This window comes from Rhinolophus ferrumequinum, chromosome 18 (genome assembly GCF_004115265.2).
Source record: "Rhinolophus ferrumequinum isolate MPI-CBG mRhiFer1 chromosome 18, mRhiFer1_v1.p, whole genome shotgun sequence".
In the NCBI taxonomy this organism is placed as follows: domain Eukaryota; kingdom Metazoa; phylum Chordata; class Mammalia; order Chiroptera; family Rhinolophidae; genus Rhinolophus; species Rhinolophus ferrumequinum.
The window spans coordinates 5,264,033-5,336,121 of record NC_046301.1 but is presented as its reverse complement, the minus strand read 5'-3'; the positions used below and the strand labels follow the sequence as shown (position 1 = coordinate 5,336,121).

At 40.4% G+C, this 72,089-nt stretch overlaps 2 protein-coding genes and 1 long non-coding RNA gene across 4 annotated transcripts; 1 reads left to right on the top strand and 2 right to left on the bottom strand.

Annotated features, from left to right (window-relative positions):
• Positions 1 to 23,020: 23,020 nt before the first annotated feature.
• On the bottom strand, positions 23,021 to 37,159 carry LOC117037643 (uncharacterized). Its single transcript, XR_004425563.1, has 3 exons — positions 37,095 to 37,159; positions 33,063 to 33,173; positions 23,021 to 23,085 (listed from the first exon to the last, which is right to left on the bottom strand). It is a non-coding gene; the product is annotated as an uncharacterized LOC117037643 (long non-coding RNA).
• Positions 37,160 to 39,249: 2,090 nt separating this feature from the next.
• Positions 39,250 to 45,472, bottom strand: BBS12 (Bardet-Biedl syndrome 12). The gene has a single exon (XM_033133858.1). It carries the CDS (start codon positions 45,206 to 45,208, stop codon positions 43,076 to 43,078), a length of 2,133 nt encoding a protein of 710 aa, XP_032989749.1. The 5' UTR covers positions 45,209 to 45,472; the 3' UTR covers positions 39,250 to 43,075.
• A 13,612-nt stretch (positions 45,473 to 59,084) lies between these two features.
• Positions 59,085 to 62,873, top strand: LOC117038008 (centrin-4). Of its 2 annotated transcripts, none has more exons than XM_033134594.1 (5): positions 59,085 to 59,214; positions 60,461 to 60,607; positions 60,993 to 61,121; positions 61,732 to 61,869; positions 62,080 to 62,871. In XM_033134594.1, the coding sequence occupies exons 1-5, from the start codon at positions 59,212 to 59,214 to the stop codon at positions 62,167 to 62,169; spliced, it is 507 nt and encodes a 168-aa protein (XP_032990485.1). In that variant the 5' UTR covers positions 59,085 to 59,211; the 3' UTR covers positions 62,170 to 62,871. The 2 variants fall into 2 exon arrangements, with proteins under 2 accessions (XP_032990485.1, XP_032990484.1); XM_033134593.1 differs by lacking the exon at positions 59,085 to 59,214 and adding an exon at positions 60,016 to 60,143 and having other exon boundaries at positions 62,080 to 62,873.
• Positions 62,874 to 72,089: the final 9,216 nt, after the last annotated feature.

Here is a 72,089-nt window from a genome sequence, read left to right as displayed (position 1 = left end):
AGTCAAGGAAAGAGGCCGCACCAGGAACCAACCTTGCCAGCACCTTGATCTTGGACTTCCAGCCTCCAGAACTGTGAGAAAATAAATTTCTGTTGTTTAAACCACGCAGTCTGTGATGTTTTGTCATGGCAGCCCGAGCCAACTAATATAATAACCAATAACACTCAGATGAATTATGTCTAGTTGTAGGAGACTGATTCCCTGCTGTGATGGTTACTTCTCTGTGTCCGTTTGACTGGGCTAATGGACGTCCACATAGCTGATAAAACATGATTTCTGAGTGTGTGTATGAGGGTGTTTCCAGAAGAGATGGCATTTGAATCAGTCAACCGAGTAAAGATTGGTTCTCACCAATGCGGGTGGGCATCATCCAATCCACTGAGGGCCTGAACAAAACAAAAAACTGAAGAAAGGGTGAATTCTTCCTCTCTTCTTGAGCTGGAATATCCATTTTCTCCTGCCCTCAGACATCAAAATGCCTAGTTCTCAGGTCTTTGGACTCCAGGATTTAGACCAGCAGCCTCTTGGTTCTCAGGTTTTCAAACTCAGAATCAGTTAAACCACCAGCTTTTCTGGTCCTCCAGCTTGCGGATGGCATACTGTGGAACTTCTTAGGCTTCATGACCACGTGAGACATCCCTGTAATAAATCTCATCTATAGATCTATATCCATATCCATATCCATATCTATATCTATCTTACTGGCTCTTTTCTCTGGAGGACTCTGATTAATGTACCTCTTCTCCTTATGGAATAAGCCTGTTTTGCATCTATTTGTAAATTCATTTCAGCATTCCTTCTGCCTTGATATATGTGACTCATTGAATTCTTTCAAACCTGTTGTCACATCTTACTGGTTTCCTCATTAATTAAAGAGATAATATAAACTCTATAGATTTGAGATATAAATTTTTCATATTCACCTTCTGTCTGCATGAGAGACATGATTTTACCTTTTAAATAATAAAGAGTAATGAGGAGAAACTTGCCCTTCCAGATGTTAAAAGGTATTATAAACTTGTTATATATAAAACATTGTGGAACTGATGCATGCAATGATTGAAGGATCAATGCAAGGATTAAATTTTCAGATGTATATGAACTGACTAATAAGCTACCACCAAAACAATATTTTAAAAATTTTAATATCACTAGTAATCAAAAATGCACGTCAAGTCTTCAAAAATGCATGTAAAGTCATAAAAACTCCCCCAAAATAAGAACCCAGCACCAAATAGCTTCCTGGAGAATCCTACCAAATGTTTAGTGAATTAACAACACTCCTTCAGAAATTCCTCCAAAAAAAAATAAAAAAGGAGGTAACCCTTCCTGAGTCATTCCAGAGGCTAGTATTACACTGACATCAAAACCAAAGACATCACGAGAATATAAACCTATAGACCAGTATCTCTTATGAATATAGATGCAAAAATCCTCAACAAATTACTATCAAACATTATGAGATTATACATCATGTCCAAGTGGGATTTATTCCAGGAATGCAAGGTCAGTTAAGCATAGGAAAATCAGTCAATGTAAAATACCATATTAATAGCATAAAGGGTAAAAAGACACACGATCATCCCAATGGACATTTCAAAAGTGTTTGACAAAATCAACACCCTTTCATGATAAAAAAAAAACACCCAACAATCTAGCAATAGAAGAAAAGTTCCTCAACTTAATGAATGTCATTTATAAAAAAAAAAAAAAATCCACAGCTAACATAATACTTAAAATGGTGAAAAAAACTGAAAACTTTCCTCCTACGATCAAGTACAAAATAAGGATGTTCACTCTCCTCACTTCTACTTAACATTATAGTGGAGGTTCTAGCAAGGACAATCGGGCAATAAATGAAATAAGGCATCCAGGATGCCTCTTCTGCAAAGGAAGAAGCAGAACTATCTCTATTTGTTGATGACACAATTTATATATAGAAAACTCTAAAGAACATATACACAACTATCAGGGCTAATAAATGAGTTTAGCAAGGTGGCAAGATACAAGATCAACATATTAAAATTAGTTGTATTTCTTTACACTAGCAAAGAACAATTCAAAAACGAAACTAAGAAAACAATTCCATTTACGATAGCATCGAAAATGAAATATTTAGGAATAAACTTAACAAAGAACTTCAAGATTTGTATACTGAAAATTACAAAACATTGAAAGATTAAAGAAGAGGTAAATAAAGGGGAAGGCATCCACATTCATGGATTGGAAGACTTAATATTGTTAAGATGGTACTCTTCAAATTGGTCTATAGATTCAATGCATTCTCTGTCAAAATTCCAACTTCCTTTTTTGAAGAAATTGACAAGCTGACCCTAAAATTGATAAGGGCATACAAAGGACCCAGAGTAGCCAAAACAATCTTGAACAAGAGGAACAGAGCTGGTAAACTTGATTTCAAAACTTTCTACAGAGCTACAATGTACAAGACAGTGTGACATTGGAATAGGATAGACATACTCGTAGATCAATGGAACAGAACTGAGAGTCAAGAAATAAACTCTGACATTTATGATTAAGTGATTTTCAACAAGGGTGCCAAGACTATTTAATGGGAAAAGAATAGTCTTTCCAACAAATGGTGTTGGGACAACTGGATAGTCACATGAAAAAGAATGAATTTGGATCTCTTCCTCACACCATATAAAAAAAAATCAACTCCACATAGGTCACAGACTTAAATGTAAGAGCAAAACTATAAAACTCTTAGAAGAAAACACAGGTATAAATCTTTGTGACCTTGAATTGGGCAATGGTTTTTTAAATATATGACACTAAAGACACAAGCAACAAAAGAAAATAGATACACTGTACTTCATCCAAATTAAAAAGTTTTGTGCATCAAATTACACTATTGACAAAAGAACCCAGAGAATGAGAGAAAATATTTGCAAATCATACATATGATGAGTCTAGTCTCCAAAATATATAAAGAACTCTTACAACTCTATAATAAAAAAAGACCAAAGAACCGAATTTAAAAGTGGGCAAAATATTTGAAGTTTTTTCTCCACAGAAGCTATAAAAATAGCCAATAAGTACATGAAAAGGGGTATAACACAATTACTCAATTAGGGAAATGTAATTCAAAACCACAATGAGACACCAGTTCACACCCACTAGGATAGCTATAATTTTAAAAACAGAAATAATAAGTGTTGTCAGGATGTAGGATAATTGGAACCTCTATGTATTGCAGGTAGAAATAAAAAATGGTGTAGCTGATGTACAATATACTCTGGCAGTTTGGCAGTTCCTCAAAAATTTAAACATAGAGTTAGCATATGACCTAGCAATCCCATTCCTACATATATAATGCAAAAGAAATGAAAACATATGTTCACATGAAGACATGTTAATGAATGTTCATAAGCATTATTCAAATAGCCAAAAAGTGGAAACAACCCAAATATCATCAACGGATGACTGGATAAACAAAATGTAGTAGAGTATGTTCATTCAATTATTATTTAGCAATACAAAGAAATGAAGTACTGATATATGCTAAAACATGGAAGAACCTTGAAACGTAATGTTAAATCAAAGAAGCCAGATAGAAATACCTGCATATTGTATGATTCTATTTACAGAAAATGTCCAGAATAGGTAAAACCATAGAGATACAAAGCAGATTAACAGGGGCTGGGAGAAGAAGGGAAAGCAGAGAAACTGCTAATGGGTATGTGTTGTTTTTTTTTTGCATCGTATTATACACCGTAAAACGGTAAATTTTATGGTATATGAATTATAACATAAAAAGTGAAATGCGTGCTGAAATAAAAATAAAATTTTTCTCCCATAAAGTTGAGAGAAAAAAATATTAGGTTGGTGCAAAAGTAATTGCGGTTTTTGCAAGTATTTTTAACTTTTTAAACCGCAATTACTTTTGCACCACCCTAATAAATACTACCACCACAAAGTGACCTGGAGACTTCATGAACTTCCAGAGGGAAAATAAATTATTGTAGCACTTTGGAAGGGCAGTTTAAAAGTGTGTGTATCGAGTCCTTAAATTTTGGAAATTAAATACCACTTGAGCCAACAGTTTTGGTGCAAGAAATTTACTGTAAAGGAAAAAAATCACAGATGTATATGTTTAGTAACCTTGGTGTTCATTACAACATTGATTCTAATGACAAAAAATGAGACAGAATATAGATAACTAAAGCTGAAGAAATTAATTTGAATAAATCATGTTATATTCATACAAACTAATGTGTTCTATGCAGCCACATAGAAAATTTTGTGGGAGAATACAGTGATATGGAGAAATATTTGCAATATATCATTAATTGAAAGCAGCAGCTTACAAAACTATGTAACAATCTCATTTGGTACATACACTCCCAAACACATATTAGAGTGACATATGTTACAATGTTAGGGCTGATTACCTTGGATAGTCAAATTACTTTTACTTTATAAAAGTAACCTCTGGCTACTCACTATCACATAAAGCTTATTATGTAACGTTTTATATTGTTTATTTACCTGTTTCCTTATTTATTATCAGTCCCTTTTCTCCAATAGGATACCAATCCCTCATAGGAGGGATCTTTTGGCCTAAACGTGCCTGTATCCTTGGGCCTAGTGGCACTAAGCAGGGCCTGAACTTCTTTTTTCTAAATGAATGTGTGCATTAATTTCATTTTAAAAAGTTGTTTTTGAAAACTAGACTCCTCTTTTACATTATAGTTAATGATTGTAGAACTGCAATGAAACTGCACAAAACAGTGGAGTTTTCTTTTTAAATGAAACTGCACAAAACCCATTTCCTTATGAAATCCCACTAAAATGCACAAATTACTTTCTGCTAAAACCTAGTACATGAAAAATAATTTTATCAGTCCTTGAGTTGTCATTATGACCCTCAGGGATGGTATGCTCGAGCGAGCCACTCTATTTTATCTCCATAAGAAGTAGGAAAAGGCTCACTGTGTTTACCTTCTATGCCCAGGTTGCAGATTCTGATCTCAGCAGAATAATGGTCTGGGCTTTACGTTCACTTTGTGTCCTGGGTTTTTAAAAACAAATAAACAAACAACGAAAACGCAAAAGTTCCTGAAATAGCCAAGGCTTGATTATGTTCCATTTGGCAATTTTATTTTTAAAAGTTGTCTTGTCACTCTAAACAGGCAGCCAAGCCGCAGTCGGTCACTGTTTTCAGGTGTCCGTCTGGCTATTAATCAAGTGCCCAGTCTCCTCTCACAGACGCGGTGATTTTGCCTTCCCAAGATAACCACCAAGTTCAGAAACACTAAAACTTCATGATTCTTTTTCTCCTAAGTTATCCTTGGGGTTTATTTCCCTGAGCACCACTTGACAACCCCAAAGATTTGTCTTTTACCTTTTAAAGACAGGGATGTCAGAAGTAACCAGGTTTACTCATATGTCCTACATTTTTTAATGAACTCAGCACTGTAGTGAGAGTTGAGTGGGAAGAGCTATCGGATCAAAGGAGGAGCTCGGCCTTCCTTCTATCAATTTCATTCAAATAAATTGTTATTAATATGAAATGTATTACAAAGACGGCCCTTTACAGAAGGACTTGTTAGTCATTACATTCTGTGTAATCTGCTCAGATTATAGAGATTCTAATCTTGTTGTCCAGCTGTTCTTATTTCGACATTAGTTTAAAAGGGCATCCTGACCCTCAATTCAAGACATTTTTTTTTCATGTGCTAAAACTAGGAGAGAAAACACACAAAAGCAAACCTGTCATCTTAAAGCAAGCTTGCAAGAAGTAGGGACCTGAGCTTACCTTTGGGACTGCTTCCTGGTTTTGGGAAGATGCTGTGAATGAACCCTTCAGTTATAGAAATTTAATGCAAGTCCCCACCCCCAGTGCTACCCCTGCTCCCAACAGTCAAAAGAGAAAGGACAAACTGGGAAAATAGGCAGTGTCTACAACATCCAAGTTAATCTTCTAAATACATAGAGAGACCTTAAATAGCAGTGAGAAAAGACCCACAGGCGAAGACATAAGAACAAGTAGTACACAGGAGAGGAAATATGCATGAAATACATAAATACATAATATTCACATAGAGCAATCTTTTAAAATATGTGAATAAAATATAAAGCATGTGAGCAAAAGAAACGCAAATTAAACCTAGAATGAGATATACTCGCATTGTTCTACTTCTCAGATGGGCACAGTGAAAAAGTTTAATATATAGCATTAGAGAGGATGAGGAAACAGGTCCTTCCTTTCCCTGCCCGGAGAAGGTGAAACTGGCAATACTGTTCAATATTTGAAATGAGCGTACCTTTCAATCCAGCAATTTCTTTTCTAGGATTGTATCCTACAGGCATAATCACAAAGATGTATGAACATACATACTTCGGCTTTGTGTGTGGTTGCAAAAGTCTGGAAAGAAGCAATAAAAATGGTTGTCAGGCGAGGCTTATAAAAGACATTACAGCAGAGTTTTAATGAGTATTTTTTGAAAGCCTATCATTAACACACGCAATTCTATAGTGAACTATTGCAGTTTTTTTGTTTTTGTTTATGAAGTCGATCTATATGTATAGCTATGGAATGATCTCCAAAAAATATTGAAAAGTGGAACACGAGTGAAAAATGTAAGGTGTACTACAATGTGTATAGTATGCTTCCATTTTCATGAAGGGAAAACATGCATACACCACCATATATATATATGATATATATGATATATATATATATATATATATATATATATATCTTTGTAGACAGACTATTTCAGGAATGTCTGCCTCTGGGCAGAAGAATTGGGCTGAAATCTGCAGTCAAAGGAAGACTTCCCATTGTACTGTTTTTGTACTATTTGATTTTTTTTAACTATATGCATGGACTATTTTTTCCTACTTAAACAACTTATTTTAAAAGATATGTAGTGAGAAAATATAACAATTTAATATGCACTTCCTCAATAAAAACACAAAGTTAAGTGTGGAGAGTCCAGAAAGTAAAGACGCTGTGTATCATCGCTGGCTGTAGGGCTCCAGGGTCAGCCCTCAGATGTCTTCCGTACTTCCCACTATAAGAGTGGCTGCAGCTGTATTTTGAGAGCTCTCTATAAGTATGCCTTCACAAGGGTCTGCCTCGTTCCTCAAAGTTGGACTTTCAGGTGTTTTAGTTTTCAGTTCCTGTACGAAAGGTGAAACCTAAATCCAGACTGAATACGAAAGGCCGAGGCCCAGGAGTAAGACCCCTTTGGCCAGCAAGGATAGATGTGCACGTTCCCCAAATATCCACAGGGCACAGTGGGACTCCCCATTGGGAAGATGTGCCCCGACTGTCTCATGCAGCTAAGTCTTATCGTTGCTTTCTTATTTTGAAATCTATTATTTCTTTAAAATGAAAGAATATTTTTTAAGATAAGCTTAAGGCTATTTTCCTTGTAAACATTTTTATTGACAAGTTGAATTAGGCTTCTTTTCATTCTTTTTTTATTAGTTTTTAATTATTTAAGAAGCCCATACATACAGCATCTTTTTAAAAAAATAAATGAAAGCATTACAGATAATGGCGAGGGTACCTTTGGACTCCACCCACCATCCCAGGCACTTCCCTCTTCTCCGCAGATGAAACCATTTTTCTTAGTTTGCAGTGTATTGTTTTGAACCTTTCTGTGTGCATTTACATCCATACATGTACTCATTGGGAAAAACAGTATTGTTTTGTAGGAGTGTGTGTATCTTTACATAATGCTATACACATAAGGTTGTCCTTATCTTGCAGCAACATGGATTTTCACTCAGTATGTCTTAGAAATGTTTCCACATTAGTTGAGTAGAGAGCTACACTGTTCTCATTTTAACTGCTACTGAGTATTCCAGAGAAATATACCCATACCACTTAACCACTCCCTGACTTATGTACATGTAGGTTGTACACAAGTCTTTGCTGTTACACACAACGCTGCAGCAACCATCTCCGTACTTGCCTCCATGTGCATATATTAAAGCTTTTCTCCAAAGTTGTTACCTAGTAATAGACTTGCTGGGTCCCTGCTTTTCCCATTTTAAGCGACATTGCCAAGTTCACCTCCAAAGTGACTGCACTGAGTATATTCCCACCAACAGTACTGATGCCTTCAAAGAGGTGCCATCCTTGCCAAAATTTGACCATCATAAAGCTGAGAATGCTAATTACTAACATAGATAAAGCCTTTTGACAAATTGGAAAGGATTAACATGAAACAAGTAAAGTTCTACATCTAAATTTTAAAAAAAAATAAATCGGGCAAGTATAGCATGGTGGAATCTGGCTTGGAAAAATGTCACGTAGAAAAGATCACACGAAAGTAAACACAATGGCCGAATCCCAAGTCTACAATCCCCATGTGAATCTGGATCTCTCACAGTCTACGATCTGAAAATAACGGAGGTCATCTATGCTGGCGTAGGGAACAACAACAACGCGTGGCTAGTAGAAACCGATGGGGTAAATCACTGCCAAACAAGCCAACACAACTGGGCTTCATTAATAGTGCCCAGATGGCAGGACGTTTCAATTCCTCTGAACTCTGATCACATCGAGAACACTCATGTCTTCAGGGAATGTTTCAAGACAGGGTAACACTGCGTCCTATCATCATGTATTGTGGTCATCATACAAATTCCCATGTAGCATCAGGTTCTTTTATTCAAAGACGGAGGAAGAGTACGTCACAGCAGGAAGTCACAGGAACACGTTTCCTTCAGGTCTCCAAAATTAATCCAGTAATTATAAACTCTTCCTTTGTTAGCCTTCCTAGAGACAGGACAATGAACCACCGTAGGGTTCTCCCATCTCTACAGTGCTAAGATTTTTTATCTTTTTATACTTCTGTTTTCCCAGAGATGTTCCCAAACATCAGCAACTTTAACCTGACCATATGTGGTCACATAGCAATGCAGACCAGATTTATAACTATTATAAACTCCAACCCACCAAAACTGGCTGATTATTTGTGTTTAGAGGCAAGGAATGAATATTTTTTCTTTCATCACTGAGACAGCATCAGCTTTGTCCGTAGCCCAAGTTTACTAGATCCTCAGCCAAAACTATGATTTTGTAACTCTTCAGCCAATGACCTCAAGCCTGGCCTACAGCAAACATCCCCTGGGATGAAAAAGGTCATTTAAACACCTCAGCCCCTAGTCACTAGGAGAATACAAAATTTCATCTCAAATTAGTATTCTTTAAGGTCTTCTCACAAAAGTAATACAGAAAGAATGAGTAATGATTTTTTTTTTTAAGTTGGAACAGGAGTTGACTGGATTTGAAAATTTCAAATGTTTTCTCAATACTCCTTCTATGATAAGAAAACGCATTTCATTCATTTAAACTCTTCAAAACACTATGCTGTCTGAAAAGCTGATGTTATTGTTATTTTTTACAACTATATGAACGTTCATCAAGATAAGCACAAAGAAGAAAATACTGCTGTAATATCGCCAGCTAGAAATGATCATTGGTAACATTTTGCTAGTACATTAATCCCTATCTTTCAAGACCCTAATGGATGCCTGAAATCATGGATAATACCAACTCCATATATTACGTTTTTTCCTTTATGTATATACTTATCATAACATTTAATTTACAAATTAGGCACAGTAAGAGATTAACAATAACTAACAATAAAATACAACAATTATAACAATATCCTGCAATAAAAGTTACGTGAATGTGGTCTTCTCTCTCGCTCTTTCTGTGATAACCAATCCGATAACCGAGATGGCTACCAAGTGACTAACGGGAGGGTGGCTTATACAGGGTGGATAGCTGCACAAAGGGGTGATTCACATCTTGGATGGGATGGTATAAGATTTCATTACGTTTTTCATCATGGTGTGCAATTTTAAACTTGTACATTGTTTATTTCTGGAATTTTCCATTTAATATTTTCTGATGTTGGCTGACCGTGGGTAACTGAAACTGTGGATAAGGAGGGACTCCCATATATTCTTCATAGATAAATGGATAGGATAGAGATATGTGGAGTTTTATTTTGTTTTGTTCTGTTTTTACAAAGTTGGGTCATACTGAACACACTTTCATAACATTATTTTCCACCTACCAGTATATTATAAACATTTCTATGTGTTATTAAATATTTTTCTACAATTTTATTCTTAATGCCATCATATTATTCCATTGCACAGACATACCATAATTTATTTAATCCACTGTCTATAGAAATTTAGAATAGGTGTTTCTCACTGTTTAAATGATCTTACTGCTTGATTCTAATTACTTTCTTAGGATTAATTCCTCGATTTTATTTCTTTTTGATTACCCTTTCACAGGACTCACTGCACTTGTAATTATTTATGTAATATCTATAAAGTGATGGAATGTAATTTCCAGTCCTTGATATAGAAGACACTCAATAAATACTTTTGATTAAATAGGTGAATGGTTTAACATTTTGAGGTACATTTTATCAAGCTGGTTTGAAAAAGCTGTGTCAGTCAGTTTATACTTTTTCCAAAAACACGGTGAGAGTCTCTTCTCTCTTTACCTTTAGGTATTGTCTTAAATACAATCTTTGGATAACTTGACATGCCAAAAAAATGGCAGTTCACTTGGTTTAATTTGAATTTTTAAAATTATTATAGAAATCGAACACTTTCATGAGTTTATTGGGCATTTATATTTGTTTTGTGATTTGTTAGACGTAAGTGTGAAAGTGCTAAGGAACAGTCATTTCAATATTACCTGGAAGGTGCCTAAAACACAATGTTCAAACGACTTCACAGGCAATAACTTTAGGCTGTAAACATCCAGGATATTGACTTTTAGTCTGGAAGGGAAAGATTCTCACCTCTGCACAGAGGTGGACAAAAAGGCTCCCTATGAGCTGGGTATTATGGGGAATAGATAGGAAATCCCAGTCACGTACACTTACTTTTCAATTGTTCTTTTCTGCTCCTCATGCAATATGCATTTTTAAAGGAACCAAATGTAGAATGTACACTGCTCATTTTTCTCGGTCAGTTCTTTTCAGTGCTTGATTTTCATTTTCCTCCTGTTGTATTTGTTTTCCTTCAGGATTTTCTATTCATTTGTCTCCCCCATTTCCTGATCCACTTAGAATAAATCCCAATGTGCCGTCACCTCCACCTCACTGGTATCAAGTACTCTTATTGCAATCAATGTGTAGGCTGGAGAAAGTCTCTAACGTTTGAGAGGAGCTAGTCATGCAAGTTGTGTGGCCCTGTCTTCACTTCAAGCCAGCAAATTAAAAAATCCCAAACTACATCACTCATACAGAGCAAACTGATGCGTACTTCTTTTAGTTTTTGCAGTTGTTGAAGGGTATTGAGTCTCTTGAGAACCTACAATCTACCTCACACCCATAAGTCACAGGTCACGGCTGCTGGTTGGCGGTGACATCAGTGCCCACAGTCAGCTCACTCTGACGTGTCCAGAAGATGTTCTCGTGTAACGATCAAGCGTTTAGAGAGGAAGCGTACGCTGACACTCCAAGTGGACTTTCAACATCACTGTTACACATAAAATGAAAAGCGGGGAGAACAGCAATTTGTGATACTGAAACTGAACGCGTTTCTTTCAGGCATAGAAAAAAAGAGAAACTACGAGAATGTGTTCAAGGCATGGACACTGCACAGTTGAGACAGGCTGTCTGGCACAGGGTATGTCAATAATAAGGCCTAGTATTGAGACAACCGCCCTCACCCCCTCAGCTGTCTCAGGACATTCTACCATATTGTCTTGATCCGTTAATTCTTTCAACCTCTAAGACCATTTCGCACTTCTTTTTTCTCCAAGTTCCAACCAAGCCCCACTCTTAGTTGACTCCTTGCTTTACTTCTTCTTTCACTGAACATAACGGAATCAATCAGAACAGAACGCCCTCGATTTCCAGCCATGAGCTAGCCCCCTACCTGACCCCTGCCCTGCCCTCTCCCCTGCTGCACCTCAGCGTCAGGCCACATCTCCGGTCCGTTGTTGTTGAAGGGCTTTCCTCCAGCTTCAGTTTTCCTCCTTTCTAACAGAACCTTCTCATCAGCATAAAAATATGCAGCTCCTTCCCACCCTGCCCTTCCCTCCCTTCCCTCGACGCCACACCCCTCTCCAGATACAGCCATTTCCTGCTTCCCTCCACTGCAAAATTCCTCAAGCCTTGTCTAATAGTCTGCCTCTTCCACTTCCACCCATTTGTTCCTGTGTTTTAAGCCTTTGATTTCATCTAGTGCTTAAGTAGCTGTGCGACAACACAAGTAACGAAGACAAAAAGGACTTCACCCACATTCCATGGGCCTAAGACATCGGCTCTTCTTATGTTGCTTGTGCTCCCTTCTTCTGTCTGCTCGTTGGCTAATGGCCTTTTCTGCACTGCTGCAGTCGTAGGCTAGGAATATTTTTGTGTTCTACTCTCCCTAGCTAATGTTATAATTTCCTATCTTCCTCCATGACTTACAGAATTCCTATTTTAAGAATTAAATTTCACCAAGTGGACATGTATATGATTCATTTCACTCTCCACTGTTTGGGGCCTTTAGATGGCATTTTACCATCGTTACATATGCTGCTGTGGTGAAGCATCTCACGCCCAGCATTCACCAATGGCCTTTGTGTGAAGTGACTGTTCACAAATACTGTACAGGAGTCACTTACAAAGTGGCATAACTGTCCTATGAAATAGTGGCTGGTATTTGGGGTGGGTATTAGCACCCCCACCCCAGTCTGTGGTTTCACTTTCGGTGGTTTCAGTCACCCACCGTCAACCGTAGTTCAAACATTACATGGAAAAATCCAGAAATAATTCATAAGTTTTAAATTGTGTGCCATTCTGAGTAGCGTGATGAAATCTCGGATGATCCGGAGGGCTAGTAGTTCAGTGCTTCTCCTCTTCTTTCATTGAAATGAAACCTTCAAAACATTTAACTACTCACATCCTCCCTATTGTCCAAATCTTGATTTTGGATGAGATAATTAGAGGACTTCAATCCCAGACTATTACCATGTTTTCTCTCACAGAATATCCCTCCTGTTTCAAAATTCTTAACAGAGTATAGTCCCGCAGTTAACTATCATCATTCATTGAAATTTAATTGTAAATATTATAAGATTCATTGCTCATCAATGTTTCCTGGATGTTTCATCTTCCCTATCATGAGATTTGATTCTCTTTCAGTTAGAGAATTTTGTCAGAATGGTCTATGGATATTTCCAGAGCCCTTGCAATATGTGAAAACTATTTGGCTCTCACATGTGACTGGTAACTTTCCTTTATGTAGGGACATTGCCAATGGTCTGGAAATGTAAATGCAAATTGTCTGTTTCAATCAAAACTGCAGATAAGAAATCCGTTACTAGTAGTCTGGTTATCTTCCCTTTGTAAGTTACTGTGAAAGTTCTATTCTTTGTCTGGAAGTGTAAGATTTTCTGCTATGATGCCAAATGATTTCCTAATTCCATCATTCCTTCCACATTAGGTAGCACTATACTGTAAAGAAAAGCTTTCTCTTCTCCTCATTCATTTATTTCTGTACATTAGTATGGACTTATGGAAGCTTATCTTATTCAATAGACAATAATCTGGTTCTATGATGAAAGTTTTCCCTCTACCTTTCTGAGCTCTTGGTTGAGGCTCCCTGTGATAAAAGACAGATTTAAAAAAGGGAAAAACAAGCAGAAGTTTATTAACATGTATACCTCATGTATACATGGGCGATACCCAGGAAGACTCAAAAACTCTCCAGATGGCCCAAGCTTCTACCTTAAATACCATCTTCAGCTAAAGACAAAAGAAAGATGTTAAAGGAGGAAGGGAGAAGCCAGTTCTGGGAGGTGACCAGGAAATGCACGGTAAAGGGTAAGGGTTGTTATCCAACCCGGGACTTCACTAACAGTGTGCTCTTGTGATTTAGTCATTCATCCCATCCTGGCACTGAGAGGGAGACACTCACAAATGGAGATTTCCTTTATAAATATAAGTCCCTTACAATAGGGCAACTTTTACTCTGTTTCAGAGCTTCTCCTGTGTCTGCAGTTTCTCAAAATAATCAGCTGGAAATAACCCTTATGCCAAAGATGCATATTTTGGGGTGGCATATTTGACCCTCTTTATACGAGCCCCTGCAGTTTCAATTTGCTTCTATACTCCTTTCTAGGAACGTGTATATATATGTATGTATTTAAAATGAAATCATATCGTGTATATATTACCTGCCTTTTTTCAACTGGAAAGTTTGTTTTATATCTCAATGTAGTATATTTTCAGCATCATTTTAATGGCTGCATAATATTCCATTATATAGATGTACTATTAAATTATTTACTAAATTACTCATTACTGGACATACAGATTATTTCTAGCTTTTCAACATTATATGAGCCAGGAATTTGGGTTTATGGGTAGACTTGGGTAAAAATTCTTCTTCTATCACTTATTAGCTGTATTACCTTAAAACAAATTCACCTGAGTCTCAATTTGCTCATCTATGAAATGGGAAAAATAATAGAATCTCAGAGGTTTTTTTTTTCTTTTTATACAAAGCACTTAGTATCTGGTACATAGTATTTGCTTATTTAATTTTTCCGCAGTTTCCTCAGGTATAAAATAGGAGGACGATAGTATCCAACTCACAGGGTTTTGTGAGAAATAAATGAGTTATTATGTGAAGTGCATAGAATCAGAACTCAGTAACTGTTAACAGTATGACTATCAGCTATAAACCAACTCAGAGCTGACTGATAATGAATTATCAAGTAAAAGTCCAAAAAGTGAAAGATAAATTATGAATATTTATTTATAAATAGACAAAAATGCTTAATTTTTTTTTTTTTTGCAAATATTTCTTTGACCCAAATATCTGACGCCAAAGGCTTATGTGGCCATGCCTCAGTTTACTCTGGTGAGCTTCTGGAACACACGGGATAGCTATAGTTTTTATTTAAATTACTAAGCTCGTTCTCAACCATGCTATAATATTATCTCTGGTTTTTAAACCAGAGATAATATTCCCTCTTCAACTGTGTTTCCTAGAATGAAGAAAAACAGTATTTCCTTTCCCTGGTTCCATATTGTTTCATTTAGCTGCCAGATATATTTTGAACTAAGCTCTTATGTCTTTTTAATTATTCTCTCATAGTAGGCATTTGGGACCTAGGGCAAATGTCCACTGCTGCCTATTTGAAACACCTTGAACAAATTTAAAGTGGCTTCTCGTCCCATTCTTTTCCATCCCATTCTCTTCTCTAAGAGACCAGATCCTGCAAGTCCGGACATGCCCTCTGAAGGGCCGCCCCCGGGGAGGGTAACTGACCTAGGGATTCCCTACTGGGCCTGAACCGGAAACCTCTGGAAGCTCTTGTGTTTCCACATTCATTTTCCATTTGCCTTCTGGCACGTAGCCTCCTCTCCAGCAAACGGCACAGCCTTTAAGTATCTCAGGATGGGCCTGTGCTTTTCCAAACCTCTGGTCTTACTGCTCCCTCCGTGCAGTGGCAGGGTTTTCCCTCTCCTCTGAAACCTCCGGTTACTTAGTCGGAGGCACCCACAGCCTCAGGGAGGATTAGAATTATTAAAGCAGAACTGCAATAACAAAGAAAGAATTGTTGAGCTTTTGTGTTTCAAGAATAGACCTTTGAAACCCATAGCTGAGACAATAGTTACGAAAGAAAAAATGAAAAAAATCAGGGCTTTTTTAGAGAAAAGATTGGTTTTTTTTTTTCGTTTTTTTGTTCCAAAAAGTTAAGTTTTAAGTAATCAACAGAAAAAAATACCCAAATGAAGTTTGACATAAACACTACCTTATAAAGAAAGTGGATGCGGACCCACGGGGCCAGAGACTGGAAAAGCACTGCCCCAGGTGAAGGCGACTCAGTAAAGCGACTCAGAGGAGGTGGCTGGCGTGTGGGTCAGAGCAGGGACTCGTCCTGCTTCCTTTTGGGTTACAACCCTGCAGGGTAGCTGATGAGGACCTACTGGAAAGTTCTCAGAATGCCCAGCCGGGAGCCTCATGTCCTAAGATGCAGTCTGCCGCAGAGACCCACACACCTTGTTCACCCGGCAAAGAATGGGGTGGAGCACAGTCACTGATGCCCCCCAGGCCTGGGGGTGGGTGGGTAAGGGTGTGGGGGGGGGAGGGTTATGAGAGACAGACAGACAGAGAGAAGGGCTGTAGGGCCCTCTAGTCTGGGGTGGGGCTATGTCTGGGGGCCACGTGAGTTCTCAGTGACGTCTCAGTTGACAGTGGCTACTTAAAGACCAAACGGGTTAGCACTTCTGTGCAGTACCAGTGTCGTGACTGCTAATAAATGGAGACCACCAGATGACAGAGTGGTAGAAGAGCAAAGGTGCAGATGCTGGCCCAATGCCTGGACACCTTAGAAGCTCCTTCTCGTGGGCACTGTTGGTCCCTCCCACCCCCTTTATTTGAACAGCAACCCATCCTCAGCTGCTCTGAGTGTTTGTTGGCCGATAGTAGTTCCTGGAGCCACCCTTCTCCAGAGAACTTCCCTCATCAGGGAACTGCCCCAAATCCACCCCACCCACCCGTGGAACCAAGACTGACCAACATGGGGAAAACAACATCCCCGTTGCCTTAGGGGCATCAACTCTGTGGTGCCGCTTCACTCCAGGGCTGGACTGCGCAGAAATCCCACTGCGCCAGCTTCTTCTGAGGCGTCCTGCTGCCCTCAGCTCCTCACAGCTTTCTTTTGAGAACATTCCATCAATCAGTCGCTGCTCAAGAACCCCTGCCTCAGGCTCGGCTTCTAGAATCTAACTGGACACGCCCCAAACACAGACACCCCTGTGGGAGAATTGAGGGGTTGGGGAAAATTCTAACGACTTCCAGTTATGGGAAAGTTTAAGACATTACATTTCTCTGAAGCAGCGGGCCTGCCGTACCTGCAGGCCTTTACTTTCCAGCCTCCTGGTCAGAAGTCCTCTCATCCTTTTCACCTCTTCACAGCACCCTCTTTCCTGGCATTGTGTCTAATGTGTAACCAAAAGGTCAGGACAGCCGGCCAAAACACAACACAAAACAACACTGAGCGTGTTCCCAGCCAGGTGAAGAGGAGCCATGTCACTCAAGAAATGATGGCACAGGTCTCTGCGAGCATGGAGTTAGGAAAAGAGCTAGACAGAGGTCACGAGGGGGGGAGAGTCACCCAATGAGCCAGGTTCGGAGGTCACGTCTCTGGGTGGCTCCCAGGCAGACTGGAAACTCGTCCTTCCAGCTGGTCGTCACACTGGCCCTGTCATGGGAGGGAGGACCCGTCCCCACAGCCCTCAGCGAGGGCCAGGACGCAGTGCACGGGGATTTCCGTGCTCAGGGCTGTGTGCTGGCCACACTGATTGGGCAGAGTGTTCTGCTAACTGCCGTTAGCAGTGTTTGTGCTTGTGTTCTTCACAGGCTGGAGCTCTCCAGGAGGAGCCCCAGCTTCTCATCGACTCACACCCCACCAAGCCTGGCACTGTGCTATTCAGCCAGCGGCACAATAGTCGTTTAGCTTTTCTTTGCATGACGCACACTCAACACTGGCTGTGAAGGCGCCTCTGTTCTCTTGGATGAGAGGAAGGCTCGCTGGGCTTCTCCTGCCAGCCTATTAACCCTGAAGAAACCATCAGCGTTACACTGCCTAAAACACCGAGTCGGGCCCAAAGGCTGAGTTTCAATGGGGTATAAAAGCAGGTGGTAGTAACAAGATGCGGGAGGCAGAGCAAGGCGAGGCCCTGAGTCCTGCCAGGGAAGGACAGACAGCGCTTGCTGCCTCCCACGAGGTGACCGCGACTGTCAGGATCCAGAATAAGGGTTGACGACACCTGGTAAGAGAGCTACTCTTCCCCTATCCTTACCCAATCAACCACTGCCCTTCAATCACTAACATCCCAGAGACGGGCTCAGAATCTTTCACAGAAGAAGCTCCAAGTAGCTCCTACCCATCGGTTAGAACTGGCACAGGAGCTGAAACCTATCTGCCATGGGAGGGTGGCAGCAGTCAGGTCCTGCAAGAAATTAACGGCACGTCCAGCCGTTTAATCCTCCATTGGCAGAAGTCTGAGTAGGGTTGGAGGAAGCTGCACCCTGCCTTACTGTGCAGTTAGTCACACGGGGAAGTCATTACAACCTGCAGGTCCGCAGGAGCAAGCTTAGCGAGCAGGTACCGGAGCCTAGATCTAACTGCTGCCAGGAGCTGTGGTCTGGGGCGGCTGTAGCTAACTGACCAGGACCTGCGAGGAAAGAGAGCTGAGAATAGGTCCCTGACCTCATCCTCTTCCTAGATACCAGGGTCCTTCCAGTGCATCCTATTGGCCAAACCAACTGGAACCCAGAGGGCAGAATCAATTCTTTTGATGCTGTCCATACAGATGTGCATGCCAGGCCGCAAAGCAGGATGGAGGCAATGGGGAAGGGACACGGAGGCCTCAGAGAACCTGTGGCGCAGTGGGGAGACTGACTTTCTAGGGAATCGAGAACTGGAGGCAGAGCTGTTACCAGGGGATACCCAGGCTCTGACTGTAGGCCGATACATCCCGTCGTACTGAGTCTGGTTCAAGAACCAGGACAGGCTCTCCATCCTTTCTTCCTCAACAAACATCCACGCCCTTTGCTTCAATTACTGCTGCTCTGAGTGTCCTCCTGGATTTATAATCTCAGCCTCCATCTGGATGCACAGCCCTCCCATTCCCACTTACCTGGCGGATACACCTACCTACATGAGGGGCCAGCACAGACTGAAGCCGTCCACGTCGGATTCACTGTGTCCCCTGGAAAATGGTTACGGCCCGATGGCTTACCTCTCAGCACACTGGCTCACTACGCTGGAGTTGTCTTTGCTCAGTGGCTTTCTAGATGCTTTTCTGTCTGTTAGCCCTGGTCCTTAAGAACAGTCCCATCCCAGCTGCACGGCCACGGTCTTACAGGATGCTCTCTTCCCTGGCCTCAGGTGACCAGTTCAAGGCAGGTCCAGCGAGCCTTTGAGGAGCAATGGTACGCAGTGGTTAGTGGCTAGTACACAGCGGTTAGTACACAGCGGTTAGTACACAGCGGTTAGTACACAGGGGTTAGTACACAGCGGTTAGTACACGGGGGTTAGTACACAGGGGTTAGTACACAGCAGTTAGTACACAGGGGTTAGTACACAGCAGTTAGTACACAGGGGTTAGTACACAGCGGTTAGTACACAGGGGTTAGTACACAGGGGTTAGTACAAAGGGGTTAGTACACAGCAGTTAGTACACAGGGGTTAGTACACAGCGGTTAGTACACAGGGGTTAGTACACAGGGGTTAGTACACAGGGGTTAGTACACAGCGGTTAGTACACAGCGGTTAGTACACAGGGGTTAGTACACAGCGGTTAGTACACAGCGGTTAGTACACAGCGGTTAGTACACAGGGGTTAGTACACAGGGGTTAGTACAAAGGGGTTAGTACACAGCAGTTCGTACACAGGGGTTAGTACACAGCGGTTAGTACACAGCGGTTAGTACACAGGGGTTAGTACACAGTGGTAGTTAGGGACTCTGGAGTCAAGTGGCAGGATTTCCATTGCTGGGCTACTGTCCTTGAGCTCCATACAAACCTCAGGAGACACCAGTGACCATGTTTGCCATGTGAAAAAAGTACTGCTATAGGAGGAAAGGTTGGTGTCAGCCTGCAAGGAGGAGAGAGGTGAGAGACCCGTGGGCTGTCATTTCGGTCCCTGACTCCAATTGCTCCCAGGGCTGGCTTCCAGCCCACCTTGGATTTTGGGAACTTTCTGCCTAAGCTAGTTCAATTTTACCTTCAGTTACCTGGCTATAACCAAGGTAACTAACACCTTTAGCTCCCAAGTTCTTGTGATTACCAAGTCCTAGAGATTCTGCTTTGGAAATCCCTCTGGCTTTGTTTCCTCTTGTGCCTCCCCGCTCACCCCTTTTTCTGGGCAATGCAAATACCTGCTAACCAATCTCTGTAGCTACAATCTAACCTACAGACTATGTTAAGTCATTTTTCTGAACTGGAGCCTGCCACACTCTTCCTCCAGAACCCCCGGGGGACCTGCACTGTCTTCTGAATAAAGGACAATCTCAGTGAAACCAGCGATGTCACCCGTCTTCTCAGGCTATCTTCCCTGCCCCACCAGCTGCTCACCACTTTTTACACTGCAGCTAAAAGAAACAGCTTGCTCATCATTCCTTTACACGTGGCTGTGTCTGTGTCACTGCTCAGGCTGCTGGGTTCACATCAGTCCTGCCAACCTCTCTGCCATCATTTCTATGAAAATCTCACCATCCTGCAAAGCCCACACTACATGACTCTTTCCCATAGACTTTTCTGGTTTCCCCGAGCAAAATGATGTCTCTGGAGCTCCTCTACCGTCACATACCTCACTTACGGTGTTTATACAACTCCATTTTGGATTATAATCATTTGTGTGCACAATTTACTTCTTCCACTAGACTGTAAGTTCCTGGAGGACCAGTCTTACTTAACTTGATAACCCCGAAGTGACTAGCTACTATGTAGAGGGTATTCAAAATACGTTTGTTGAAGATAATTAATTGAGAAATAATGTTCTCTGGTAGATTGGGCACAAAGAAGTTGAGTGTGTGTGTGTTTGTGTGTGTGTGTGTGTGTGTGTGTGTGTGTGGAGAGAGAGAGAGAGACAAAGGGAGAGAAAGATATATTTGAAGAACTGAATTAATTTCCACACCACAAATGAATTCAAGATGCATACAATTTGGCCATTAATGCCAATTTTGCCTTGTATTACTATTTTTGTTTGTCACTCTGACATGACAAAACAGGTTTAACACTTTTGTACTTTAATTCATTTTCTATTTAATTTTCTTCCAAGTTTCTGTGTTTTATTTATTGTGTTACAATTTTATAATTCAATTTCCAAGTTTAAAAAAGTAAATCCAAAGATACTTTTTTTTGGTGTATCACACATGGTTCTTAACAATGTAACTATAATAAAGGCAAACTGTGCTCTTAGCACAAGTCAATAAAAAGTTCCACCAAGTGTTCCCTATTAGCTTGACTGACCACATACTCAGTTTAACACAGCAAGCAATGACCAGAAATGCAGGGCTTTCACGTAACATAGGCCACACTTTTTCAAAAGCATGTTTCTGTTTCTCTTCTGTCACAGTTCTGGATAAGCTGATCCTTTAAATGAGAATTAAAACTAATATTCTGGGAAAATTTAATCTTATTAAAAACAATTGCCCACAAAAATAAAATCTTTTGCTTACAACGTATAGGTAGTATGTATCTTCCCTTTTTATTCAAATATTAACAGTGATTTTTTTCTTTTTAAGAGGAAAAACTTTTGCATAACAAAAGCATCAAGCGGGTCATCACAGGTTATTAAGAGAAATTTTTGGACCAAACATGTACAACACCCATGTGGGAAATGGGTGCCCAGTTCTCTTTCCTGAGGTGTGCCATTTGGAAGTCTATGGCACTTCCTGAGTGGGTGCTTCCCTCTAATGTCCACCCAAAGCAGGCAGGCAGGTAAAAGCAAGAAGCCAGAAAGTAAGTAGATTCATTTGGAAGACGAGCTCTATGATTACCCCAATCCTAACCTTAGGAACATTCCAGATGGATTACCGGAACAGCATGCTGTAGAGAAAAAGTAGTTTAAAAGATTCTGAGCCATGATGTAATATCTATACTTGGCCTTGTAGGGGAAGAAAATTTTCCCCTACTCTCTTAGGGTCTCCCGCTGGGCCTGGGAATTAAGGTGACATAAAAGAGATTAATAGGTGAAAAGCATATGGATTTTATTTTTACATGTACATGGAGGCTTCACAGGAAAAGGAAGACCCAAAGAAGTGGCTGGGCCTAAGTGTTTATATACTAGGTTGAACAAAGAGAGACAGTTGTGGAAAAGTGACTGAACTACGTGGGGAGACTAAAGGACAGTAAGAGTTATTTACCAAGGTCCGTTGTACTGATTTCTCTCAGCCTTGACTCCCCATCTCTGGTGATAAGAACGGTCCTTTCTTCCTGGTAAAGGGAGGGCATCATTCACGTGCGGTTTTATCTCCTGCTTTCGGGAAGAAAAGGGGAGGTTAGAGCACCCCTTCTTGCATCTACTATTTTTCAAGTGCCTTTAGCACAAAATAATCCATATGCCCATGTGGCATATTTTTTTTGGGGGGGGGACCATATTCTGCCACCCTTAAGCTTCAATGTGGATTCTAAGGTAAGTTCACCTTTAAAAGATGATGAGAGCAAAAATGACCGAGCTATAGGAAAACAGGACAGTTAAAGGGATATAGTATAGAATGTAGAACATTCTTTTATTGGTGTTGCCTCTTCCATGCTAGTCTCCTCTCAATGAGCAAAACTTAGGAAGATAAACTAGGACCAATAACTGACAGTGAACTAGGTCTGCTTCGTGCACATGTCTCCGTCCTAGTTAGTATTCTCGAACTGAGAACCCCCCATAATTATCCATCTGAGGGACGTGAACTGTGGCTAACCCCCAAATCCTTTTTATCTTCTGTAATGCATTATGTTTTTACAAAATGAGTTTACTTCTTTCCTTCTTGTTTGTACTTAGGCTAATAATAAAAAATTGGGTTATGATATCGTAGGAAACACTAAAGCAATAGTCAGAGGAAGCAGCACAAGAGCAAGCTACGTCCCCCCGTCTGATACTAAACATTTTTTGATAAACGAAAAAAAATTAATAAGCATGCAGATTTAGGGGAAGTGGACTGCATTCCAGGTTTTGGCTTGTCCTTTTTGCATGTTTAATACACAAAATGTGTGCTTGCTGCAGTGCTGGTGTAAGTAAAACCCCTAGGAATGGGACATGGGCCAAACACAGACCAGACACCCTGCGTCCGCAGCCAGCTCACAATGTGTTCTGTTTTCTCTGCCTTCTTTTGCACATACTCTGTTTCCCAAAGGACAGCTCTGTTTTGTAAACACTAAGAAAATAAATCACATATTACGACCACTGACTTCTTTCTCCTACATGGCTTTAGTAACAACTTGAATAACCTGAAAATATAAGATGAGATTTCTGAGTGATGTACATACCAGGCTGTGGAATGTTTCTTCCATGACCATTTTGATGACAACAACAAACGCAGCTGGTTAATCACTGAAAACTGAGAAGAAAAACTACTTTTTAGAAAAGGAGATTGTTAGATTGTGTCTTCTAATCTTTTTTTAACATACCAGCCTCAATCTAAAGTAAAAATTTCCAACATAGAGTATTTTGTTAGTTTTACAAAAAGGGAAAACCAGAAATATTAAACATTTTCAGCCTAACTGAATAACATAATTCCAATATAGCAATTTTGATTATTTAGAAAATAACGATGGGATAAAACAGAAAAATAAAAACCAAAGGAAAAAATGTACATATCGCAACGTGATTTGGGTAATGATGTTGACTTTATTTGGATGATTCTTTGTATATTTAAAAGCACTTTCAGATACAGTGTCTTTCTGATCTTCACAACAATCCTATCGACTATTACAGAACGAGCCTCCGACATAGAACCCCAAAGACATTACTTATTTATCCTTATAATTGAGCAACAACAACAACAACAGCTGGAAAATAGTATATCTAATAAAATGTTCAGTTGATGATGGTTTTTTTGTTTTTTTTTTTTTTGGTTTGGGAAAAGATACAGTACAAAACTTAAGCTGGAACGGAAAGAACAGGTTGGTAAGGGATTGATTTGCTCTAAAAGCAGGAATTGGCATCAGTATATGCTCTAACAGCCTAATGGAAATGCTGCTTGTTTTCCAACATTTAAAATTGCTTTTAAATCTGTGTTCCCTTAAAATATTTATATTATAGCTTCTTCAAAGTCAAGAATCTTCTGAGCTTGAACAGCATCCATTTCTTTTTCTTTCTCCTTCTTCTACTATTTCTCCTCTCCTTCTACTTCTCCTCCTCCTTCTTTATTCATTTCACTTTCCTTTTTCCTAAATACTTCAAGGAACTTCTTGCCATATTTGTTACAGTTGTGGGGTTAAAAAAATGTAGATTTCTCCTTTTCTTTCTCTCTCTCTCTCTCTCCTTCTCTCTCTCTCTTTACTGACACTGGGTACTGAATACTAATTTTCTTTGAATTATTTGTGCATAGATAAAAAAATCAGTCACAATCAGATTAGGAACTATTATATACTAATTCTCAGAGAGAGTATAAAAGATTAATTGGTACTGTAGAGAAAAAAGGAAACCCAAAAACACTTAAATTTCAAGTGTTGTGACTACGATTAGGAATCAAAATCCCTTCACTCCACACCTCAGAAATGCTGTGAAAAATGGGGAGCAGTCAGCACCTGCGTGAGGTTAGAAAGGTAAAATGATGGCAGTTTAATTTTGGTGATTTTCTTGCATATTTATTTTCAAAAACTGGTGGAAAAACTGAACAGAGAATTGAAGCTACAAGGAAAGAAAAACTGAATAGTGTTATTGGACAATTTGACAGCATACTATGCTGTCATTTAAAAAATTCAGCATCCCACTATTATATTTTGGAAAATCTTTTAAATGAAGTGTTAACACTGCCACTTCTTTCCCAATGGACACAAACAATTACATGCATCTATCATCAGTTCAGATTTCTTCTCCATGTAAACGAATGCAGTAGAATGCTTTCCTGCGAGTCACACTTTGGAGCAAGCTGTCCAATGCATTTGTGTAAAAACTTTTAGTGAGAACACTGTTTAGATATAGTTTGTTGTTCTCCATTAATCATTTAATCAGGGTCCTACAGTATTTTGCAAATCTATAAACAGGAAATCCTGTGTGTGATGCCTTCTTCTGGTCTGTGTCTTCTTGTAATATTACACTTCAAACGTAAATGCTAGTAGTCAGACGGCTAAATAAGCACCAGATTCCAGAAGTAAAAGAATAAATTAGGAGGATGGAATCCAGGACGAACTCATTAGGCTGAAACACTATGGAAGCTAAACCAACCAGCGGCTCATTTTCTGTCCCACAGCCTTTTATATTTTCTAAACTTTTGGCACCACACAGAGACAAATGTGCATAGAAAGGGTCTACTGGAGACGTAGAAAAACCTTTCTCTTTTATGCCTGCGTTACGCAGAAGACTCACCCCATCATCAGCAGTAGAATCAAACACTGTTCCAATGTGTCTGGGCATGTTTGGGACACTGGACTAAGCTCCCCGTGGACTCCTGACATTGTGATGGTGGGCGACGGCGCAAACTGTCAATAAACCTGTAGACATACTTTAACTTCAGGCTGGGGTCCCCACTGCACACAGATACACAGAGGCTGTTAGCACACCTGCACTTACGACAACCGCATCCTGTCATTTCTACGTTCTCACTGCATGCCCACATCTAGGAGTTACTAGATCTAAATAAAGCTGACGGAGACCAGAACAAGTGGAGTGGGTCAGTGCTACCATCGTCTTAACGGCTACGCCTAACAGAGATCTAGGCTCTTGAGAGGGAAGGATGTTGTTTGCTTGTTCCTTATAATCTTAAATGCTGCATACGTGCCTTAGTGTCGTACTAAACGATATCCATTCGTCATGAAAGACTAAACACCACCAGCGCTAGCCATCTTCAGATACAAGGAAGTCAGCTGTGCAAACGACGCCCGGGGAGGAGCTTCCACTCCAACGATCTGTGTCCCTTAGTTCACACGGTGAACATCTATCGGGGTGGGCAATGCATGGGCTATTTTACATGTACTGCACAGTACAGTGCACTCTGGTAGGAAGGGTAGAAAAGCATTATAAGAATTGCACTGTAACACAGGAGCTGTAAGCAGGAAGAGTTACTGACAGCACTGCTTTTCAGATAGCTCTGAAATCGGGGTACAGAAGTGTTACAGTGGCTACCACCAGGCTCACCTCCATAGATCTGCTGTGTTGCTTATCAGATTGAACGTTCGTGTCTCCCCAAAATTCATGTGCTGAAATCCTAACCCCCAAGGTGATGATATTGGAGCTGAGGTGACCAGGTCACAAGGGCGAAGCCCTAACGAAGGCATTCGTGCCCTGATGACAGAGACCGCGGAGACTGACCTTGTCCCTTCCGCCCTGTGGAGACGCAGTGATTAAATGGCCCTCTGTGAGCCAGGCAGCAGGCTCGCACCAGACATCGAAGCTGCCGGCGCCGCGATCTGGGCCTTTCCAGCCTCCAGAACTGTGAGAAATAAATGTCTGCTGTTTACACGCCACCCAGCCTGTGCTGTCCTGTTATAGTAGCGAGAACTAAGATGTGATGGCATTGTTTAACTGAAAGGAGAAAGACATAAGAGAGGAATCCTCGCCGAGGGAACTGCAGGGTCCAGGCCAGACATCCAACGCTGACACGGCGACCAGAAGAGCAGCGCAAGGCTCAATTCCAGACACACCTGTAAGGGGGACGCCCAGGCGGATTCGGGGACTGGGTTGGAGGGATGGGGAATCCTGCCATACTCTGTTCTAAGAGAGCGCCACGGGAAGCCAAGGAGATATTTCCCTGCAGTCAGAGAGCTTCACGAACTAGCTAACCACTGAGTCCCAGAGTGAACCCTAAATAATGGGGTTTTGGGCTCTGCAGGTTTCTTACAAAACTTTTGCTAATAAGAATGAGTTAGGAAGAGTTGTATCGGATATTTGCTTAGTATTTTACACCTCTCTTCAATTTATAGCTACTTGTTTGGGGAAGTAAATTACAAAAGCAGTACTTTATGATAAAAGTATAAATGATACAAACATGTTAACATAGAAAATAAAAATTCCTAACAGTTTCATTCTCCAGATAATAACTGACTGCTGCTTACCCCCCCACACACACATTTTTCTTTACATGACAGGAAGGCATGATGACCTCAGAAGTCAAACTGTTTGGGTGCCAATCTCAGCTCTGTCACTTCCCAGCTGCGTGACTGCGGGGCTGGGAGCTGGCCTCTCAATGCCTCACTGTGAACATACTCTTTAATTTAGAGTGCATGTTTTTATTACCTATGTGTGTCTTATTACAAATTTGTAATTTATTACCTGAAATTGTACCCTGGATTGTCTTCTTCCAGTATGACATTTTCATGTCTTATGCATGTTCTGTTCTTTTCTTTTTAAACAATTTTTATTCAGCTTCTTTTCTTTCACCAAAGCCTGTTCTTTTCAGTAACAAAATTGGCTTCAAATTGATGAGGACATTTTTTCCTGACTCCTCGCTCTATTTAGCAGGGGACTGCTAAATTTAAGTCCTTCCTGGACAAGACTTTGAAGGCTGGGGGTTGACAGTCTGTGTTCTTGGTTTTGCTTTTTGGCCGTGGGCAAAACAGCCATTTTGTTTCTCCGTGTTGTTAGGCTGTGGGCACCGTCCAGGCGGGGGTGCACCAAACTCCACGGAGAGAATGCGGGGGCACTGGTCAGTCCTGTGGGAGGACGTGGGAACGGTGCCTTTTTGGGAAGATTATCAGTCCGACCCGATATTGGCCCCTCACTTCCACCCTATCCCTTATTTCTCCTAGCCACTGAACAAAGGAGGAACGGGAAATTTCAGTGGCCCAGCTTTGGCCCCAAACTAGCTGTTGTGAAGCAGAGAGTCCTATTGGCCGGTGCTCAAGAGAGAAGCCCTATTGGACCTCTTACCCTCCCAGCTCCCACCCCACCAAACCATGGGGAGTTTTCATCTCTTGTTCATCCTTTAATAACATTTACTCCAGTCTTGGATGAAGCTTTAGGTTATTTTGTTCTAAGTGTTCTTGGCAAGAAATAGAAATTTATTTTGGTCCAAACTATACAAGCTTAAAATTAATCAGTAAAATATTAGTGAAGCAGACGGAGAGTAAAATTTCCCCTCTAATACTTGACCTGCTTATCAATTCGGTAATTTGATTACAAAGTCTTGAAAACCAACCGACAAATTCAGCACTTTTTATTACAAAATGAAATAGGAGGTCAGATACTGGGATCCCATTCTCTTATTGTATTGAATTTTATTTACATCCAACTTATCCTATCAATAATGATAATAATAATAATAACAAGAAGAAGAAGAATGGCAAACATATATAGCATGTGCCAAGCACTTCCAAGAACTTAATATGTATTAACGCAAAGCCTGACACAATGGCTATACGATGCCTAAGGCTCTCTGCTCCAGCAGAGATGGTCTGCAAATCTGCATCAGAGTTTCCTAGTGGCCAGTCAAGAATGGAAAGGTGATCCGTTACATCACAGTGACTATGAGCCAGATACAAATCAGCCAGTTTCTCAGGAGGAGCCCCAGAAATTCTTGTTTCTGTGAGCAAAGAGAAAATTCGTCCACGGTTCTTCAAAAACTGAAATGTGTAGCACATACCAACGTCGATCTCAATTATTAATTAGGTCCATAAATTATTTCCTGATAACTGTCTTCGATGGAGGCAGAGAGCTTAACACACAAGCTTAGTTAAGTAAAAGCAATTTTACAAGAGGCCAACCCGATCTGCTGGGCACAGAGGCTTCTCTGCAACTTCACTTGATTCAGGTATGAAACTCAGATTATTTTGAGGAATAGATGATCCATTAGGAAATCCTCCACAAATATGATTTTCCAAACTAAGATTTTATAACTATGAGGCAGCACGGAATTCAAAGTTCTACTCTGTTAGGTAACTAACAGGCAGACGCCCCATGCTATTATTTGAGGATACAGTCATAAGCCTAACCGCCAGTCAGCCAGCCAGCCAGGGGAATTACGTCCTACTGAGTAAGTGTGAGAAGCCTAACCGGGACACATGCCTCTCTATGGAAGTGCGACTAAGGAGCGTCTGCCCACAGGCCAAGGTGCTTCCGACACTCTGTGGTATTGCATTATTGGCTTCCATTCTTCATCCCTCCCTGTAGCTTGGAGCTTGGCCTGTGACTTACAAGTTCCTCCTGCTAACAGTGACCTTGGCTATTCCATTGGTTTGGGTGGAAGTGACACTATGCAGGTTCTGAATCTAGAACTTAAAAACCCTACACATTTTTGCTGTTATCTTGCGCCTACGCCAGCACCGTGGGATGAACTTCCTCTGGGTAGCAGCTGCCCCTTTGGTCTGGGCCTCAGCACAAATGCGTGTTGAGCAGAGCTCCCAAACCTATACGCAGACTTGTAGCACGAGGTACAGCCATGTTCTGTGGGTAGATGCACAGCTGCCCACTGCTTTACAGACCCACGAGCAAACGAAATGCTTTGTTAAATGCCACTGGGATTTCCTTGTGGTTATTTGTTACACAGCAAGAGCTGACTTGTAATTGTGCTAGGTCATTTTCCAACATACGGACAAAGAGAAAATGGAGCCGCCAAATTTTTACCCCATAGAATATGGCAATGATAGTTTAGCTTGAAAAGTTTTTAAAGCAAGTTTATCAAACACCCACTGACCATAAAAATATATTTAAAAAGTACTTAATAGAAAGTCTCTCTATCATTAAACAATGTAAATTCTTGGTAAAGCCTTGAATAAAATAATAGTAGCAGCTATATTTTTTAGAGGCAAATCCAGGTATCATACCAGGCACATTACATTAATTATCTCATTTCACTTTCACCAGTTATACAAGGAAGAAGGCGAAAATCCAGATGCCTGTCAGTGAATATTGGCCAACCAATGGTTACTTAAGAGACTTAATTTGCAAATTCCCTTTAAGTAACAAAATCTTTGGCTGTTGTTTTCCTCCATTCTATTATTAACTAAAGAGGCTTGGAATCAAACTGACATAACTGAGGTTTGGAAACCACACTAGTCAGGTCACTTTGCCTACAGAAATTAGACTTCGAACCTCTCCTTCCTCCTGCAAATATTTTCTGGGTTCGGGCAATTTTTAGTAGTCTCCTTAATTTTCTCTTGTTGAGACCCATCAGTGTTACAGAGCTTTTATTGCAGTGACACGAATTGAAGACGTTAAGTCAGCTGGCATTCTTACTTGCCTGAGCGAAAAGTAAAGTTCTATTTTGTTTGGGTTCAATGAACCTATTCACCTGAGGGTTCCGTCTAGCCTTTTTGCGCTGTTGCAGACTGGGAATCACGAGCACGCTTTTTCTGCAGCTCATCCTATCCTGAGTCTCTATCTCCAACCCTGGAATCTAGGCTGTTCTTATCACTTGTTTTGACCAAAAGAATGTGGCAGAAGTGAAGCTGTGTGACTTCCAAGGTAGACCTTGAGCTTCTGCCTTGGTTTTCTGTGAGGGCTGCCCAGAGACTGACATGCAAGGCAGCCAGTCCCGCTTACTGAGGATGAGGCCACTGGAGAACCAAGTGCCCCTACGGACAGCCAAGGCCAACCGCCACATACCCGCCCGAGGCCACCTTGAATCTAGCCCTGAGCACTTCCGGCTGTATGCCCAGGCGAAACCAGCAGGGGAGCAGCCAGCCAAGGCATAGTCATGACAAATAGTAAATGGTTGTTGGTTTAAGCCACTGAACTTTGGGGTGGTTTATTACACAGAAATATACAACTCATAACTTTTCTTCTGATTCCTGGTAGCACAGTGGAAAACATTAGATAATTTGGAAAAAGGTAGAACTGAAGAGAACAGGCAGTGAGTACGTTCTGTGAAGATGGATCACACAGCTTTACTTCACAAACAGGAAAGGGACAAAATGAAGAGAGTAGCACTGCCAATTAGAAGGGATGAGTGACTGCAGCTCAGGGAGGCAGCCGGCAGCTACTCTGCCATGGTGCCCGGAGGGGCTCTGGCCGGTACCCCAATGGGCCAGGTTTGGATTGCAGCCCGGGTTGAGTCTGGCGGCGCCTCCTGGTGGTCATCCTGCTACCTGCACATTCCTCACAAGCTTCCCTATCAGCCAGGGAGACAAACAAGAGCCCATTTTTTCATCCTGCCCACATTCTCATGAGGTCTGAGGCTTTCTGCCTCGCCTCCTGCAGACAGAATCATAGGCTATCAACATAAAACTGGTTAGTTGCGATCTACAATCTGGACTTCCCTGCTTGGAAGCACATAAAAGTAGACTTTATTAAAGGACTATAAAAAAGGTTAAGTATAATACTAGATCTGGAACAAGAATAAGAAAGTTTAGGTCTCATCTCCCTCTGCCATGGAGAACATCTCTGTGCCTCAGTTATCTCATCAGTAAAATGGGAACAATGAACATGGAGCTCAATATCTGTCAGCTGTTATTATCTAACATGTATCTAGAAAAGGAAATAAAGTGTGAGAATGTGAAGGGACAGATCTTTTCCTGGAGTAGTTCGATTTGGAAAATTCAGTAAGGGTGGACAGGAATAAAACAATTTATTAAAAACCACCACCAACAAAGAAAAGTGTTTTGCTTTGAGGAAGTTCTTAAAATTGTGCTAATATAATGCATTAAGTGGTACTGAACTAGTTAGCTTGAACATCTGGTACTGAAAATGAGCTCAATGATTTACTAAAAAGTTTTTAAAAAATTAAACATGAGGAAAAAAATCCAGAATGGCTCAGTGTGCCTCCAGGTTAAAAACGTTGCACAGGAAAAAAGACACAAATTAAGTACAATGAAACAATCAAGAACTGTAGAAGAAAAACGGCTTTCTCAGTAATTAGCTGTGGATTTCTCTGGGCCTCAGTTTCCTCATCTAAAAAATGAAGAGATTGGAGGAGAGAATCTAAAATAATTTCTTCTAGCTATTAAGAACAAAGCAAATTTTAAATGCTGTTTCTTTGTTAAATAAATGAACAAATCTTAGATGTAAGAATATAAAAGCATAGTCTGTACGTGGCTAATAGAATAAGAAGGAGTTCTAGAAATGCATGAACAGATTTCAAAGGGCCTAGATGGCTTGCAAAATAGCTTATGAAATCATCGGGATTGCTAAACTGACTCAGTTCTAAACACGTAATCCGGGAATCAGAGGGGTCAACGTGGAACCATATTGTCTTAGCATACAAACATGATTACAAAAGGAAGGAGACATTTTCCAGAACCTCACAATGGAGTCATTCCTGGAAACCAAAGGTCTTAAAACTATGAGTAGAGCTACCGAAATATAAAAAGAGTAATAAAGTGACAAAACCTTGGAGCCCATGAAGAAAGAAAGTGGAAACAACTGAATTCACGGAGCCTGGGGAAGTAATAAAGGAAGAAAGGCGGGAGAGTCTAGGACGGTCAGCAGGTTAACAGGAATTAAGAAAAAAATATTGGCAACAACATGAAAGAAAGAAAATTAAATTGAGCTTAGGAAATTCAGTTTGATGACTGGTGAAACATTACAATAAACTTCTCTATAACGACAAAAAATATATGCATTAGCTAATTCTCTTTGGCAAGTATCCTGATATGGGAATTCAACGTTCTCTTAGTTTTTCTTTTATTTTGTCTAACTTTTTATTTCCAAGAATAAAAAGTAAATGGAAACTAGAGCATTTGAGATTTTGCTTGCCAGCAATTGTCCTCAGTTTTGGCTCAAATAAACTCTTATAAAAATTGTAAAAAAAAAAAAAAAAAAATGCAAAGTAAAGGTCGACTGGATTAAGTCTCAAAATGTTATCTGGCCAATTACTACAAGCTACCATCCCAAAACAGAACAAATTATAGCAAGGCTATTTTTCAGCGAGTTCTGAGGACAGAGATTCTATACCGTCTTCAGTAAACAATTTCAGTACTAAATAACCTCTACTGTCAAACATTATGCCTCGTCAGATTTGCTCTTATTATGGGTTGAGATAGATTCTTTCCTGTATTCTCAAGTGCGGGAGCCTGAATATCTTTTCACCTTCTCTTAGCAACTCAGCTTTCCCAAAGCACAAATCATAAATACAAAAATGAATGATCACGCGGTGATTTCACCCCTGCGACCACCACCCAGGTCATGAAATAAGAACCGTGCAGCACTCCAGACTCTGCCATCACCATCTCTCCTGCCTCCCCAAAGATAACTGCTAATCACTAACCCGACTTCTAACGATGGTGTGCATATGTCTGTTTCAAACACTGACAAAAAATGGTTGAATTGAATGTTCTGTTTTAGCAGCATTTTTAAATATATACTTCACACAATATAAAATTCATCACTTCAAAGTATACTCTTCAGTGGCTTTTACTATATTGTCTATGTTTTTCAACCATCACCTTTTCTAATTCCAGAACAGGTCCACCCCCCACCCCCACCCCCAAAACCCTGTACCTATCAGCAGTCAGTCCCACTGTGTCCTCTGGTTCTGGCTTCTTTCGCTCAGCGTTATGCTTCTAAGATCCATGTGCTATGTTCAGTAGCCAATATTTTTTTAAACTGAGCCTAAGGAGTAAAGTACAGGTTTTTCTAGCTAATTTTGGTTCCACACACAAGACTAGTGGTTTTGATGCTGGTTACACACTAGCAGAATCCAGGGAGAGCTGAAAACCACCGATGTGTAGGCCGCGTCCCAGATCCACAAACGACAGTCTGGCGGGTGGAAGGGGTTGGCTGTGGCATTAGTAGTTTTAAAAGTTCTCCAGATGATTCTATTCCGTAGTCAGAGTTAAGAACCAGTACAAACAACTAATCAGAAGACGACCTGGGCCAGAAGAAGGTGCTAATTTAAAGACAGGTTCTCCTGGATCTTCGGCACCCTGAACCAGGATCTTGAGTTGGGGGTCTGGGAGTCTGCAGTTTGACAAGTAGCCCATGTGCTTCTTCCAGGGTAGTTTTGGAAATACTGTAGGAAACCCATAATTATTTCTAAAAAAATAAATGACTTCATCCACAGAAGTTTCTATTGCTTTTAAACATGAAAACACAAACGCTAATTTAAAACATTTTTAATACATTAAAAAGAAACTATTTTAATGTATATTTAATTAGTGATGAGGGGGAAAACATATTACATCTGCCTCATTTCTTTTCGTTTGACCTTAGTCCAGCATGGAAACCTATTAGGAACTTGCCTTTCCACCTACTGCTCTGAGGTTAACACAGGAAACAGGTCGACCTTTTTTTAGACATCAAACCAGTCTCAATGTTGTCAACAGACTGTGAAATTCCCAGTTTGCTTTTCATTCGTAGTGGACAGTGCACAAAGAATCTTCTTCACATCACCAGATAAACACATTGGAAATTTTTAAAAATGCAATTGCCAAGAAAAATGGCAAACAAAATGGAAAAGAGGAAAAAAAAGTTCAGAAAAGGAAACCTCAAAACAGGCTGAACCAGACTTCATTACATATTGTGGTATAATAGGAACACCTCTGCATATTGATAAGTCCGAACATTTGGTTAGAAGCTACAGCTGGCGCGGTGCCCTGGGGACGCGTTCCTCTGGACTGCCCCTGGGCGAGGGCCCTGCTTCCTGCGGTACTCTACACTTCCTCGGCTCATTCTCCTTGCTGAAGGGTGTTCGCCCTTCCTCGAGTGCTGTCTCCAGCTACTGCATGATTGTAGATACGACCTGGTAATTTTTCAGCTTATCAGTTGGACACTAACAGTCAACAAGCCTTGGTTATTTAGTACGTTAGTTCAATACATTAGATGGCGTGACAGTTGTCTGAATATACTGATATATTATTAAATAATATTTTAATGGCAGGATTGTGTAGATAATAGGATTGTGAAAATAGCTCAGAGAATTCCCATATGCCCACATCTAGTTTCCCTGTTATTAACATCTTATATTCATATGGTACATTACAATTAATAAACCAATATTGATACACAACTACCTATAGTCCATACTTTATTCTGATTTCCTTCATTTTTACCTAATGTCCTTTTTCTGTTCCAGGATCCCACACAGGACTCCACGTCACTCTTAGTTGTCACATCTCCGTCTGCTCCTCTTGGCTGTGACTGTTTCTCAAACTATACTTGTTTTTCTTACAACCTTGACAGTTTTGAGCAGTGCTGGTTAGGTATTTTTTAGAATGTCCCCACTAATAAACTTTTAAAGATATCCAATTTATTCCTAGATTCAATTAGAAAAACCTGACTTAAAGCAATTCTAAAAGGAAAAACAATCTTCTGGAGATAGTTCAAACTATTAGAATCAACTTGAATAGACTTAAACAACTGATCTTAGCGTATGCAGAGACGTAACAAAAGATAGGATAACTGACTGCTAGTTAGAATTATTGTCATTTCTAAAAATTGGAACTCTCCAAAATAATAAAATTGCAATTATTTACAGTCCTCTGGATTCCCATCTTTCTTGTTGTTTTTATTACATAGACATCAAGTTAACATTATCTTGAGTTCTGTTTTTTAATTTGTCACTATTTGTAAACTTGTTCATGAAGTAAAATACATACTTGACATTTTCAAAAGCAGCACAGAACTCATTCCATATTAGTATGTCATATTTGTCTAAATATTCCCCATGGTGGAATATTTGGTTTGCTTCCATTTTTTATAAAACTATTAACATTTTTGTACAAGAACCATTTGCAGTTGAACGGGTTTGCATTTTCTCCAGCAATGCACATCAGGGCACGCTTCCCCACACGCTCGCCAGATGACAAAGATCTTTCAGATGTTTTCTGCTCTAACTAGTAGGATCCTGACTTCGACTTGCTTTGCTATGTACTGCATTTTAGGAGTAAACTGTGCATTTTTCCATGTCTCCTTGTGTAAATTGTTTCTCCTTTTTAAGTGGAATTTACATGCCAACCTGATAGATGAAATTAGATGGAGAAAATTTTATTTCCTAATATGCCTCGTAGGGGGAGCTGTCCTTTTTGGGAAGTGGGAGTTTGTAGTCAAGGGTGAACGTAGTAAGAGGAGCCCTTTTCAAGACTGGCAATGATTTTATTGATTTAGGAGGGGGGGAGGGCGAGGGAAGCCGGAGAGGAGGGCCCGTGAGGAAATAGTGCAAGGCCAGGGCTCCACATCTTCCCCTTTCCTCTCTGTACCTCACTCCGATCTTGAACCAAGTACTTTTCAAAACCCCTGGAGGCTTGATACGAATGGGTAGATTAGTTGTAGACACTGAGATCGGAGAAGTAAAGGGAGGTGAAGGGAGAAACAGACAGCCCATGAAACACCCACAGCAGAGAAGCAAAAAGATGCGTGTGCGTGTGCGTGTGCGCGTGTGTGTGTGCGTGCGCGTGTGTGCGTGTGCGTGCGCGTGTGTGCGTGTGCGTGCGTGCGCGTGCGCGTGCGCGTGCGTGTGCGTGTGCGTGCGTGCGTGTGCGTGTGCGTGTGCGCGTGTGTGTGTGCGTGTGCATGTGCGTGCGCGTGCGTGTGCGTGTGTGTGCGTGTGTGTGTGTGTGTGCGTGTGCGTGTGTGTGTGCGTGTGCGTGTGCGCGTGCGCGTGCGCGTGTGTGTGCGTGTGTGTGTGTGGGAGGGATACAATAAAATTCTCAGAAAGCCTTTTTGGTATCAGACTTACTGGATTTAAGATTTGGGTCAGGATTACCCGAGTTCAGGGAGACCCCAACTGCTGCCTGGATTATACATATTTACACATTTAAAATAGTAAGCTTTTAATAGTGTGGCACATTTAGTCCCATCCTTTGAAAATGTTTTTATTCTTGTGCTATAGTATGAAAAAACGTACCTTGTGTTCAACACCTCCCTCTCTTTTTTAATATCCATTAATTTATCTCCCTTCCACAAAAGGGATACACATATGTTATTCTGGTTTCTTCAGGTTTTATATTTTATATTCTGGTTTCTTGCAGACCTATAGTCAAAATTCTACTTTTGAAACCATTATAACATACTGATATGGCTGCGGTGACAACAGATCTAATTTAATTCTTTTTCATATCATTAAAAAAGTTATTTCAGTCTATATTGTTGGCAATAAAATAAATTGTTATAATGGCTGGAATCTACAATTGGCCAATTTGGAAACCCCAATGTTTGGAAACCATCATGTATTACAGGTTTTGCAATCAGTTTTAAAGACTGGCCCTACCATTATAATCTTTTAAGAAGCAATTTTTTAAACATGTTTGTCCTCTTTCAAATCCCTCAAAATCTGTCAGCAACTGAATTGGTAACAAGAATCATACAATGTTGAGCTGGAAAGTGTAACAGGGGCAACTTCCTTCAACGTTGTGATTTCAAGGTGAGCCCTCAGAGGCTCAGAGAACTTGGATCAGCTTCCCGGCGAGTCCCAGCAGAGCGAGGACTCTGACCAGGCCTTGCTGCTCCCCTCGAAACCCACAATGATGGAAAAGGAAGTGCCCTTTACTTCTCCTGTCCTTGTGTTCATGCTAACCCACACTAAAATGATCTCACCTTTCATTTTGTGGACTTGAAGCCAGCAGGTCCAATTTTTAAGAGAATGAGTAGAAGTTTGCCACCTACAGGCCAACAGAAAGAAGAAATCTTTTAGATTTTTAAGAACAAAGCTCTGCTGACCCTTAGGAAGCAAGTGTGTTTAAAACACCTCTTTGGGACGGTAGCGCTCGGTACAATACAGGGAGACTTTTATAAACGGACGCTGCCTTCATTCTCCTTACCGTTAGTGTGACAAGTTTCTACAATGTTCTTTTTTCAGTAGAATATGGTGCTACAGTTGCAGAAACGAACGATAGAACACTGAACCGTATGAATCCACAGAAAGACATGAAAAGGTTGCTTACCAACTGAGAACATGATATCTCTTTTTCAGTCGGTATTTCCTCCTTACTGCTAAGAAATATCTGAGTGGACAATGAAAACTCTAGCATGACGTTGGGACAACTGAATAACCATTTGGAAAAAGTTCTTTTAGAGTCTTATGTCATCTACTAAAATAAATTCCAGATGGACTAAATATTTAAATGTGAAAGATGAATAAGACCATAAAATTACTGTAAGTCGGTAAAGGTGATTGCTATATAATCTTCGGGTTGGGAAGACCTTTCTAAACATAACACCAAAGAAAGAAAATCGAAAGAATACAGACATTTTATAAATATTAAAAAATATAAAGAAACATCACTGTCCTTTTTTCCTCACTAGTAATCAAAATTTTATAAAGATGAGATTGCATTTTCACCCAAATTAAACAAAATTTTAGTAACAATATCCAGTGTTGACAATGGCTGTGGAAATGACATTCATTTGCAGAGCCTTTTGGAAGAAGAATTTGGCAAAAAAATGGATAAGATAAGCTATAGTGTCCACCTCCCTGTTGATCCAATATATGTCTCTAATCATTTATCCAAAGGATATAATCATGAATAAGAGGAAAGATTCAGCTATGAATACATTTTTTATAGCTTTGTTTACAATAGAGCCCAAGCTGGAACTGAATTAAATGTCTGATAGGAAATGGCTTAAATCAATTACAGTAAGTAATCGTGCTGGAATAACAGGATGCCACTGGAATTGTTTTAGTGAACTCTATTAATGACATTGGGGAAACTTCTTAATATTACTTGACAGAAGTAGATTATAAGGCACTGTATGGAGTACAATCCCCCTTGCGGATTGTAAAACACATGATCTGCATCCACACACATAGAAGTAGCTTTGGAAAACCATAGCCCAAATGTTAAGAATGATTACCTTGGTGTGGGTGCGAGGGCAAAGAGACCAAGAGTTTCCTCTAAAAATGTTCTTGAAGAGTGATGGAAGGAAATAAAAGACGCATGTGTCAAAAAAATCCCAGGATGGAAGTGTGAATAGGGGAAGAGGAAAAGGCAATCCATGGTTAAAAAGATAAAAGGAATAGGGCCTGGCTATGAGGAAATAAGTAAAAGTATTTAGGAAGAATGAAGGTAGAGACATGCCATAAAATTGGCCAACAACAGTCAGGTGCAGACTAAGAGCTGGTCCAACATGGTTGAGGAGCCTGACGTGGGGCCCCAGCAGCACACAGACCGGCACGTCTGGGATTGCATTATCCCAGGAGTCAACCTAAAATAGTTCATAAATTCTCCAGTCTAAATAAAGACCCAAGCTGTCTAAAAAGTGCCATGAAAATATATTGCTAAGCGGTCACAGGTGAAAACTCATTTAAAAATAAAGAAACTAGATATTTTAGAATGGCTCCTTGGAAAGTATTTCAAAATGTTTGAGGGTATGTCACTAAAATATATTACTGCTTTTAAAGTCTCAGGGTTACCCTCTGGAACTTTTCAAAACCATTAATTACGCACTTAAGTTTACAGGCAGACCTTGGCTCACTGGTTCATGGCCTAAATGGCTCTATTTAGTGAGGGGGATGCAATGGGGAATCAAAAGGGTCCAGGGTCTCTGAGTGGCAGTGCCTTGTAGTCACCAGACGGCAGGGTTTTCACAACACAGCTGTGCAAACCCAGACATTGGTCAGGATAACGGGAGGTAATCTTCATCAGGGGAATTAACCCGTACTAACCACACTCACAGAGGAGTTTTTGTAAACCACGGTGCTAATTTCATATTTATATTTGTGACAGAACTACTAGAGAAAACAACACTCATGTGAACTAAGCCAAGAATTTTATTCTCCTGTGACTTACTAACATAAAATCTGTGTTACAGTAAGACGTCTAGTTTCAAAGGAAAGTATTATAAGATTATATTAAATATTTAATAGTGCTAATAGTACCAATACATGCAAATACGAATGTCACAAAAACATCTATTATATAAAATGAGCTGAGCATCTGTTTATGTGAGGGACACTCACAATCTTTGTAATACTTTAACGAAAAGTAAGTGTTAATAGTACAGAAGGAGAGTAAAAGTGTCAGTATTTACCCAACAAAGATAATACACTTTATTTTTAAAACACAGCTCAATACTCAATGTTGTTATTATTCTAAGTTTGTACAAAGACAATCTATATAACTGGAATGATTATTTGTGCAAGGTTTTCACGTGATCACATTTAAGACACCAATTAAACCGAAAATGATTTTCTTTTACCAAAACATGAGGATAATCCAATTCCATTTTCTAATACATATAAGTAGCCCTATAAATAAACCAGACATTCTCTTTTCTTGTTTTGTTGCTGTTACCATAACAGGAAATAAAAACTTGTCACAATTAATGGTTAGAAATACGAACTCTGGAGCCAGATAAAATCTTAGTTCCATTCCAGCGCTACCCCTACTACCGTAGCTGTGAGAGCCTTGACCAGTCTCTTACCTTCCTAAACTCATTTCCTCATCAATAAAGTGGAGAAGAGAGATGTTGCAAAGACTGAAATAACATCTGTCTTACGGGCTGAACTGTGTCTCCCCCAGAATGTATACGTTGAAGCCCTAACCCCCAGGACCTCAGAATGTACTGTCTTTGGAGAAAGGGCCTGTAAAGGGGGTAATAAGTTAAAATGAGGTCACTAGGGAGGGTCCCAATCCGATATGACCAGGTCCTTACTAGAAGAGGAATCTGGACACAGATAGCTACAGAGGGAAGGTGTTGTAACGACACAGGGAGAAGACGGCCATCTACAAATCAAGAAGCGAGGCCTCAGAAGAAACCGACCCCGCCTACATCTTGATGTCAGACTTCCAGCCTCCAGAATTGTAAGAAAATAGTAAATTTCTGTTGTTTAAGCCGATACTTTGTTATGGCAGCCCTAGCAGATTAATACAATAGGTAAGGAATTTAGGAGAGTGCCTGGAACATGGCAGGCATCTTAATTACCACCATTATTATTTTCCCAGAGCAACTCTAATATTCAATTCTAAAAACTACACACATAATTCGGTTCTCCTGATGTTCAATTATAAGTAGCAAAAGGCTGTGCTGGGAAAGGCAGTCTGCATGGGCTCTGAGCATTCCTGCTTCTTCTTGCTGGGTATTGTGCTCTTTTTCCAGGCCTTTTCTCAGGGACGTTTTACAGGGAGCAACTTTGGATGATGATGTAATATCTGCCTACAAAGAACAGGCTTAGTGCTGCTTCCTATAAATGCTGTAAATGCCCTGAGCGGGGTGTTCCTCTCCTGCAGCACAACCTACTGTGTGTGCGAGTATTCACCTGGGCTCCTTGTCATCCGTGGGACTCGGCAGCACAGGGAACCAACACAAACCAACACGAAGCTCTGGCTACTGGACAGCCCTGTCTCTGACCCAGGAATCTTGTATCTTCTGCCAGTATCCCATGACATTCTAAGTCTAACTTGTTTGCTTGGAAACAGGGTGAAACCTCAGATTTTGCAGTTTTTTGGATGGTTTTCTGGAAAAGAGGAGGGCCTCGATGGGCTGGGTTAAGAGATATAAGACTCTTGGGGATCCAGCACTGCATGCATTCACTCGAGTTGTGGGAAAGGGGGAAGAGAGATAGCCCCCTGCCCCTCCCAGGTCCTACCTACTGAGAAAAGTTTGGAGGCTGAGCAGTGAGAGGTGGGTGAACACAGGGAACCAGCCTCGTGGTCGTTGCTCACTCACCTCCGGGTGGGAGGAAGAAGGATGTAACGTAACGAGGCAGCATACCCCACAGCCCAGCAGGGAAGAAATCGGGCTGTGGCTGTGGCGCCAAGGGGTCCCCAAAGCTCAAACAACGCTGTCAGCAATGAGGAAATAGCACTGAGTAAACCGAAGACACAAGTGTGTCTGGCACAAGTTGGGCAGCTGATCAAAAGCCAAGAGTAAATGCGAGGCGTCGCTTACCAGCATGAAGATGCTCTTGCCCTCTCTCTACATCTCCATCGCTCCTTCACCCTCCCTCTGACCTCAGCTGCTTTAAGGAAAAAGCGTACATCGGGTTCAGTACCATCTGTGACTTCAGGCACTCACTGGGGGTCTTGGAACGCATCCTCTGTGGATAAGGGGGGTACCAGACAGACAACATCCTGGTGGTTGACAAGTTAGGAGCCTGTCTCAATGGTCTAGACTATGGCCGTTATCTACTTGACCGGCGTTACCTACCTGTACGAGTAGGAGTGGCTGATAAACTCAGATAGAAATTCAGAAGCCTGTTTGCCAAGTAACGTTTCTCAGGATCACCTGGACAGATTCACAACCCTCAATCTCTCTGTGAGTCACATAGACAAATGCTGTCTCCTTGACCTCCCACCACCGGAAAGGGGACTCAACACCTTAGTGAGACTCTTCTTCAGTACTCCAGGCAGCACACGATAACATGGATGGCAGCGCCCAGGTGTGAACACGCGCAAACGGCCAGGACAACACTGCTTCAAGTTGACTAATCATGTGCTTCTCCTCAAGTCTGAACTGCCTTGGATTTCGCCACACACGGCGACTACGGCTTCAACTACTTGGTGACACTACCTCCGTGACTTAATCAAATCTGTGTAACTGTGATTCAAATCAGGGTGAACAACAAATCCCGAAGTACAGTGACCTGGACTTCGGGGCTACATGCTCGTACGTGGGGAAAACGGGCCACGGAAGGGTCTCTCCATTAGGGGTGGGGTTGCTTTTTGGCCCATCTATTGCCTCCTGTAACTTTTGGCAATGACACTAAAGATCAGCAAGTCAGTCAAAACTCCCTCACGTGGGTCATAAGGGAGAATTTTGCTCTTAGACTAGATTCTGGCTAATGAAAAGATCTACTGGTCCTTGGAATTCACAGGCAAGTAAATTCAAGACCCTGGAGGACATGACAGGTCAGTATTGCAGACTGGCACCATCCTGCTGCTCGGTCTGCTGATATAGCCATAATTCACTGGTATATGAGACCTACTGAATGGATTTGGTATTGACTAAACAACCTCCTCGTCAGACCAACCAGAACGGCTAATGAATGAGTGGCATACTCACCTGAAAATTCCAGTTTGACTATGAACGTGTCAGGTTGAGGAACGAATCGTTGCAAGAGGTGACCCACTATGTGCCCTGAGCAACACTGCGTGCTTTCTGGGAATGCCATGAATGCCGGCACCTGACCTATCTTTACCGGGTCCATGTCTCGGGCTTGTGTTTACAATGAGCAACCTTGAGGCATGAGGTAACAACGCCCCTTGGACAAAGAATACGATTGCTTCTGCTTATTATAAAAGGAATGGCTATCCCAAGCTCAGTGTCCCTCTCCTTTGCGTGGCTCTTATGGGACAAACCAACACGACCTCTTGCGACTGCTTTTGCAATGAGTCATAAAAGTTCTCTGTCTCTGACCCAAGTGTCTCGTGTATTCTGTAGTAGCACACAAAACAGGAACAGGCTAACTCGTTAGCTTGTAAGTATGGTGAAATCTTACACCCTGCATGGTCATTGATGGACATCAATTATTTTCTTTTTGGTAAAGCCAGCATTTCAGGCACTACGACCTGGTACTAGAGAACTTATTAGCATGACATATTACAAAAGATTACTTCCCAAAGACTTAGCCAATAACACTACAAAAACAAAAAGTCCTCTGCTTCCTGTGGTTTTAGCTGTGTGTGTCCAAGCCCGGTAATAATTTCACTGTCTGTCTGAAGCACTAACAGAACTAAATCCAGAGCTCGGCGCCATGCCTCAGTCTTTGGTGTAACAACGTCATAAACTCTTGGAATCTGTTCCACTTTATTTGAAATGCCTGAATTAAAAATTCCACTATTTAGTTTACTATATTCATTCAAGATGTAAGATGAAGGCGAGCCAGAGTCTGTGGCACTTTGTAGGTGGTGTTGAATGAATGCGCTGGCTTCAAATTCTGAGGCGGAACGGGCAGTGTTGTACATGAGGGCTGAAAGGTATTTGTGCCAGCCGCTGGCCAAGCACTTCAGCACCGTCGGTCTGTAGAGTGCCAGCGATGAGGCCAGCCAAGAGGAAGTGTTATGAAGCCCTCCCGAACAGACTTGGATTCCTTTATTCAGAGGTTGCCTCACGAGACTTTGAAGATGGCTAAGGCACAAAAATTCAACTGCACCACCTCCAAGGAAGACCTTTTGCTCTTTCAGAGCATAGTGCAGACGATACGCGCAAGTCCAGAACCTATCTTCCTTGGTTTGCATCTGTGCCGTGACTGGGCCAGTGAGCACTACTGTAACCAAATTCATTCCTTCTGTTTTCAACGTGATTGCCATGCTGTTGACCGTATTGACACCCGAGGGCATGCTTCTCCAGAAGGCCACACACACCCCACTGCCCACACAGGCTTCCGTCACCTGAGTAATGTAGGCCACCTGCTGTGCTCCGGAAGCCAAGGCAAAAGCCTGCATCACACTGCCATTCACCGACCCAATCACCAAGCGCTTACTGTGCATGCATTTTTCAGTTACGTGTTCAGATACACTGCCTTGCACCAGGACGAGATTCACATTGAACTTGACTAAGACCTGTAATACCTGATCTGTCCACAGTTCTTCTGAGCTGGCCTGGTGAACCTTCACGCTTTCCAACACCGTTGTCACGTTGGCAGATCTATTGAATCCCAGGTGGCGGTAATTCTCGGTGAGGTCACCCTCAATGAGAGCTACCCGCAGAAGCTGATTCTGTAACTCCTCAATCAGAGCAGTCCTGGATGTTGAAACAACAGTGACATAGCCTGGACAGACGCAAGACAAAGTTTCGGGTAAGCCCGGTAAACAGCAGGTGAAGACTCCTGAAATGTCAAACGTCCAGGGCGCGGCACAGCGGCCTCGCTGCACATCTGCGTTCTGGCACTGCAGCCGCGCTGCTGCGTCTACTAATTCCATGCTGCTGCGATCTCCGTGGCTCAGACCTGCCTCCAACTCTGCCAAGTCCTTACATCTGTAAGTGTGGGGAGTGGCCGCACCCTGATGTTCCAGAAACCCATCTGGTTTGCTTGTCCATTGATTCTCATCCACCCTATTAAAGTGCCTACTGTGGATTAGTGCTGGCTTTCTGCAGCGTGTGTCTGCACACAGACGATTTCTCAGAGTCTGAGGAGTTTGTGTGTTTTCATCTGCTTCAACCTTAGCCTGAGTTCTACAAAGGTTAGCTGATTTCACAGGTCTCCCAGGAACACTGGAAATGGTCACTGACGGAGAGGCAACGTCTCCGAGATCATTCTCTTTCTGTATCAAACCAGTGTCTGGGGGGATTGGTAGAAAAGAATGTAAACTGACACTACGGGATCCAAGTCCAGAAAACATCTGGGTGTCGTCTGTGTGATCAGATGCACGGTGGACAGGTACCTGAAGGGAAGAGACTTCCTCAATGCAGGAGATCAAACCTTCTGACATAACAGACACGATTAAGGAAACGGGGACGCCCAGATGCAGACACTCCTCAGCGGCCCTGCTCCACGCCCCGGCAAGAAACAGCAGAGTGCTGCTTCCCGTTCTGTACATCTTATTCTGCGCTTGCACTGCTTCGCTGAGAAGCTGTCCCACCGCGCTCGATAAATCCAAGTTTTCAAGAAGCCTCACGGCCGAACTGATTAACACACTTTCGTGACACTCTTCGTCTATAACAAATTTGGATGATTTTAGTGGGCCTAGGAAAGTTCTTCCTGCTTCTGCAAATGATGAGAGTTGTTGAAGTCCCACGTGTTTTCTTTTGTTCATGGCCCTGCAAGCCATCACCACAAATCTTCGTCTGCAAATCAAATAAAACTTGGAACTTTACTGAGTGTAATTCATGGGTATCAATGCATATAAAAGACAAATGCGACAGAGCCGCTGCCTCGGAGGAGTTTCTGGTGCATAGTTTCCCGTTGCATGTGGTCAGAACGATGACACAGTGTTACGATTCTATTAGTGATGGATGTTGGAGGAGAAACACTTCACCCCACAGAAGTGGGGCTTGCAGGCGTCAGACGCTGTTTCCAAAGAAGGCAGTGCCTGAACTGTCTTGAAGAATAATTTGAAAGAGTCAGCAAGCTGAAGGAGGTGGTAGTAAACGCACATACTTATATGTGAAAAAACACATATGGGTACTGGGGTAAAACAAGTACTTTAGTTTATGGGGTTATAAAGAAAGTGGGGAACCGGAGAAGAAGCTCTAGAAGGGGAAAGGGGTACGGTCACGCAGGACATTATGTGCCAGGCCCAAACTGATCCGACAGTGGGAACCACTGAAGTGTTGGAACTCAGGGAGATTATGAAACAGCTTGATGGAATGTTCTAGAAGTCTGGGTTTGAACCTGGCTCTACTGCTTAGTAGCTGTATAGCCTTCAGCAAGTTGTTTAACTACTCTGTCCTGTAGCCTCATCTGAAAAATGAGGACAGTAACAGAATCTACTTCATAGTGTTATTGTAAGGAGTAATGAGTATAGTGCTAAGAGCAGTGCCTGGCACGTAGTGAGTGCTTTATGAGGACTTGCTATAATACTACGAATAGTCATACTACTACTACTATTTGTGTTTTGGATATATTATCACTCTGACAATGGTGTAGATAACTGGCTAGGTGAGTGCCAGACTGGGGACAGAGAGGCCAGTCAAGAATCTTCTATAGTTATCTAGATGAGCTATGTCGAAGGGGGATGGAGGTGAGAGGATAGATTTGGTTATTGATTAGAATATCAAAAGGAAAAAAAGTACTATTTAAAGGCAAGTTCAAGAGTAATTGGACTTTTTCTACATAGTATTTCAGAATTCACATGTAAAACTAATAGGAAGAAGTTACAAGAGAAAGGCTTTATTTAGCCCAATAAAAAGAACTTTTTAACAAAATCCCCTCAATTGAAAAGCTGTCTGTAATAAAATGGCCTGCCTTGTGAGGTACGAGCTCTCAGTGAAAGTACCAGAGCTAAAACTGCAGACAATACAAACTTCTCTTCCGCCTTTAAGACATTATAATTCTTCAAGTAATATTTTTTAACCACAATCTCTTAAATCCAAAATATCAAAGAGCAAACAACTCTTAGAGTTTTGCTTTTCCTCCAATCTTAGCCAGAGATTTGTTTCTAAAACACCTGCATTCATCCTTGAAGCTCACGAGCAATCACTCCAGATACATCTGAGATCAGCAGGAGGCTCTAACACAATTATACTCAAAGGCAGCTTCCTACAGACCTTCAAGGACCAAGGAGAAAAGCTAGTGCAGTCTAGGGAAACATGTAACGGACTCTTTGAACTCAGTTTCACATTCTCTTTTGTGAGATTTTCAATTCTGTAAACTAAAAGTAACTCTTCATACACTCAGGCATCTCCCTAGACAGCGTCAAAATACACCACAGGACTCTCAACTTCAATAATCGTGAGACCCGCTATGTCTTACAACTCTCTGATCTTACCACGCTTTGGCTGTCCTTCACCCCTCACCCCCATATTACCAATTCTCTCTTTACCCAATTTAAATTCCCGTTTGTCAGTTGCTACCATCACTCCTTTGCACATATACTCTTTTTGCACGTGTCCCTTTCTTGGTTCATCTCACCTTGCAACACTAATCTTGATGAAATCCAATTCTCTCTACTCCATGCTGACCCTGGGGTAGCTGAAAATAAACAGAAAAACACACATAACCATACTGATTGGTGTCATTTTAAGTTCATCAGCCCAAACCTCAAGTGGCCCTTAATAGCTCCTGGCACTCTATTTCCCTAGTCTATGTTTTTTTTTTCTTTTTATGGTTATTGCTTTCTGCGTTTTATTTTTTAAAGTTTTGCCTAACCCTGAGTAAAAAGATATTTTTCTATATTGCTTCTAAAAACTTTATGGTTTAGGCTTTTTTAAATGGAGGTGAAATTCAGATAACATAACCTTAACATTTTTAAGTGCACAATTCAGTAGCACTTAGTACATTCACAGTGTTGTACAACCACTACGTTGATCTAAATCCAAACACTTCTGTCGCCCCAAAGAACACCCTTAGCCATTAAGCAGTGACTCCCTGCTCTCCTCGCCCCAGCCCTTGGCAACCACCCATCTGCTCTCTGTCTCTGTGGATCTACCTACCTATTCTGAATACTTCACATAAATGGAGGCCTACAATACGGGACCTTTCCTGTCTGGCTCGTTTCACTTAGCATAATGATTTCGCGGGTCATCCACATGGATTACGTGGCAGTACTTCACTCCTTTCTGTGGCTGAGTAACCACTCACTGCAGGTATGCATCATTTTGTTTACCATCCATCCATAGCCGCTGGTGGACATGTGGGTGGTTTCCACCTTTGACTACCATGTACTGCACTACTGTGAACACTTGTGTAAAAGTACTTGAGTACGTGTTGTCAATTCTTTGGGGTACAGAGGAGTGGTCATATGGTAGTTCTATGTTTAACGTTCTGAGGAACTGCAAACTGTTGTCTATAGCAGCTGAGCCACGTCAGCTTTCCACCAGCAGGTACCAGGGCTTCGATTTCTCCATATCCTTACCGTATTCGTTTCCTAGGGCTGCTGTACAAAATGACTACAAACTGGGTGGCTTAAAAGAATACAGATTTATTCTCTTGTGGTTCTGGAGGCTAGAAGTCTGATCTCAAGGTATTTGCAGGACCATGTTCCTTCTGAAGGTTCCAGGGAAGACTCCTTCTTGCCTCTTCCAGCTTCTAGTCGCGCCAGAGGTCCCTGGTTTTCGGCAGCAGAACTCCAATCTCATGGCCTTCTTAAAAGACATCAGTCACCAGGGTTAGGGGCCACGCGGATCCAATATGACCTCATCTTAAATAATTACATCTACAAAGACCTTATTTTCAAATAAAGTCACATTCTGAGATTCTGGATGGACATGAATTTTTTTTGGGGTGACATTATTCAATCCAGTACACTTACCAACACTTACCATGCTTATTTTGATTTTGTTTTTTCAGTAATAGACATCCTAGTGGACGTGAAATATTTCTTTGAAGTTTTGATTTGCATTTTTCTAATGACTAATGACGCTGAGCATCTTTTCATGTGCTTGTTGGCCATTTGTATATCTTCTATGGGGAAACATCTGTTCAAATCTTTTGCCCATTTTAAAATTGGGTTGTTTGTCTTTTTGTTGTTGAACCGTAAGAAGAGTTCTTTATGTATTCTGGCTATAAGAACCTTATCAAAATATGATTTGCAAATCATATTTTTTCTCTCATTCTGTAGGTTGTATTTTCCATTTTTTTTGATAATGTACTTTCATGCATAAAAGTTTTTAATTTTTATGGTCTAATTTGCCTATTTTTTTCTTTGTCGCTCATGTTCTTGGTGGTATATCTAAGAATCCATTGCCAAATACAAAGTCATGAAGATTTAACCCAGTATTTTCTTCAAAGAGTTTTATATTTTATATTAAGTTCACTGATATATTTTGAGTTGATTTTTGTATATGGTTGAGGTAGGGGTCCAACTTCAATTTTTTTTCTTTTTTGCATTTGGATATCAAATTGTCCCGGTACCATTTCTTGAAGAAACTATTCTTTTCCCCATTGAGTGGTCTTGGCACCTTTGTCAAAAATCAACTGGCAATAGATGTACAGGTTTATTTCTGGACTCTCAATTTTATTTCATGGGTTTATATGCCCATCTGTAAGCCAGGACCGCACTATTTTGATTATAGTAGCTTGGTAGTAGTTTTGAAATAAGAAAGTGTGACTCCTTCAACTTTGTTTTATTCGTTTTAGCTTTTACATTTATGTTTACAATTTATCTTAAACTGATTTTTCTAAATGGTGTGAGGTATTGGTTGTTTTTTTCCCCTCATGGATATCCAGTTGCACCAGAAGAACTTGTTGAAAAGACAAGACTGACTGTTTGCTTTTGTTTTTATTTTCTAACTTGTTTTGAGAGCTTATTAAGTATGAGGCACTCTGCATGCATTATGTAATATAATCCTCATAACATGAGGTAGATACTATAATTAACCTATTTTAATGATGTAGAAAATAAAGGATAGTTAAGTGATAGTAAGCAAAAGGTTATGGACTGAAACCCAGGGTTGTCTAAAACCAAAGTCCCATGCTATTAACTACTACACAATACTTCCTTCTGGCTGCACCTCTACCCAGCACAACAATAATTCACCCTTCTCTTCTGTCCAGTCTTCCATTGCGTTCCCACTTCCATCTTCTTCCAAGCCTGTTCATATCCTTATACAGATGTGCTCATTTTTTTTTCAAGTGTCAGAGTCATTGTTTATGGTTTCCTTTCTACTATGTTTAAATCACAAGACATTACTAAATAAGTGAAAGAAAAGTTCATAAAGAATTTAGGACAAAAGGAAAAAAATCATAGGCTATTTCAAACTTAGTCTGTATTTAATTTATGTGAAATAAAGTTTCCCAGAGGAGACATGAGATTATTTAAACAAAACTAATCTACAAGCAAAAAGTCACATAAAAATGGTATCATAATAAATATTTAAAAAGAGATCTGTTCCAGCACTTTAAGAATCTATTCCAAGTTTCAGTAGTAAATTAAAAAACAAAAACAAATATAAAACAGTCTTAACATTCTTAAGTTTAGAGGAGCTCCTAAATTATTATTTTGAAGAGATTACAACTTGCTATAATTAACATAAAATAAACACTCAAACAAGAATCCCTTATCTTCTAAGAGGCTGAATATAAAAAGAAGAGGGTGAAGGAGATGGAGAAATAGCTAATTTCAAATATGCAAATATGAAAAGTACCTCTGGTAACTTTTCTTGGCATTGAACCAACACAATCTGATTCTTGTGCTACACAGGTACCCCAGTGTTTTCCACAAACAACTCTCGTGTCATTACTGGGATCCAGACAACTGTACTTGTCAGCTAGTGTTTCTTAACTTTCTAAGTGTGTAATGGAAGAGCAGCAGAATCAGACTACTTCACTGGGATTTTGAGATCAGAATCTTTCTCTTCCTGAGATGGTGCCTAGTTTTGTCCAAGGTACTTGGTTTAGAACACTAAGACATGAAATGCTTTTCAGGAGTTGCATTTTTTAAAAAAAGTAGTCCTTTCTGACAGGTATAATTAGCTTCTTTTCCTCACCAAAACCAACAGTTTGCCTATCTCCAGTCTATTCCTAATACAACAGTCTAGTCAGATCACTCCACTGCTTAAAAATCTCTTATTTGGAAAACAAAATTTTTACTCCTTTGTCTGACACAGGAGTCCCTTTTAAACATTAACTCAGATTTTTTACTCCTCTGCTCAAAATCTTGCAAAGCCTTTCCATGTCACTCGGAGAGAAAGTCAAAGTCCTTACAATGTCCTCAGCATCCGTTCTCCTCCCTCCTCCCCTACTGTGTCTCCACCTGCTCTACCCCTGACCACCCGACTCCCTCCTCCCTTCCGCTCTCTACCTCGGCGTTTCTGTTCCAGTTGTTCCCTTTTCTGGGATGCTCTTCCTCAAGGAAACTACTGCCTCACCACCTTTAAATACTTACCTGTCCCCTTTTCAATGATGCCTACCCTGAATACCTTATTTAACACTGCAGAACTCTCTTTCTCCTCTAGAGTCTGGCCTGCCTTTATCTGCTCTACTTTCTTTTTTTCCATAACACTTACCACCTTATAAAATAGTTCATAGTCTACTTATTTACTTATCACTTACTGACTCTCTCCCTCTGTTGGAATGCAATTCACAGGAGGCCAATTTCAGTCACTGAGGTATCACACACACTGAGAATACTGTCTAACACATTGAAGGCACTCAATAAATATTTGAAGAGTGAATGAGGGAATGGTTTCCACTATATTTGTTATCTTAAATTGAAGTACAAAACTGACCCAACATTTAACAGATGCCACTATCAGTATTTCTCCACCGGAAACATAAGGTTCAATCACTGCTGGAGTCGGCATGATTCCTATTTGGCACTGCCTTCGCTGAGGCCCTTTAATTGCTTCCAAAATGGTTCCTCCTTCACATGGTTGTCAGAATTATCTTAGAAAAGCACTAACCTAGTGACGTCAAAGGAATGGCGGCAGCGGGACGGACTTTTTGAGTTCTCCTCCGGATCGTATCACAAATGGGACATCTATAACCCATGAAAGGACTCTCTGCTCATCACACAGAACAGCTAAGAGACTCACGCAAGGATTACTTGAAGGGCCCAGCTTAGGAGGCACAAGATTCAATACACCCAGAGGCCAACTTCAGACCAAACCAGAGTACTACGGGTTTGACCTAAAAGTGACACACCCAGAGGGAATTCTCTATAGGCACAAGAGCCCACAGAGGCCAAACCTCATTTAAGTGGGCAATCCTCATGCAGCAGAACACCCTGCTGTGGGCAGAGCCAAGTCTCACAACTAGTCAGCCTAGGAGTTAACCCCACCTACTCACAAGTGAAAAGCAATTAACAAACTTTAACAAGACAATATACACAACACAAGAGTCACCTTTGGAACGCACGCAGAGGAAAAGAAGAAAGTGGTGCAAGTCAAATATAAAGGACATATACTACATAAGATAATCAAGCAAGACTAAGAAACCTAGGGGATCTACCTAATATATCGAAGCAAACACAGTGAGACAGCCAGAATGGGGAAACAAAGAAACATGTCCCAAATAAAAGGACAGAAGAAACCTCTAGAAATGGAACCAAATGAAACAGAGGTAACCAACCTATCAGAGACAGAGTTCAGAACACTGATGATAAGAATGTTTAAGGAGCTTAGCGACGACATAAAGAAGGATAGAGAAATCATAATGAACAACCAGTTAGAACTAAAGAATACAGTAACTGAAATAAAGAACTCACTTGAAGGAATTAACAGCAGGTTAGATGAAGCAGACGATCGAATCAGCGACTTAGAAGACAAGTTAGCAGAGATCACCGAAACAGAACAACAGAAAGAAAAAAGAATAAAAAACAATGATGATGGTTTAAGAGACCTCTGGGATAACATCAAGCACAACAACATGCGCATCATAGGAATACCAGAAGGTGAAGAGAGCAAGCAAGGGATTGAGAACATATTTGAAGTAATAATGTCCAAAAACTTCCCTAACTTGGTGAAGGAAACCAACATACAAACCCAGGAAGTGCAGAGAGTTCCAACCACGATAAACCCAAACAGGTCCACACCAAGACACATTATAGTTAAAATGGCAAAGGTTAAAGACAAAGAGCGAATCCTAAAAGCAGCAAGAGAAAGACAGAGGGTTACATACAAGGGAACTCCTATAAGACTATCAAATGACTTTTTTAAGCATTGCAGGCCAAGAGGGAGTGGCAGGAGATACTCAAAGTGATGGAAAACAAAGGCCTACAACCTACTTTGCTTTATCCAGCAAGGCTATCATTTAAAATTGAAGGAGAGATAAAGAGCTTCCTAGAAAATAATAAGCTAAAGGAATTTATTACCAACAAGCCAGCATTGCAGGAAATATTAAAAGGACTTCTGTAAACAGAAGAAAGATGAAAACAATCTAACTACAAATTTTAAAAATGGCAATAACTATGTACCTATTAATAATCACTTTAAATGTAAATGGATTAAATGCTCCAATCAAGAGACATAGGGTGGCTGAGTGGATAAGAAAGCAAGACCCTTGTATATGCTGTATACAAGAGACTCACCTCAGAACAAAAGACACACACAGGCTGAAAGTGAAAGGTTGGAGTAACATATTTCATGCAAATGGAAATGAGAAAAAAGCTGGAGTTGCAATACTTACATCTGACAAAATAGACTTTAAAATGAAGAACATATTAAAAGACAAAGATGGGCACTATATAATAATAAAGGGATCAATCTGACAAGAGGCCATAACCCTAGTAAACATCTATGCACCCAACATAGGAGCACCTAAATATATAAAACAGATATTGACTGACATAAAGACAGAGATCAACAGTAACACTATCATAGTAGGGAACTTCAACATACCTCTGACAACAAGGGACAGGTCTTCCAGACAGAAAATCAATAAGGAAACAATGGCCTTAAATGACACATTGGACCACTTGGATTTAATTGATATTTTCAGAGCATTTCACCCCAAAGCTGCAGAATACTCGTTCTTCTCAAGCACACATGGAGCATTTTCCAAGATAGACCACATGTTAGGCCACAAAACAAGTCTTGATAAATTTAAGAAAACTGAAATCACACCAATTGTCTTCTCTGACCACAATGCTACGAAATTAGAAATGAACAACAGGAAAAAAACTGGAAGACACACCAACTCATGGAGGCTGAATAACATGTTACTAAATAATGAATGGGTCAACCATGAGATCAAGGAAGAAATCAAAAGATATCTCGAGACAAACGAAAATGAAAACACGACGACCCAAAATCTATGGGATGCAGCGAAAGCAGTCCTAAGAGGGAAATTCATAGCATTGCAGGCCTACCTAAAGAAACAAGAAAAATCACTAATCGACAGTTTATCTTCATACGTAAGGGATCTGGAAAAAAACAGCAAAATAAGCCTAAAGGGAGTACAAGGAAGGAGATAATAAAGATCAGAGGGGAAATAAATGAAATAGAAACCAGAGAAACAATACAAAAGATCAATGAATCTAAGAGCTGGTTTTTAGAGAAAATAAACAAAATCGACAAACCTTTAGCCAGAGTCATTTAAAAAAAGAGAGAGAGAACCCAAATCAATAAAATCAGAAATGAAAGAGGAAAAGTGACAACAGATAACACAGAAATACAAAAAATTTTAAGAAATTACTATGAGCAACTATATGCCAACAAATTTGACAATCTGGAAGTAATGGACAATTTTCTAGAAGCATACAACCTTCCAAGGCTAACTCAAGAAGAAACAGAAAACCTGAATAGACTGATTACCACCAGGGAAATTGAATCAGTAATCAACAATCTCCCAACAAACAAAAGCCCTGGCCATTCAGCTTTACAGGTGAATTTTACAAAACATTCAAAAAAGAATTATCACCTATTCTCCTCAAGCTCTTCCAAAAACTCCAGAAGGAGGGAAGGCTCCCAAACACTTTTTACAAGGTGACAATCACGCTGATCCCAAAATCAGACAAAGACACCACAAAAAAACAAAACTACAGGCTGATATCTCTAATGAACATAGATGCTAAAATCCTCAACAAAATAGTAGTGAACAGAATTCAGCAATACATTAAAAAGATCATATACCATGATCAAGTGGGATTCATCCCTGGTATGCAAGGGTGGTTCAACATCCGCAAATCAATTAATGTGATACACCACATTAACAAAATGAAAAATAAAAATCACATGATCATATCAATATATGCAGAAAAAGCATTTGACAAAATCCAGCAGCCATTTATGATAAGCACCCTTAAGAAAGTGGGAATAGAGGAATCATATCTCAATATAATAAAGGCCATGTATGATAAACCCACAGCTAACATCATACTCAATGGGAAAAAGCTAAAAGTATTCTCCTTAAGATCAGGAACAAGGCAAGGTTGCCCACTTTCTCCACTTCTATTCAACATAGTGCTGGAAGTTCTAGCCACAGCAATCAGACAAGAAAAAGAAATAAAAGGCATCCAAATTGGTAAGGAGGAAGTAAACTTGTCATTACATGCAGATGACATGATACTATATATAGAGAACCTTAAAGACCCCACCAAGAAACTATTAGAGCTGATAGATGAATTTAGTAAAGTAGTAGGATACAAAATTAATATTCAGAAATCAGTTGCATTTGTATATACCAATAATAAAACATCAGAAGGAGAAATTAAAAAAACAATCCCATTTACAATTGCGTCAAAGACTATAAAATACCTGGGATTAAATTTAACCAAAGAAGTAAAAGATCTGTACTCAGAAAATTATAAGACACTGAAGAAAGAAATGAAAGAAGACACAAATGGATGGAAACACATACCATATTCATGGATAGGAAGAATTAATATCATTAAAATGTCCATACTGCCCAAGGCAATATACATATTCAACGCAATTCCTATCAAACTACCAACGACGTTTTTCACAGAAATAGAACATATAATCCTAACATCTATATGGAACCATAAAAGACCCCAGATAGCCTCAGCAATCTTGAGAAATAAGAACAAAGTGGGAGGTATAACGATACCTGACATCAAATTATTCTACAGGGCAACAATAATCAAAATAGCATGGTACTGGCATAAAAACAGACACATAGATCAATGGAACAGAATAGAGAGCCCAGAAATAAATCCATGCCTATATGACCATTTAATCTACAACAATGGAAGCAAGAATGTACGGTGGGGTAAAGACAGTCTATTCAATAAATGGTGCTGGGAAACCTGGACAGACACATGCAAAAAAAATGAAGCTGGACCACCTCCTTACACCATATACAAAAATAAATTCAAAATGGCTTAAAGACTTAAATGTAAAATCTGAAACCATAAAATTCCTAAAAGAAAATATAGGAAGAAACTTTACAGACATTACCCGGAGTACCAGGAAGAGAAAAAATAAACATGTGAGATTACATCAAACTGAAAAGTTTTTTCACAGCAAAGGAAACCATCAATAAAACAAAAAAGGATCCTACTAAATGGGAAAAGATATTTGCCAATGACATATCCGATAAAGGGTTAATATCACAAATTTATAAAAAACTCACTCAACTCAGTTCCAAAAAAACAAACAACCCAATTAAAAAATGGGCAGAGGACATGAAAAGATATTTTTCTAAAAAGGACATACAGATGGCAAACAGACATATGAAAAAATGCTCAACTTCATTAACCATCAGAGAAATGCAAATAAAAACCACAATGAGATACCACCTCACCACAGTCAAAATGGCTATCATCAATAAATCAACAAACAACAAGTGCTGGCAAGGATGTGGAGAAAAGGGAACACTTGTGTACTGTTGGTAGGATTGCAAATTGGTGCAGCCGCTATGGAAAACAGTATAGAGGTATCTCAAAAATCTGAAAATGGAACTACCTTATGATCCAGTAATTCCATTCGTAGGTATCTATCCGGAGAAATCCAAAACTCTAATTCAAAAAAATTTATGCACTCCTATGTTTATTGCAGCACTATACACAATAGCCAAGACATGGAAACAACTGAAATGCCCATCGGTAGACGACTGGATTAAGAAACTGTGGTTCATTTATACAATGGAGTACTACGCAGCCATAAAGAAGAAAGAAATCTTACCATTTGCAACAACATGGATGGACCTAGAGAACATTATGTTACGTGAAATAACAAATACCATATGACAAAGACAAATACCATATGATCTCACTTATATGTGGAATCTAAAGAAGAGAATAAGTGAATGAACTAATCAGAAACAGACATAGAGGAAAAACTGAGGGTTGCTAGATGGGCGGGGTGGCGGGGATAAGGGGGAAGGTGAGGGGATTAAAAAGCAGTCAGTAACCACAAGATTGTCACGGGTTACGAAAGTTAATTTGGGGAATGTAATCAATAATGTTGTGAAGATTTTGTAGGGTATCCGATGGACACTTGTCTCATTAGGGAGACCATCTCAGGGAAGATGTAGATGCCTGATCACTGCACTGTACACCTGAAGCTGAAGCTGAACAATAATGAATGTCAACTACAAGTTTATATATATATAGTCTATATATATATATATATATATATGTATATATATACACACACACACATATATATATATATACTTACAAGAAGTGGAGTACAGCACTAGGAATAGAGACAGTGGAAATGTAATGGCTGTGTGTGATATCAGAGGGATAGTGGATGGGGGAGGAGGGTTGACACAGAGTGAGGGATATAAATGATAAACGTCTATTACTTTGTTTTGTGCACCTGAAACTAATAATTAAAAAAAAAAAAGAACTTTTCTGGGTACAGTTTGCATAGTTCTTGTCTTAGAACTTGAGAAAGTACACATAAACTAATAAGACATTACCAAATATAACCATGCTGAGAAGTCAGAAAACTTTATAGAACCAAAATAAAGGCTCATAAATAAAATCTACCTTTTATTACAAAAAAAAAAAAAAAAAAGAAATGTACTAACCTAAAAGATCACTGCCTAAAAACATATATTTACCTTAGGAAGTAAAGTCCTTACTCCCTAGCTCTATCTTGGTGTCCTATAATCTGACCTCAATCTAATCTGTAAGACTCATTTTCCGCCTTTCCTTATAAACCCATGATCTTGCCACACTAAAACTTACATTTATTTTCACTTTTGCACATGCTATACTCTGATTTAGATAACTCCACCCTTCCTTTCTTCCCCTTGGTAAATGCTATATGTCTTTCAAGTTCCAAGGCAAATCCCACATTTTTGAAACAGCCCTCTCCAATGCCCAGGGGGGACTAGTGTCTTCTGTGCTCCCCAAGCACTTTCTACACACATCTTAAAGCGCTTAGCACCCTGAATTACAAACACTGTATTTATGTCTAATTTATGTCTCACTATTTGTGCGTTCCTTGCTTTTATTCATCTTTATACTTAGTTCCTTCCAAACTCACCAAATAGATGGCATAGTACATGGCACATAGAAAGCATTAAACAAGTTTTAAGTTTAAACCATATTTACTGTATTGACGAGTCAGCAACAAACCTTTGAAAATGGAAAAAGAAAACTTTTAAGTTTTAAAAGACATCACCTCTTTCCACCAAGAAGTCAGAGGTCCTCTTCAGTCCTTCTCCCCTACCCTTCAGCTGGTCCCTGACCAGATTCTGGGATGGGCAGAACCAGCAAGTTTGGTCCTCTGGACAAGAACTTGCTTTGGTTTACAGCAGTTATATGGGCGTCTAAATCCGGGCAGTTACAGGGTCAGCTGGCTTATCAGGCTACCTGTGTCCAAATCAAGTGTGTGGATTTAGGCTGGATGTGGTTGGGCAGTTGGCGAGGTCTTGGGATTCAGTCAACGGAATGGCTGGGGGAGAGGGTGGGGGTTGATGTCTGATAGCGACTATGGGTGGGGCCAAAGTCCTACCTGGCAAATGCAAGCTACAACCCTGGTAAAAACTTTTCTGTCCTATGTAGTGAGGCTTCAAGAGCATCCCAAGACCCACCCTGCCCCCATACCCACTTCCTTGCAACCGCACCGCGTGCCCCCAAATGTTGCCAACCCCTGGAGGAGACAAGTGGCGAAAGGCCAGGCCCCAAGCACTGTGGAAGCTGCCCCAGCAACGCGCCCCCTCCACCACTGGTAATCCCGCCGGACGTTTCACCACAGCTGGACCAATTCACCCAGGCCCACCAGGCCCTCGATTCTCACCCTTTCCCGGAGCGAATCGGTCAGAAAAGCAAACAAAGGCTCCCCACGTCTCCACCAAAGACTTAACAGTCACCGGAAGCACCCCGCTAACTAACTTCGCTCTTTTCTCCAGCCCCACCGGGGGCTCCAGTCCTAGCTTTCCACCTTCAGACGCGTTCTAGGAGACACCCGCACGCAGAAGAGCTCAAGCGAAGACGCTTCACCCCCTCCCCCGACCGCATTCTGCGCATGTCCGCTGGGCCTGGTCGCTAAGAAACCAGACGAAAACTTCCGCCTTACCGTGGCCGCGAAAGGTAAAGTGTCGCGCTATTGGTAGAGAGTAGAGAGAGGGGCTGGCCTCAAGAGACTTTTTTTCTGACCATTGGGTGAAATGACTGTCAATCGGAGGGTGGGCGGGTCTGCATGAGGTCCGAGAGAGCGGCCTTAGCAACGACTACCTACCGGTGCAGGCTACTGTAGGGCTGCGCAGCGAGCGGGTGAGGACCTGGGCTCCCGGCTGAGGACGCCGGTGGGCGACATGGTGAGTGCGCAGCTGTGACATCCTGTTGGGGCTGGGCCTGGGGCCGTCCCGGAGCAAGGAAGGAATTTTGATTAGTTCATGAAATGTTATTCGCCTCCTTTTTATGATCCTCGAGCGTCATTAGTAACCCCTCCTCTCATCGCCAAATAGAAGCGCAGTGCCCGCGGTTCTCGGGACAGAAGAGCAGTTGTCCCATTCATCTTTTCCCTCATCAACCCCATCAACCGCTGACCCCAACAGTCTACGATAGGTGATGGGTCCAGAACAGAAACCACTCTTTAGCCAGAAAGGAAATGAATACAAGAATAACATGCTAACCACTGTTGGATGGCCTGGGAAAGACATCCTGAACTCAAACACTGTCTGGCCAGGCCAGGGGGACCTAAAGTTCTGCCCCTGTTGGGAAGGTGAGGATTCTGAAGGTTGCCACACCAGTGTGCCTGCAGTCCAGGGATCAAGAATCGGCCGCGACCACAACTAACGCTGAGCGCACGAAGCTGGCGACTAGAGACACAGGAACACCAAGTCCAGTTGTTGTCTCTGCCACCACTGCTTCTTGCCCCGAAGCTGGGGACGAGATACCCAAATGTGGCTACAGACGTAACTGTGACCTCGCTTGCCAGCAGAAAAGCAAATAGCAGGAAGATGACCTCCACCTTCCCTGGGTACTGATGATGGACGCAACATTTATTTTTACTCGGATCCCTGAAGTAGTTTTTCACCAGGAAAATGGTTTTTATTTATTTATTAATTTTCATGGTGTTTTTTTTTTTCCATTTCTCAGTCTTGGCAGTGTAGAAAAGTATGCTAGAAGGTGGGAAAGGACATTATGTTACAATTAAGCATATTCCACGAAATAAACCAATTTTATGATGAGACTTTTAGGCATAATGAAAGCTGCCTTTAACATCGCTTTTCAGATATACCCAGTAAGTCCGACTGTATTCTGATATAACATCTACTGTTCTAGCATGCCTTCCTTTGGCTCTTCTCCCTCTCAGAAGGGACAAATTCGAAGGAAAAACCCAGTTAGTAACAAAGAACTAGGCTTTCCACTAAGATATTAACAACTAAAAGCACAAATGTTAGCAAAGGAAAATGGGGAAATTGTCAAGGTTCATTATATAGTAGGGAAAAGTATTTGAATATGCTTATTGTATTTAATTAGTTCTTCATCAGTTATTCTGGTTCTGGTAACTTTTCCAGTCACATAGTTTCTCTTTCACCGGCTGTGTGTTTATTACAGGCATCCAACAACTGCACAAAATCAGACCAATGGAAGAAACGAGCAGCAAAAATTGAATTGAATGAAACCCAAAAACAAGAAATTAAAAAGGCCTTTGACTTATTCGATGTTGATGGGTCTGGAACCATAGATGTGAAAGAATTGAAGGTTCTGAAATTACTTCTAATTCAAGAACATTTTTAAAACCATATCATTTAATTGTGGCAATCTTTAAATCTTTAACAGTAGCCTTCTGAAAGCTTGAAGGGACTTATAAAGTCCCTTTCATGCAGACACCTGCTTTGCATGGACAAAACAATATGTTGTTAAGTATTTTATTCTTGTTTTGTCAATGAATTGGCCAAAGCCCAGGGTGTGACAGTGAGATATTCTATGATATAATAAGATTGGAAAGCCTGCTGACCTGACTGTCTAGGTTTATACCAAGTCCATAGTAAAAAAAAAAAAAAAAAAAAATCTAGTTATTAATAGGTAATTTGAAAGCTAGTAATGAGATCATGGCATATTATAATTTATTTGCTTTCTATTTCAGATTGCAATGCAGGCCTTAGGATTTGAACCAAAGAAAGAAGAAATTAAAAAAATGATAGCTGCAATTGACAAAGAAAGAACTGGCACCATCAGTTTTGAAGACTTTTTTGCCATAATGAGTGTAAAAATGGTACAGTAATGATTCTGTTTTTCAAAGAAATACAAGCAACAGCCTTCTCCATTTTTTGGCTGGAACAATGACAGGTTTCACAGACAAAGAATTGGAACTAGGTCTTTAAAGATGGGTGGGCTTTAGACAGTAGGAACAGCAGGATGAAAGATGTTTTCCAGGTAGTAATGAAGACTGCCAGCATGGAGAAGAGGTTTTTGTTAGGAAATACCGTAATAGGACACATGGCTGGAGAGAGAAAAAAGGCCAGCGTTTGAAACCCGCAAACCTTCACTCAGTGCCTATTTTTGCAAGGCACTGTTCTTAGGAACATTGAGACAACCTCCCTGCTCTCTTGGAGCTTACACTTTTAGTAATGGATCTCAATTATTGGTGTCAATAAGAAATACATCCTCTTCACCATCCCGTGCCTTTTCCACTTCAATAAAACCTGAGTTTAAATACCTTAAGAGTAGATATGAGCGCACTGGCATAATTTTAAAAGAGCAGTAAGTGAAGTCAGACGTCAGCAACCTGGTACACTTTTGCTCTATGCAAAGGCCTGTTAAGTCCAGCTTGGTAGGAGAAATAAATGAAAGACTAATGACATTAGTTGTTTCTGCTTTTAAAGAGTGAAAAAGATGAAAAGGAAGAAATACTGAAGGCTTTCAAGTTATTTGATGATGACAACACTGGAAGTATAACATTAAACAATGTCAAGAAGGTTGCTAAGGAACTAGGAGAAAATTTAACAGATGATGAGCTTCAGGTAGATTTCACTTATTTTTATAACTAATTTACTTATGTGATTATATACAATTATAATTTTTATATATTGTAATTTATATTCTTACTTTAGTTGTATTCATAAGTACATTTAAAATAAAATTGTTTCGAGTATATATTTGAATATTCATTTATGTCAAATTATTCATTTTTAATAGATTTTTATATATCATATTTGCATTTTGTTTTACAGGAAATGCTTGATGAAGCTGATCGTGATAGGGATGGAGAAATAAATGAGGAAGAATTTTTGAGAATGATGCAAAAGACCAGTCTTTATTAATACTGTTTTTGGTTCCTTCTGGAAGTTAACAAATTTGTACTTGTTATACAGTTCCATAATATCTGAATATTCATTTTCAATTTTCAGTTTATATGCACAAATTGGTCTCTTGATATCTAATCCATGTGAGAAGTTATATATTTCTACCAACGTGTTGTTAAATCTACAGCATCAAGAAACAAAGAAAATGTAATGATTTCCTTGAACCATGAATCCTAGAACAGTATTAATTCCAACTGCTATTATTTTTAGAGCCCATGGTCCAAAAACTTACAATTTTTAAAAGTTTAATGAAATTGGCCCCACATACAAATCTATTTGGTAAACAAGCCATACTTTCCCTATTATTTTCCTTTTGTGCAACTCTTTAAAAACAGATGAGCATTTGCTTTTTCTTAAGTTATTCAAATATGTAAAGTATTAAATAAAACTGTCTGGCAACTACGTTATTTGCTAATTTTCTTCCTATAAAGAACATCAAAACAGCACTTGTATAACCCAGCTTTCCCTGTAAGTTTTACCTTATAAGTTAGCATTTATTTAGTACTAATATCCTAGGACAAGTGCTAGGAATTTTACCTGTTATCTCAGTTAATATATTACAACTTGGAAGCTGGTAGTATTAGCTCCATCTGACTACATGTGAGAAAATGAAAGTTCAGAGAAGTTAAATTTAAAAACTGCTCAATTGCTCATAGATACTAAATAAAACAAGGATTTTAATTCTTGTATCCTGACTCTTCATTCGGCTGCTTCCCTATGGATAAAACCTCTCGGGATAAGTATATGTTCTAAATCATTTAATTCTATGACTCTTGTAATTTAACTTTGTTTTCTATGAAAGAGCCAATCTGTTGGGAAAGGCAGTCTCCTGCAGACAGTCTTTTGACCCCCATTGGGCCACAGAAGAATGGACTCTGGGCTTGGTACACATCCTTACCAAGAGATAGCATCCTCACAGCTTGTGCTGCACTTCTCACCTTGTCTGAGACTCTCTCCCTGTTTCACACTCAATGTACTTGTTCTGCTTATGCATGTGTCATATGGCACCTGGCCACCCCCACTGCTATATCTGTCCCCTTCAGGGGAAGGATGGGGTCCCCCTGCTGCACAACAGGCGGGCAATTGCCCCTTGTGGGCTTCTGGAAGGAACCTGGAAGGGAACACGAGAAACCAACACTCACTACTGAAGCTGATCTTGCTCTGACTCCTCTATGTGAGGGATGCACTGTTCTATTGAGTCCTTGGCTGCATTGTGTTTTCCTTGGCAGCTCTGGTACTAAGATGCATAAGCAGAGGCATTCAGGCTGTTCCTGATAACAGACAACAGATACCACTTGCTGGACACAAGTTCTTCCTAAACCCAAGTGATGGTCTTTGGAGCAAAAATGGATTGTAGAAAACATAACTTTAATTGCCCTACTGGGTTCATGTTTAGTTCAACTGAAACAAAGACTGAAGCTTTTCTTTTATCAGCACTAGCGAGGTTTTGTTATTTGACTGAAGCTAGAATGGCATGTGCTCAGAACATTGTTAAGTATTTCACAATATCTTTAATTCCTAATTATGTAGTATTTCCTCCAAGACTAAAGAAAACTATACCTACTAAACATGCATCATCTGTGGAAATTATGGCCTTTAAGTTGTTAAAAGATTTCTATTTGTAAGAGGGCAATACATTTAAAAACACACACCAACTTCAAAGAGTTCTAAATAAAAGGCTCTTTCCCATTCAAGCCTCAGCCACGGCAGTTACCTCAGTGGCTAATGGCTAACCAGTAACAGCTGATGGCCAACTAGTCACAGCTGATGGCCATCTACTACCCGAACCAGCACCTTTCCACATGAGGCCAAGAGCCGGGAAACTGCTCTCTGGGACTCTGGCCCCACAAAAACTATATACATTTTAATTTAAACATTTTTATTCTGATAATTGCCTTTTAAAGTTTTGCCAAATTACATTCCCAACAGTATATGAAATGCCTATTCTTTCACAAATTATTACCAAACTTTTGACTTCTACCAATCTGACAAGTTGCAGGTAATATCTCATTGTAGTTTTAATGTTCATTTCTCTTATGAGAGGCTTTGTCTTTTCTTGTTCAGGATCTATGTTTTCTTTTCTGTGTATTGTCTATCCACGTCCTTTGCCTCATTTTCTATTGGGTTTAAAAAATGGATTGATTTGTAAGAGCTCTTTATATACAAAGGAAATTAATCTTTGTCATATGTGTGTTACATGCACTTTTCTGTTGTTTTTTGATTTTGATTATGATTCAGCATTTCAATTTTAAAGAGTTTACTTCATGCAATGATTTCTACAGATGTTCAAACTATGCAACAGTAAGATGGCAGTGATTTGTCTTTCAACAGTATTCTCACACGACTTATAGAAAATGTAACTTTAGTGGCCCCACCTGAGGGAAAAAAACAAAACAATCCAATTAAAAAATGGGCAGAAGACCTGAATAGACATTTTCCCAAGGAAGACATACAGATGACTAACAGGTACGGGAAAAGATACTCAACATCACTAGCTATTAGGGAAATGCAAATCAAAAGCACAATGAGATATGACCTCACACCTGTGTGAACAGCTGTTACCAAGACAAGACATTTTAGGGAGAATGTGGAGAAAAGGAGGCCTCACTCCCAGGACATACTATGGCTGTGTCTTGACAGAAAGCCCAGGAAATGTCCTGAGTCCCCAGTGCGGGTTAGTCTCACCCTGAACTCTAATTTCAGTCTTTGCAGCACTGCACAGCTACCTAACTCAGCTTTTGCTCAGCTCTGTGTTCTCTCAGATGCTGTTTTCTGCGGGGGCCTTTTGGAGTCTCACCCTTAGCACCTGTAATGCAGGAGATAGCCAGTGATGGAGGGAGGAGGGGATTTAGACGATTTTTTTTTCATTTCACTTCACCTTGAATCCCTGCTCTCCGTAAATTTTCCTCTCAAGTTCTAGGCACTTTGGCAGCCCCCAAATTCCAACGTTTCTCCTCAGCCCAACAGATTCCTGCCTTTCTGCTGAGACCTCTTTCTCCTGTGTTGTGAACTGGAAACTGCCCTCAGAGAAAAGATGAAGTGGGTGTGGGGCGCCCCTCCAGCACTGTCCTCCCAGCCTCTGCTTTCCAGTCCTGCCCGAACTGGGTGCTTCCAGTTCTTTCACGCAGTCGTGGTTTCATATATTCGCTTTTATGGTTGTTTTCATCAGGAAGATTAGTTCCTCATATCTTGAACCAGAAATGCAAACATTATTTTGAGGAAAATAAACCCGACTGACGAGAGTGAATTGGAATTGGGGTGCGGGGGTGCGGGGTGGGCTGCTGGCTGTAAGGCCAGTGGGGAGGCGATTGCAATCATTAAAGCAAGAGGTGGAGAGGGCCTGACACCGAATAGCTGCATCTGGTTTGGCAAAGAGAGGTTCGATTCAAAGCTTTCATTCCTGCGTTCTTGGTCTATTCACAGGACTCTGATGAAATAGCAACGTGTTAAGTACAGTCACCGAGTACGCACTGTGTGAGAGGCACTGCTCTCCCTCCTCCCTCCGGCGTTTCTGATTCGAGTCCTGTGCTTACTGCGACCATTATCGTCATTCTGACCTTACGGATGCGGAAAGATACAGACGGGTGAAGTGACGAGCTCACCATCGCAGGGACAGTAAATGGCGCAGGTGGACTCTGAGCCAGGCCTGCTGGCCCCACCCTCGGCTCTGGGCCACTCTGCGTGGCTACGCTCGTCACCCCTTGTCAGGTGTTACCTTTACACGGGAGAGGCGACCCCTCGTATTCTCAAACAGAGAGAGGCAGAAAAGTGAATCCGGTGGTTGTTTTTGTTGCTCGGAAAAGTGAGTGAAGTCACACATAAGTAAGGGATAAATCTGGAGAAGTGAAATCAAAGAAAAAGATAACTTTTTTAAATGAAAGAATAGATTTGAGTCTTTGTAAAGTCAATAGTAGTAGAGAGTCATAATGTGGCCAAGAGTTGGCAGTCAAGACAAGCAAATAACTGGGAAGATCAGAGCATCCTCTGATTATAGTGATACAAGTTATTATTTGACAATTCACATATGGGCATTGCCCCCCAAGTCACTTTCCGTTGCTTTCTTGGTGATGATTCATTTTAACCAATTTTAAGTACAAGTTTAAGTATTTGTTCAATGTATGAAAGAGGAAGTACAATTGTAACATTAAGAGCTCCTATCATTTCATCTTACCCACTGAAATCAGCAGGTTGGTCATACATGATGGAGCGTGGAGGTCACGCCACTAGAGGGCGTCGAGGTCTTGTCTCAGTTTGATGAGTGAGGTGCGGTTTGTTTTATGCTTATTTTGATAGATTGCATAAATTAGTCGAAGGATTTAAAGAAAGATCAAAGTTAAAGATGTAATTTATCAAGCATAATTTGGGAAAATTTTATAGAAATTGTATTATTCTGTAACTCCCTTGGTAGCTAATACTTATGTTAATGAAAAGTCAAGATTTTCACTTAAAACCTATCTGACACTATTCAAAATATAAGCCATGGAATTATGAGGGAAAAATATATTACTTGAATATTTTTTAAAGATATTTTCCTCTCCAATCCAATGTTGCAGATGTTTGACATTTTCCTCTGATTAGAAGAGGTAAGAATTCAATTGCTTCATATAAAAATGACTCTGAAAAGAGACTCCCTAAACTGGTGACAATGGTGACTTCTGGGGGAGGAAGGTGTGAATTGGGAGAGGGTGAAGATGTTTGCTTCTTACTCACCATGCCTAGGTGAATTTTTATGAACATAAATTTTATAATTTCAATAAAAGAAGTAAAAAATTCAACTGCATTTAAAAACTAGGTTAGGAAGATAACATATGTGTAAAAATGAATTAGAAATGTAAGTCCAAGTTTATATAATCTGCTTAAATACTGATAAATATTGAGTCCAAGTAATATTAATAAGCATTCTACACTACAACATTAAAAAGGAAGGAAGGGTGTTGGTTACACTGTATACTTCAGCACCGCCTGTTCTATAATAGTCACATATGGGCTCTGAGGTCTTCAAAAATGAAACTTCTTTAATTTGTTCTAGCCCCAAATATACCATTTGTGTTGAGAACACAACACTTCTTTTCCTTCCCACTTAACAAAAGTGTCAATAACACAGTTCTATAGACTCAGTTTGGGGAAAAGTGACGTAAACAAAAGAATTAACTGTACATAAACAAATACCCATAGTCAAAATAAATTATGTTCTGGCTAAAGTCCTTTAAATGAATTTTAAACTAATGAAAAAAATATACTATATCCCATTCTTTCTTTTTTATTAGAAACATATAAGTACCTTTTACTTCTCTTGGAAATATATTGGGAATAAATCAAATATCAAACCACATAAAATTCTGAAGTAAGAAAAACAACTATAAATGCCTTGTAGCGACCCCACACTTTCACTTATTAAACACCCATGAACTGCCGTGTGCTGAGGAGTGTTCAATGATAAAGAGTCATGGCGTTCAAGCTTTCACTGCTAACCAAATCAAAAAGGCACCCTTCCTGTTCAAAGGACTGGAGTTAAAACATTCTTTCCATCAACCCAATAGGGGAATGTCATAGAGGCGCGAGGCCAGAGGACCAGAGGACACAAATGTTTTGTCAGGCATGTTGAAAGAAGAGAACATTCTAGGAATACTGCTTATTCAGATAGGATTTAAAATGAATTTTGAACAATCAGATGAGCAGATGGCTGAGTTGTTTTGTTTTGTCTTTTGCAAATAGAGTTAAGGGCTCTGATGATGGAAGCAATTTTGGGACAGACTATAGAGAATCAGCAGAATCCAGGTAATGAAAAAAGACAGCAGTCTGATCTGAGCAAGAGGAAAGACCATTTTCTTACCTAAGTCTGGCCAAGCATGGTGTGTGGGTTTGTGTGTGTTCACGCACACACATGTTTGCCAGTCATTGTGTGAGAATAATACCACCTCCCCTAAACTGTGTAGTTTTGATAAATACATAGTATGAAATCGTGCATAAATCATATTTTGTTATTCCTCAAAATAAATTCAGTTCTTCTCCTTGAAGTGCTTTTATTTATTTTTCATGAAATGTAGGTTAAAGAATTTCATCAGGTGTCTGAAATGGTTGACACTACTTAATTAATGCAGTCAAATTCCGTACCCCCACTATGTAAAACATGATAAAAAGCACGTGTTAAACAGGCTTATTTTTGTCTGAATATGTTAGGTATTGCAGCATAAAATTCATCCTTAATGTCCCTGAATATTTCCTACCCATCGTTTCGATATTATATCATCGAATCCACAGGTCATCCATTTTTCAAAAATTCAGTTATTTGGATTAACTTGGAAATTCAGTATCTTGGCTACTGTACATCTCATGCTGTACATCTAGGTTGAATAGTACTAAAGCTCTATCTTACAAAGAATATAAATGTGCTAATTAAAATCTTCGAGCCAAAGTTAATTATTATCATTAAAACCTCCATTTTAAAGCCGCTGCCAACTTCTCAATCGTTTTGGAAAACGTCCAGAACAGTGATCTCGTTTCCTTATATCCTTTTTTTTTTTTCAAAAGTGGAAAATCTGAACTCTCCTAAGCAGGCCTGGTGCCTGTAAGCAAAACAGGTAACACGTTACCACAGGTATGATTTGGGGACAGGGAAGGCCGACGGGTTCAAATGTGCTCTTCCCCAGTTGGACGCGACTTGGATTATTTTGGGGTTAGATGATGAAGTTGGAGCCATTATCTCTACAGAACATAACACAGAGACAGAATACGCTGTGGAAAAAGACAGACAACTAGTTTCTAATCCTCCAGTCCCTGTTGAACCAGACTGGACACTTTGGCCCAGTCACTCAAACTTTCCTGGGCCTTTTATTGCAGCATACATAAAAAGGTGGAAAAGAAAAACATCTGTCTGAGCAGCACTGTGGTACTGCTGAAAACCCAAAGGATAAAAGAGAACATCTTCTATGTATGAAATATAGGAAACCTACACTAAATAATGTGTCGGGCACCATGCATTTACCACCCTGACTTAAAAGATACAAACAATATGCTGAGATTGGCAAAAATCCCATTTGTTATTAAGAAATAAAACATTACAGATATAGCACAAGTTACTCTCTTGCCTCCGCTATCATTTTCCTCTTTCTTCTCAGAAGTAGTTGGTGTGTATTATTTCCAGGCAATTGTCTGTACTTTTACCCTACACGTATGTATCCCTAAAGTTATAAACTATTATTTCATGTGTTTCAAATTTTATGATAGCATGTATAAATACCCTTATACAGCTTGAGATTTTTGCTTTACATGATATTTTTGAAATTTATTTACACTGATACATGTTAATATTGTTCATTCAACTGCTCGATAGCATTTTGTTATGTGAACAAACAGTTTATTTCTGTACAGGAAGTTGTTTTCATACTTTTACTATCAGGAACAACACTATAATAAACATCCTTACATTTCCTTCATCATAACAGCTTTTCTAAGACAGCCACTGTCGTGGTCAGCTCGAGCTGCCGCAGACAGGGTTTCTCACAGAGAAATTTTTTTTCTCACAGTTCTAGAAGCTGGATGTCTGAGATCAGCCTCGTCAAGTTCTGTGAGAGCTCTCTTGTTGGCTTGTAGGTCACCGTCTAGCTATGTCCACATGGCAGAGAGGGGGAGAGGGAGAGGGATCGCTCCACCTCTTCTTATCCTGTCAGTTAGAGCCTCCCCTTTCTGACCTCATGTATCCTTAATGACCGACTAAAGACCCCGTCTGCAGGCAGTCAGATGAGGGCTTCACCAGGGGAATTTGGGGGGACGTAATTCAGTCTATTGCTGGTTGCATGGGATCTGCATCTCCGACTTTTCTAGATATTTCCAGATTGATTTCCAAGGTAGTTGTAATAATTTACACACCCCACCACAAGTACTTAGCTAGTAGAATATTCTTAAGTAGAAGAACTTAAAAATCCCAGATGGCAGGTAGAGGGTACAAGTCTTTCAAATTGCAGCTTCCTTTCCCTATCCCACCAATAGCTGGGGTCTTCTTCTTCCCAGTAGCTGTCTAAATGTGGGCTCCTGCCAATCAGTTCTTTCATCTGTAGGTTGGCACTGCACGGACTGGTCTGTTCTCTTCTGTAATCCCAGTCGGAGAAACACTGACCTGCTCAGCCCAAGGCGTCTCACTAGGGCTCGGTGGTGTGGAGCAGAGCCAGCCACGGGATTCGGAGTCAGTGCTTGAGTTCTTCCCAGAAGAATCCGGGTCCTGCTTGCTGGGAACAAATGATACAAATAGAGCCTCAAGTCCATCGCAGTAGAGGCCCCCATGCTCCACACAATCTTGGTGCGGTTGTGAAAAGCCAGTGTTCTTTGACCTCCACAGGGATTTCTTTCTGTTTTTCCAATAGGACATTTAATTTTCCTGAAAAATGGTTTAAGCGGCATTGGCGTCCCCCACTCCCCCATCACTCTGTGTCTGCCTGCCCCTAATTTAGCATTTCTTCAGCACTCAGGAACCCTATTTTCCTTCTGTCAACGTGATTCCTTCTCCTGAAAACATAGGGAAGTTTCATTTGCCCCCCCCCACCCCGAGTACTTGTCTGAATAGAGAAAAGGCTGATTAGAGAAAGAGATGGTTTCTTATGTTTCAATCATGTAGACAGTCTATGAATCAAAAGGGATTTTTTCAGACTGAGTTAAACAATCTACTTTCCTTCCCGTATGTGTCACCATTTTTCTGGAAACTCTTACTTATCAGGTAAAACATTACTTAGGGAGGTTCTCTGACAGCTTAAGCGTGTTCTACGCTGGATCCCACAGTGAAGCCAGAAAGCTGAAAGTGTTTGCCGCTCATTTCCGTGGCAACTATCTGAAGGGCCAAATATGGGATCACCGTTTCGCTGTAGGACTCAGCAGAAGGAACTGAGTGGTGAGGAAAACCCCTGTTAGTCAGAAATTTTTCTTTAGGAGGTCAAGACCTTTAAAAAATTAATGGAAAAGTACCAAACAATACCTCTACATATATGTCTTTTTAAGGCTGCGTTGCTCTTACTTAGGGAATTTTACATTTGTGTGTCATAATGAACCCATTTCCTCTTCCTCGTCCCGTGCTTTCTCTTTCCATGTCTGTCAGTCTATCCATTCCTTGTTCTTTCCCCTGTAACCCGTTGCCTCTCTAACCCAGCAGGAACTGGAAACGTATTTTAAAAAGCACTATGAGCAATGAACCAATACATACCTACCCAAGCAGGGCTTTACCTTCCTCACAGTATCTGGAGAAAAAGAAAGTTCTCTGAGCAGGGGTCAACGTGGGACAGCTGAACAGTTTTCCAGCACATCCTGCCTTAGATCTTTATTATTTAATCTCAAAGACTGTGAATTTTTAGAGCCTTTCTCTTATATTCAAATACGATCTTTTTGGATAACCTACTATTATCTTTGGCACACACACACACACACACACACACACACACATCAAGAAATCACTAGAATGTCTCCCTTACTGAAGAGGCATGTGTCCACGCCACACTATTAGAGAATATGCATAATACACATGAAAAGACTTTAGTTTGAAGTCGTTGCCACCTTCAGAGGAAAACTTGCACATCTGTATAGATCAGGCTGTTTGGCTTTTGCGGGGCACAGCTTTCATCTGTACTCCCTAGGAGGTCACGCCACCTGTCATCCAGAGGGGAGGGCTGTCAGTGGCCATTACAAGTATTTGAACTGTATGTAAGTCCTGATATATAGATTTAAACTCATTTTTACATGCCAGTATATTAAAGGAAGAAGGCTGGAAAAATACGTGTCAATGGCAATAACGCTAAGAAAGTCTTAGTTTAATAATGAAATATTTAGTAGTTGATGGTTTCTTTACAATAGTATAGCCCACATTCTATAAGCAGCGAAAGAGAGTTTACTGTGAC

Coding starts and splice junctions, on each gene's coding strand:
- BBS12 (XM_033133858.1), bottom strand. CDS start 45,208: ATGGCTTGCAGGGCCATGAACAAAAGAAAACACGTGGGACTTCAACAA.
- LOC117038008 (XM_033134593.1), top strand. CDS start 60,084: ATGATGAGACTTTTAGGCATAATGAAAGCTGCCTTTAACATCGCTTTT. Junction 60,144..60,460: donor TCGCTTTTCAGATATACCCA/GTAAGTCCGACT, acceptor TGTTTATTACAG/GCATCCAACAACTGCACAAA. Junction 61,122..61,731: donor CCATAATGAGTGTAAAAATG/GTACAGTAATGA, acceptor CTGCTTTTAAAG/AGTGAAAAAGATGAAAAGGA.